The sequence below is a fragment of the Nicotiana sylvestris genome, chromosome 6 (genome assembly GCF_000393655.2).
Source record: "Nicotiana sylvestris chromosome 6, ASM39365v2, whole genome shotgun sequence".
NCBI lineage: Eukaryota > Viridiplantae > Streptophyta > Magnoliopsida > Solanales > Solanaceae > Nicotiana > Nicotiana sylvestris.
Window position 1 is genome coordinate 33053182 of NC_091062.1, and position 72089 is coordinate 33125270.

Sequence of the window (72089 nt, forward strand, 5' to 3'; positions counted from 1 at the left end):
TAGAAGAAGAAAAATAAATTATCAAGGTGACACTATGAATGAGTCTCATAAAGAAACCCGTGATTTAACCAATCCTGAGATTCATGAGGAAATCAATGAGCCTGAGACTCAAGAAAATAAGGAACTATCAATAAACCCAATCGATATTGAGACAAATTTGAATCAATTGGATATAGTGGTGGATTATGTCTTTGCATATAATGTTGCGTCTAGCATTATGCAAGATAGTGAGGATCTTGAACCTCAATCTGTTGGATAATATCGACAAAGACGTGATTGGCCAAAATGTCAAGAAGCAATCCAATCTGAGTTGGATTCACTTGCGGAACGTAAAGTTTTTAGGCCTTTTGTTCAAACACATAAAGGTGTTAAGCCTGTTGACTATAAATAGGTCTTTGTACGTAAGAGAAATGAGAAAAATAAGGTACAAAGATATAAGGCACTCCTTGTTGCACAAGAATTTTCACAAAGACCTGGTGTCGATTATGAAGAGACATATTCACCCGTTATGGATGCAATAACATTTCGTTATCTCATTAGTTTTATTGTCCAAGAAAAGATTAACATGAATTTAATGGATGTGGTTACCACCTACCTTTATAGCTCACTTTATAATCAGATATGTTGGGAAGCATGTCGGACTAAATGAAGGATATAATAATTTCAAGAGAAAAATAATAAAAACTCTCAAACCAAGACAAGACATGATTTATGTAGTTCGATAATTTTTAGCTACTCCACGGCCACACAAAGAATAGCTCTTTATTGATGTTGAGAGAGAAAGAATAATATTTGTGAGGGATGATTTTACAAAAGAGAATGGGGTTACTTATTTATAGGTAGAACGTCTGTTGAAAGAAATTTTTTAGGGAATATGGATATGAAGAAAACGACACTGCAAATTGAGCGTCGAATTCTTCTTTCACATTTGCAGTCATTTTCACTCTCATTATTCCTTTAATTCATTGTCTGTTTCATATGTCTTTTTCTTCTCTCTTTTATGTCTGATTTCTTCTTATTTCATTGACTTTTCTTTTGTTTCTTTCTTTTACCAAGAAAAGGGTTTGTTCCCATCAATCTCCCCTCAAACCCATGATACATCAAGAAAGAAAATTTTAATAAAATATTTGCTATTCTATGATGGCGCCTTCACATTATCAATCTTGAAGGCTAACTGAGGTAGTGTACAACCTAAATTTGTCAACACCGACAACTTTGGTCAACATATCTGACGGGTTCTTCGATCCTGGTATCTTCTGCAGGGAAAGAGTTCCTTCACTTATCAACTCTCGAATATGATGATACCTTAGCTAGATGTGCTTTGATCTTGCATGAAATACTAAATTCTTGGTAAGATGAATTGCACTTTGACTATTGCTAAAGAGCTCACAATTGTCCTGCTCTTTACCTAGCTCTTTAAGAAAGTACTTGAGCCAGATCATCTTTTTTTCTAGCTTATGAGATTGCCATATACTCTACTTCTATGGTAGATAGAGCAACACTTTTATGAAGTCTGAACGTCCAGCTAACAGCAGTACCACCCAAGGTGAACACGTAGCCTGTGGTACTTTTTTGACTATCCAGATCGCGGCCTAAATTTGCATCAGCAAAACCTTGTAAGATAATATTGCTCTTTTTAAAACAAAGTGTCGTACCTGTGGTGCTCTTGAGATATAACAATATCCATTTTACACTTTCCCAATGCTCCTTTCCTAGATCTGACATGTATCTACTGATAACTCTAACTGCATGGGCTATGTCAGGTCTAGTACAAACCATAACATACATCAAACTTCCTACTGTCGAAGCATATGGAACTTTGGGCATGTACTTCCTTTCTTCATTTGTCTTAGGTGATTGGTCCCTCGATAGATTAAGATGGCTTTCGAGTAGAGTGCTTCTGGTCTTTGCATACCCACATATCAATGTGTATAATAAGTCATGAATGACGTGATACTATATAGTGTCACATCTTCTTTTTTACCTACACCCCCGAAAAAGGGTATAAGGGAGTTTTTCCAATTAAAGTGACAATCGAAACGGGATTGTTTATATTAAGAAATTCAGAGTCGCCACTTGGGAGATTTATGGTGTCCTAAGTCACCGGTTAAATCCCGAATCAAGGAGAAGATTGACTCTGTTTTACAGTCCGCGAACCAGAAATCGGGTAAGGAATTCTGTTAACCCGGGAGAAGGTATTAGGCATTACCGAGTTCCGTGGTTCTAGCACGATCGCTCAACTGCTATAATTGGCATAATTATCTGATTTTAAGATGTTTTGAACCTATGTGCATTTTAACCTTAAAACCACTTTTATTCATTTTAATGAAGATTTAACGTCGTCTAAAACATGTCTTTGGATTGTACCACATGAAATGCACCCGCAATCCGAAACACATTTTATTTAACATTGTTGAGATTTGGATTTGGGTCACATGAAATGCACACTTGAGTTTAGGAAGGTAATGTTATTAAAATAACGCGCCTAAAATAATTACGCGTTTTTAACTTTGCGAGGGCCATGAAAATTTGCTAAATGGCGCGCCTCGAATTCTAAGGATTAAACAAGATTAATTAAATGAGGGCCATGCATTTTGAGATTTTGTTGGACGCGGCACACCGCAATTTTTTTTTAAAGGGAATTCAAACTAAATTTCGGAGGGCCATAAACTATTTTTGTTATTTAACATGGCTCACCTCCACTAATTAAATAAGGAATTTTGAAGGATTCTAATAATTATTTTAACCAAAAGGTTCTACCCGGCTAATTTACTAAAGCACATCGTATTAATGAATCAAATACTAAAAAGGGAAACTACTTCGAACATGCAACTGAACAAACCCCTTTGAAAAGTGCCTTTCAGCTTTGGGCTCAAGGTAAGCCCAATTCATAACTTGGATTTATGGGATTGAGTTGCCTGACTCAAACTTTGGATTTAAAAATATTCAGCACACATTAAAAGGAATCTAGATCTCCTACAGCTCTTTTTATATCACGCACTTCGAATCCAATCCGCTCTCACGATGATCCAATAATCAATGGATGAGTTGTTGGGCCCTAAAGACCAGCCCAGCTAAACAAATTATCTTTGCAAATGATTTCAAGCTTCAAAGCTCGATGGGCCCAAAACCTGGAAGGACAAGGCTAAGGACCCGGACTCGACATCGAGTCCTTACTACAACAGACGACCTTTTGCATTTAATCATAATCAACAGCCCTTTCTAATACTAACATTAATCAATCCGAAATAACAATTAAATTCATGCATCATCTTCACTATTCTAATTTGGTAACTAACGAACGTTTTGTGTAATCTAAAATTACCAACGCATTGTGGAATACAGAATCAACTACTCTTCTAACAATAATAAAAAAATTGAAGAATTAAAACAAATAGGAATCATTAGCCGTTAAATACCATTCCATTTACATTTTGACATGAGTCTCATTACTCATAGCATAGCTTTATTCTAAACATGCTAAAATAAGAGAGTGAATCAATGAGTCAAATGGGAAAGTGAACAAAAGAGACATATAATGAAACAAAAATCTTTATTTTCTACCTCAAAACATCACATGAGTCAATGAAACAACAACAACAGTAAACAACAGGAGCAGTAACTCAGCAGGAATCAACTCGAACCAACAATAAAATAGTATTTTCCAAACAATAAACCCAAACCAGCTTTTACAATATCTAAAATTCAACTCATTTTTAGCCCAGAATCAGCTTTCAAAACCAGATTAAACTATCCTCAAACCCATGTGAATCAGAGATGCTTCAGAAATTTGAAACCTCAGGAATTATAGAAAGTAATTTAATGGAACAGTAGTTTTCTATCCAAAATCTTAGCCGTTTTTTATTTTTAGACTTTTATGCTCTATTTTTTTCTTTTTTAAAAAGTCCCCCTTAAATGCCAAGTAGATATGCCTTTATAGGCAAGGCATTAGGGCAGCCCTTAGGAACTAGTTTTGCATTTTGCCCCTTTTTTAGTTTTTATATTAGCTCAAATACCCCTAAGTAGTTTTTAGAATTTCAAAAAAATCCCCAATCCCGCTTCCAAGAAGCTTCCCAAGCAGTTACAAAAATGATTCCTTACCTACACTTCCCAAATTAACCCCTGCAACCCCTGAAATTACCCCTGAACCCAAACGGGTCATGGGTCAATTTTGACCCAACTGTTTCAATTCTAAATATGGGCTAACCCCTTTCCTTTGGACCCAAGTCCATTTCAATAATTCAAATAGAGAAGTCTAGAGGGCAGACAAACGGACTAGTATTGAAATCAGATGGACTTTTGTACTAATGCTCCCATTACAACCCAAAATTTAGAAATAAGGAAATTAAGCAACAACTAAACTAATGAATCCAACCAACCTAAAAGGGAAAACATCAATTAACTTCAAAACTGAACTAAGAAAAACCATGCAAAGATGATTTTTGAGAAAACGGAATGAAAGAAAAAAAATAAAATAAAAGAAGATAACAATACAAACAATGGAAAAGAAAAAGCCGGGAATACCTACCAAATTGAACGGACAACCGACTTGGACCGATCTTTGAGGACTCTTCAAATTTTGGCCGAAATAGACCCTAATTGGGTGTTCTCGACTGAAAACATGCGATTAAGGTCAAATTCGACCTTAAATTCCCAACCCTCTTGCCGATTTAATTTTCTGGGGTTTTAGGGTTCACTCTCGATCTAATATTCGAGGAGTTCTGGGGGAATTTGAAGACAACAGAGTGGGGATTTGAGATGAGGGGAGTGAGGTGGTTCTAGGTTGTAATTTTGGGGCCGATTGGTGGTCGGTCGCCGCCGTAGGCGATTTCCGGCGGGTGGTTGACGGTGGCGATTTAGAGAGACGAAGGGGTCTCTGGGAGTGCAAGGTGAGAGATGAAATTGGGGGGGGGGTAGGCGTTTGGACATATAAATATTAAAAGGACCCTTACTTTCGGACCGCCCGATTAAATAAAATCAACGGTCCAGATCGAGGGGCCTTCAAACGGGGTCGTTTGGTCGATGAAGGGACTAGACCAGGTATGGAGTGGGTTTTGGGTAGGGTCTGGGCGGGTATTTGGGAATTTTAATTGGGCTGGGGGAAAATGAATTGATTTTGGCCCAAAACAGAATTTTCCTCTTCTATTTCCTTTTCCTTTTCAATTCTTTTTTTTTCTCTTTAATTTCTTTGTAAATTAAAATTAAAAAAAATAAACCTAAATATATTCCTAATCTAAATTTTCTAATCAAATTAATTATTACAAACAATACTTACTACTATTAATTAAAACAAAATTAAAGGAAAACTACCAAAATATAAGAATTAAAAAGCAAAAATAAACTATTTTTGTGATTTTTCCAATTCTTATAAAACAACTAATTTACTACTTAATTCGAAAAAGCAAAGTTAAATCCTAAATGCAAATGCAACATATTTTTTATTTTTTATTAATTAAATAAAATAACATGCACAGACAAATGCAGAAAATACCACAAAAATCCACAAAATTGCAAACAATGAGAAAAATTATTTTGTTTTGAATTTGTGGGAGTAATTCGTATAGGGCAAAAATCACGTGCTCACAGCTGCCCCTCTTTGCTCGGAAACACGAAGAGTTTTCGTGCAAAGATAAAGTAAGCATATACAAGCGATTTTTGCCCGTTTGAATACTCCGTGAGAAGCATTTTTGAAAGGTTTGACCGCACCCTGCCTCCGAGGTTGCCTACATATCCTTGGCTATAAAGGAATCAGGTCAGTGTAGTTCGGGAAGTTTCGGTAGCTGGACTACCATGAAGCTGTGATTCCACTGTTGTTGTTGCTGCTTACTGAACTCCTTATTACACCATGACAAAATAAAAAGAAGCTAGACTAAACTATGATCTATGAATTACAAAAGCCCTATCTATATCTTCAAACTTGATCTTGTGATTCTTGTTGCCTTATTGACTTATATTCTCCCGGTGAAGTCCCTTTGTTGCTGACTTGAATTGTAATTTGAGATGCTTTCCCTTTTCTTCAGGTGGATGCCCGATTGCCAAAACTTGAAATGTATTCCCGTGCTCTCCAGGTGGGCGCCTGATTGTTGAACTTGAACTGTATTCCCGTGCTCTCCAGGTGGGCTCCTGATTACTGAACTTGAATTGTATTCTCGTGCTCTCCATGTGGGAGCCTGACTGTCGAACTTGAACTGTATTCCTATGCTCTCCAGGTGGGCGCCTGATTTCTGAACTTGAATTGTATTCCCGTGCTCTCCAGGTGGGCTCCTGATTGCTGAACTTGAACTGTATTCTCGTGCTCTCCAGGTGGGCGCCTGATTGCTGAACTTGAATTGTATTCCCGTGCTCTCTAGGTGGGCGCCTGATTTCTGAACTTGAATTGTATCTCCCTATTCTCCAAGTGGGTACCTGATTTCAACAAAAATAAACAAAACAAAAAAAATTTCTACCCAAGTTTGGTAGCTGGGCACATATGTGAATGTTAAATTGAATCATATTACCAAATATTACTAAGAATTTGAAAGCTAGATCCCGTTATCCAGGAGGGTCCTGACAGCTCCTAGTTAAACGATAGTTTTAAATCTAAATTATATCTCCTAAAGGTATTACTTTCTCTACATCTTGTTATCTAAGCCGATCTTAAAACTACACCCCATTATCCAGGAGGGTCCTGACAACTCTTAATTAAACAACAATTTTAAATCTAAATTATATCTTCTGAAGGTATTACTTCCGCTACATCTTGTTATCTAAGAAAGTATTAAAGCTACATCCCATTATCGAGGAAGGTCCTAAAAATCAAAAGTCAAGTTTTATCTTAAGAGTGACTAGTTTACGGCTAAATTATATTACCCTACACCAGAACTTACGCTAAATTTTGTTATCTAATGGAAATCTTAAAGCTAAGTTCCATTATTCAGGAGGGTCCTGACAATTTCGAATTGAGTCCTATCCTAAGAATGAAAACTTCAAAGACAACTTATATTTCTTTGGGGTAAGACTTATGCTAGATCTTGTACTCATGCATGTTTAAATTTTAAATTGGATCCCATTTTCTAGGAGGGTCCTGAAAATCAAAATCAAACCTATCTGGTGCTTGTTTTTCCCCTACGGAGGGTTTCCCCGAACAATCGAAACCTTCTGCCCCTGTTTCAATCAAAGAAAAATCTTGTCAGTTTTAAATATGGTGGTTAGTTGATGACATTCTTGATGAAGGTTTTCCTGTTGTCGTGTTTTGTTTTGACTAGCTCCTCCGAACTGGCCAAGAACCGCTTGACTTCCTGACTGACTTTCAACCCATAAGACCTTGGATGAACCCGAGTGTTCTATACCCAAACTGTTGTTTTATATCTCTGACCCCTTTATCTAAACCGTTGCATCTCCCATGAAGTTACTAAATCATTTCACCGATGGAACTTATACTGACACTTTATGTCCCACTTTGCATCATACTATCCTTGTTATGCTTTGCCACACTGTGCTTTGTGCAATCTTGGAATTTGGTAGTGAGCTTTGAAATTCTTTCTTATTTGCTTAAACAAGATTGACATTGAAACATCTTAGAGAAATAAAACCCAAAAGAAATGAAATGCAATGACTTTGAGAATTAAGGATAAGAAGAATCCAACACTGGATGACTGCTAAAACGGAAAAAGAAAAGAGACTTATCTGAGTGGAACAGCTGGTACCAATGATCATGACATGCACTTCGGATTAATCGGCCCAATATGTCCAACCAATCAACTTTCAGTTGCCATACTTTGTTGCCCCGGAGTTTCTATAACCTGACTTCTTCGCCAAAACCTTGACCTTGTTCGGCCTGCGGTGCCCTGAAGGGTTTTTACCAACAAGCCTCTCTCATTCATCTCTCAACTCACTTTCGCCTTACGGTGCCCGTGAGAGTTTTCACCAATAAGACTCTCTCATTTTTGATTTCTCTCAGCTCCGTCGCCTTATGGTTCCCATGAGGGTTTTCACCAATAAGACTCTCTCATTTTCATTATTTTTCCTGCTTGGACCAGAGTGTTGCCCCTAATATGAATAACCTCCACTTGCTTGACTTGAAATTTCTCGAAGACTGATCGGAAGGTCTTTCTTTGGACCGTAATGTGAGCTTTTGGATAGAGTTAGAAAGAAAGGGTATCAAAGGCTCAAAATAATTCAAATGAGTTCAAAATTACAACTTTTTGAATCAGATTTCTTGCAACAACCACAACTTCTGCCCCAATTTCTTTGCTTGGGGACTTTTGGGATTTTATTTTGATGGGACCGAACCGTGAGGATGCCTACATATCCTTAAAAGGAATCAGGTCGAACGTAGTTCATGTCATAGAAATTATTTTGCTGTTGTGATTTTCTCTTATCTCTTTCTTTTCGTTCTCTCTTTTTCTTTCTTTTTCTTTTTGTTGTTTTGTTGGTCTTTTTTTTTCTTTTTCTCTTTTCCTTTTCTTCTTTTTTTTTTCTTTTTTTTTCTTTTACTTATCTTTCACGCTTGTATTTCTGATCTCTGCTATTGATTCCGAAAGAGGGATATGAAAGAAAATAAATAGGGCTCAAAGGGGGTAACAAAGGATAAAGTATTTAGATAGCAGAACAAAATGCCTTCATCATTCCAATCTTTAAAATATGCCAAGTACAAACAAATACAATTTAACCAAAGAAAATTATACATAGTATCTCTTGACCGCATCGGAATTGATGGCCATCTCTACACACTTGCCTTCTATATCTGTTAAATACAAAGCACCATTTGACAACACTCTAGTTACGATGAACGGCCCCTGCCAATTTGGGGCGAACTTGCCTTTGGCTTCAGCCTGATGTGGAAGGATACGTCTCAACACTTGCTGACCCACTTCAAACTTCCGCGGACGCACCTTTTTATTATATGCTCTTGCCATTCTCTGTTGATACAACTGGCCATGACACACTGCTGCCAATCTTTTCTCATCGATCAGGCTCAATTGTTCCAGACGGGTTTTGACCCACTCATCATCATCGATTTTAGCCTCCGCGAGAATTCGAGGGGATGGGATTTCCACTTCTGCAGGTATCACTGCTTCGGTGCCATACACCAGCAAATAAGGAGTCGACCCTACTAAAGTACGAATAGTAGTGCGATAACCCAGCAATGCAAAAGGCAGCTTTTCATGCAACTGTGTAGAACCCTCCACCATTTTCCGAAGTATCTTCTTTATATTCTTGTTGGCCGCTCAAATGCTCCGTTTGCCTTAGGGCGGTAAGGGGTGGAATTGCGATGTGTAATCTTGAACTGCTGACATACCTCTTTCATCAAATGACTATTGAGATTAGCCCTATTGTCTGTAATGATCACCTTTGGTATCCCAAACCGACAAATGATATTTGAGTGCACAAAATCAATCACCGCTTTCTTGGTTACAGACTTGAACGTTTTAGCCTCCACCCACTTGGTAAAATAGTCGATGACCACTAGAATTAACCTGTGCCCATTGGACGGTGCTGGCTTGATTGGTCCAATGACATCCATGCCCCACGCAACAAAAGGCCATGGTTCAGACATTGTGTGCAATTCAGATGGTGGAGAATGAATCAAATCTCCGTGCACTTGGCACTGATGACACTTGCGCACAAAATTGATACAATCTCACTCCATAGTAAACCAATAATAACCTGCTCGGAGAATCTTCTGTGCCAGCACATACCCACTCATATGCGGTCCACAGACTCCAGAATGTACTTCAATCATGATAGTTGTGGCCTGTCTAGCATCTATGCATCTCAACAATCCAAGATCCGGAGTCCTTTTGTACAAAACCCCTCCGCTGAAGAAAAATCCGCTTGCCAAACGCCGAATTGTTCTCTTTTGATCACCTGTGGCTTGTACCGGATATACCCCCATCCTGATATATTCCTTGATATCGTGAAACCAAGGCTCACCATCAAGTTCTTTTTCTACCACATTGCAGTAAGTATGCTGATCGTGGACCTGAATATGCAACGGGTCAACATAGGCCTTATCTGGATGGTGTAACATTGACGTCAAGGTAGCTAAAGCGTCAACAACCTCATTATGAATCCTTGGAATATGCCTGAACTCTACTGCCCGAAACCGTTAACAAAGATTATGTAAACATTACCGGTACGGTATAAGTTTTAAATCCCTTATTTCCCATTCCCCTTGGATTTGGTGCACCAGAAGGTCTGAGTCTCCCAAGACCAAGACTTCCTGGACACCCATGTCCGCAGCCAACCTCAAACCCAAAATGCATGCCTCGTACTCAGCCATGTTGTTAGTGCAATGTAAACGAAGTTGAGCCGTAACAGGGTAGTGATGCCTTGTTTCAGAAATAAGTACAGCCCCTATCTCGACGCCTTTCATGTTGGCAGCTCCATCAAAGAAGAGTTTCCAACCTGGCTGTCCAACTAGTCCCAACTCATCAATGTGCATTACCTCTTCATCAAGGAAGTAAGTCTTCAACTGCTCCTATTCTTCATCCACCAGATTCTCGGCCAAATAGTCGGCAAATACTTGGGCTTTCATCGCAGTCTGGGTCACATAGACGATGTCAAATTTTGTGAGCAAGATCTGCCACTTTGCGAGCCTCCCTGTTGGCATAGGCTTCTGAAAGATATACTTTAACGGATCCAAACGAGAGATGAGGTAAGTAGTGTAAGATGACAAATAGTGCTTCAACTTTTGTGCTACCCAAATTAGGGCGCAACATGTCCTCTCAAGGTGAGTGTACTTAACCTCATAAGATGTGAACTTCTTGCTGAGATAATAAATGGTCTGCTCCTTCCTGCCGATGATATCATGCTGACCCAACACACAACCAAATGAATTGTCCAAGACCGTCAAATACAGAATCAAAGGTCTCCCCGGTTCTGGTGGCACCAACACATGTAGGTTTGACAAGTACCCCTTTATCTTATCAAATGCTTCTTGACACTCATCTGTCCATTTGACCGCAACATCCTTCTTCAACAATTTGAAGATAGGCTCACAAGTTGTCGTAAGCTGAGCAATGAACCTACTGATGTAATTCAACCTCCCTAATAAACTCATCACCTCAGTTTTATTCCTTGGGGTGTCAATTCTTGGATAGCTTTGATTTTTGATGGGTCCAATTCAATACCTCGATGGTTGAGTATAAATCCCAACAATTTTTCAGATGGCACACCAAATGCGCATTTTGCAGGATTGAGCTTAAGATTGTACTTACGAAGCCTTTGGAAGAATTTTCTCAAATCTTTGACATGATCAGACTGTTTTCTAGACTTTATGATTACATCATCCACGTAAACCTCGATCTCCTTGTGTATCATGTCGTGGAATATGGTTGTAATTGCCCTCAAGTAAGTTGCCCCAGCATTTTTCAAACCGAAAGGCATGACCCTGTAGCAATATGTTCCCCATGGTGTGATGAATGCCGTCTTCTACGCATCTTTCTCATCCATTAAGATTTGATGATAGCCCGCATAACAGTCCACAAAAGACCCAAGCTCATGTTTGGCGCAATTGTCAATCAGAATATGGATATTTGGCAGTGGGAAGTTGTCATTGGGACTTGCCTTGTTGAGATCACAATAATCAACACACACCTGGTCTTGCCATCCTTCTTTGGCACATGTACTACATTGGCTAACCAAATGGGATACCGAGTGACCTGAATGACTTTTGCATCGAACTGCTTGGTAACCTCTTCTTTGATCTTCACACTTATATCAGTTTTAAATTTCCTCAGCTTCTGCTTGACAGGAGGGAATGCCGGGTCAATGGGCAATTTGTGAACCACCAAGTTAGTGCTTAAACCCAGCATATCGTCATATGACCATGCAAAAATATCTTTGTATTCAAACAACGCTTTAATTATCTTCTCCCTGAGTTGAGGTTCAAGATGGACACTTATCTTAGTTTCTCTGATATTATCTGGGTCCCCTAAATTGATTGCTTCTGTATCACTCAGGTTAGGCTTGAGTTTTTCTTCAAAATGGCTTAATTCTTTACTAATCTCTTCAAAGTCCTCATCCTCATCATACTCCGATTCATCATCACACTCTATTTCTTGAATTACTATTTCAGAATTAGATTGGTTTTTAAGACTGAGCCAGAGAATTTCATGCATGTCATGCCATTGAAACCGGCATAAAAAGAACTGTACAAGGAAGAAAAGAAAAACAAAATAAAACTATCACGAAAGAAGAAAAATGGAAATTTCATTTCATTGAAATTAACGATAACAAGGTTTATACATCCAAATGGACGAAACATAGAATCTGAATTACAACCTGGAATAATCCAGATAAACTGAAAGAAAATCAAAGTAAACTACCAAAACTCCTTCCTGTGGGGAGAGGAGTAGCTTCCCAATTGTTAATCTTTGCACTGGGCCCAACAAATTGCACATCCGCCTTGCTAGAACCCTCTCCAGCTTCCACCATGTTCACATCGGCGAATAACCTCTCGAACCTTTCAATGAACTTTTTATCAGGACCACCCACAGAACTGGGAACTGTTTTTACTGGGCGTTTCTTGGTGCCAGGCCTGACAAATGATCTGGAGAGCCATGGGATGGGCTTTGGGAGGACCTAGGCTCTCTGTTTCAACTTTCTAGCTCTTTTTATATCCGCAACTATGGGCTTGAACCCCAAACCAAATGTATCCAAGTTTTTGGGGAGAGACACCAGCTGTACGATACCTTGCAGAGATGCACCCAAACCCTTGCCTAGTACAAAACCAATTTTTAATATTTCAATGGCTACTATGACTGATGCAGCAGCTACCCTCGGAATTGGGACGCACTTCCCTTCTAGAATTTTCTCTACCGACACCGTGTCAAAAACTTGGTAGACCCAAGGACCCTTATTGTCTTCAACCTCAATGAACGGAACAATGGCATCACCGGGAGCACACAAATTATCCTCGCCGTGCACAACAGTTTCCTGTCTATCCTATTTAAACTTTACCATCTGATGCAGTGTAGACATGACTGCTTTAGCAGCATGAATCCAGGGTCGACCCAATAGCAGATTATAAGAAACAGCCACATCAAGCACCTGGAATTCCATGGTAAATTCAACTGGTCCGATTGTCAGCTCGAGCACTATGTCACCGACTGAATCTTTCCCTCCACCGTCGAATCCCCGAACGCAGATACTGTTCTTGTGAATTCTTTCATCATCCACTTTCAACTTGTTCAGAGTGGAGAGAGGGCAAATATTCGCACTAGAACCATTGTCGATCAATACTCGAGTAACCATGGAATCTTCACACTTCACCGTAAGATAGAGGGCTCTATTGTGCTCAGTGCCCTCCACGGGAAACTCATCATCAGAAAAAGTGACTTTGTTTACCTCAAATATCTTGTTAGCTATCTTTTCCAAGTGGTTTGCAAAGATTTTGCCAGGAACGTGGGACTCATTCAGGATTTTCATCAAAGCCCGACGGTGCTCGTCTGAATGGATCAATAATGACAATAGTGAAATCTGAGCATGTGTCCTCCTCAACTTCTCCACAATGGAATAGTCCTGCATTTTCATCTTTCTCAAGAATTCCTCTTCTTCTTCCTCGGTCACAGCTTTCTTCACTAGCACCGGGTTATCTTTGGAGATCTTAGCTTTTCTCAACTCTTCGGGGGCAAAGCATCTTCCCGATCGCATCAAACCATGGGTCTCGCAAACTTCTTCTTTAACCTCTTTCCCCTTGTAAGTCACTGTCACTCGTTCATAATTCCACGGGACCGCCTTGCTGTTGACTATCGGTAATTGAGTTACCGACTTGATAATGACAGGATCTGTGTGGGCACCCTCCACAATTACAACAGGCTTGTTCGCCACTCCTGGCACAACTACTTTTGCTCTTTCTTGTTTTACTGCCACATCACTTGGGGTCCCCTTCTTGACTACTGCAGATGGTTCACTATTTGCCCCGCTCAACCTGATCACTAATTTCTCACTTGTTGGATTTTCAACCGGCCTGACTTCACTGGATCGAATTATCATGACGGTCTGTGAAGGCTTCTTAGGCTCCCCTCCCCTATGCACTATCTCGATAATATTTGTCTCATGATGGGCCGACAATGGATTCTGGTTGATATTAGGCACCTCCGGAGCTTGGACCTCAATCCGATTAGTATCAATGAGCTCTTGAATAACTGTTTTTAATTGCCAGCATTTCTCTGTGTCGTGACCCGGAGCACCGGAACAAAATTCGCAACTCACATAGTGATCAAGATTCCTCGGGGGAAGATTTGGCAGTTTTGGCTCGATCGGACTCAGCATACCCAATTATCGCAACTTGTGGAATAAACTGGTATAGGATTCTCCCAATGGAATGAAGGTTTTCTTCTTCTACAACCTCTCATTCTTAAATGCTTGGTTGGGCTGGAAACCTAATCCGGGAGGTTTCGGTAGGCTCTTGGGGGTGGATAGGCATTTTGTGGAGCTGAGTATGTATTTTGTGGGACTGGCGCACGCCATTATGCGTGGGCTAGAGGTTGGTTGTATGCTTGGGCATGGTGGACAGAAAAATGGGGGTCTGGTAGTGGGTAGTAGTGTTTGGTGGGCCATACGGGGTATGGGGTAGGTTTGGTGGTGGGGTCGAGGCTGGTTATAGTAGTGTGATGGGCCCATAGGTCTGAACTAAGCTCCTGAATCAATCGTTGCTACATCCTCTTTCTTCTTCTTTCTAATTACTCCCCCAGTTCCGCTTTGAATGGCTTGGGTGGTTGCCTTAATAGCCAAATAACTCATGAGTTTGTTTGTCTTGAGCCCTTCTTCTACCATACCGCCCATCTTTACCACTTCATTGAAGGACTTACCTATAGCTGATACCAGATGGCCGTAATAAGTAGGTTCTAAGGCCTGTAGAAAATAATCCACCATTTCGCTTTCTTTCATTAGAGGGTCAACCCTTGCTGCATGTTCTCTCCACTTAAAACCATACTCTCTGAAACTCTCATTGTGCGTTTTCTCAAGTTTCGTCAAAGACAGACGATCCGGAATAATCTCGAGATTGTACTGGAAGTGACAAGCAAATGCCTGGGCTAGATCATCCCATGTGTACCATCTTCAGTGATCCTACCGAGTATACCATTCCAGTGCTGAACCACTCAGACTCTGACTGAAATACACCATTAGCAGCTCGTCTTTCTCTCCAGCTCCCCTCATTTTGCTACAAAACCCTCTCAAATGTGCCACTGGATCACCGTGCCCATCATACAAATCAAACATGGGAATCTTAAACCCTACCGGTAATTGCACATCTGGAAACAGACATAGGTCTTTGTAGGCCACACTTACTTGACCTCCTAACCCCCGCATGTCTCTGATTGATTATTCCAGGCTTTTAACTTTCCTGAACATCTCCTTTTGTTTGGGATTTTTAGATGATTTTTCGGTTTCCACAGGGAGATCAAAATGAGGAGAGTAAGAATAGGGTTCTGGAGCCTTGAAAGTGGGCTCCGGGGGGTAATAATGGTTATCATGGGCTTGGAACAAAGGCTCGCTAGAGGATCTGTGGAGTGTAGAGGGTGGGGGTGCCACGAAGACAGGAGTGGCTGGTGGAGGAGGGTATGGAACTGGTTTGGGTGGCGGAGCTGGTAGTGTTTGGGAAATGGTACTCTGATAATGCTAGTAAATGGGAAAGCTCGGGGACGAATCGGTAGCAGGAAGTTCCTGAGACTGAGCCAATGGAGGGATGAAGGCAAGGTTGGCGGGGTAGCTCGTGGTGGTTGCCCTTTTTCCCATGCCTGGTACATTTCATCCATCTGTTGTTTCAGCTTATACATCTCTTCTTTCATCAAATTAACATCCAACTCTTCCACCTCTCTCGACGGATCGATGACACTCGCATCAAGTTCTTGGTTGGCCATGATCAATTTGTTTTTGAAACGGGTGTTGTATGGGTGAGTTGCCAGAATGCCACACAAACTAACCACCTGCATGTCACTTGACGACAACAACAAACTGGTTAGCGATCAGGGTTTAACAGATAGGCAACCGCACATTTAGGAAATGAATGCACCTAAGCAGTTAACCGTTTCTATCATGCATTTGATCGGTTGCTTGCGTCATCCCGATTTTTTCTTATTTCCATTTGCAACGTCTCTCTTTTTTTTCATGCCTTTCTCTGCTTGATTTCTCTTTGTTTTTTATTCTCATTGTTTCCTCCCCATGGTTTCTTATTTTTCTCTCTTTTCTTTTCTTGTTTTTTTTCTTTGTCTTTCCTCTCTTTTCTCTTCTTTTCTATTTTTTTTCTCTTTCTTTTGGTTATGGTCGAATCTTATGGAGACTGCCTACGTATCATGACCCCGCATGAATTAGATCGAGCGTAGTTCTTGAAGATAAGTGCAGAAAATAAATAACAAAACATTTTTGGGATTTCAAAATTTTTTCCATAAAATAAAATAGTTTTGATTACAACCACTCATTCTACCAAATTATAAAATTAACAGACTCGAAAAGGGAAATTAATAGACTCTAACTCAAAACAAGACCAACAGACTCTGACAGAAAGGTGAAAACAACAGACTCGAAAACCAACTAACAGACTCCAATAAAAATCATGAATACATTAATGCCTCAAATGCTCCTGGGGCCCGCGGGACATCATTCAGTCTCGCCACGGGCCTATATGCAAGATCCCTTTGGAGCCTCTCCAAATCACTCATTATCTGTCGGACAAACGTCATCACTGCCGCAAAGAAAGTGGTGCGAGTCATATCCTCACTTGCTTGGCATTTCACAACAATGTAGTCGTCAATGGCTCTGACCCACTCTTAGATTCTACCCTTTTCCTGAAGCAGACACCCGACCTGTTGATTCCGGGCTTCAAACACCTGAGTGTCACAGAGATGTTGATTTTGCAACTGTTGCATTTCTTCCTCCATCTGAGCCATCAAATCATAACAGTGTTCCCTATCAACTTTAAAGTCCATGGCCTACTTGGCTGCCTTATTCTCATGGGTAGTCATTTTTCTCTTCAGGCTGGTGATTGTCCCTTCATACTTTCTTTTCATTTGTTGCACAAACTGTGCCTGCTCTTCCGCATTTTCTGCCAATTAAGCTCGGACTTTCGCCAGACTGGCCTCAGACTTTTCTAGGTCATCCTGACACTCAAGGGCTTTCTTTTTCAGACTGCTTATGAGCCTTTCATCCGCTCGGCTTATTTCCGGGTTTCTAGCAGCTATTTTCAACTTCTGGATTTGAGCTTTGAGGGCTTCATTTTCCTGAGTTAACTTCTTCTTCTTGCCTTCATCTGCGGCGGCTTGCAACCAATTCTCAAACTGAAGGTCCATGACTTGATTTTCCAGCCTGCTTATGGTGGTTCGGTACTCATTTTCTTTGGTCAACCAGTCCCATTGTACATGTGCTCCGTCGGTAAATTGTTGGACATGGGGTTTCTTTGCGGACCTTTCGGGCTCATGATGAACTTGGGATCTTTTACCATACCAAGCAGTGGAACTAGGCTCCACCTCGCCTCTGGATAGATCTCGTACTTGAGTTCTAGGCTCTAAGAATCTACACTGATGCCAAATTCGATGCACTTTTTCTTCTGGAAAAACGGCTTTTGGTTCCAACTCAATAACCTGTCGACTCAAATCCTCATCGTGTGGGATGGTCTGATATCGGCCTAACTGACGTAGAACTCGGTGCAGAGCATAAGGCTGGATACTTCGAAGACCCATCAATAGCAGAAAACATACCTCAGCTGACAGATAAATTACTTCAATGACCGAGAGCCACCCGAGTATCCATTCGATCTTATTTACAGTCAAAGATTTCAAATGAGCATGCCATGCTTCCGTACCATTCGGGAACTCATAACACTCTACCTGCTTTTCATGTTTTTCAATGCACTCGAGGCCAGTCATACCACAATTCAAGTATCTAGGACGGTGTTCCTCCATCCATAATTGTAACAGCATATTGCACCCTTCAAAGAACTTTCCCCCTTCTCGACAAAGGGTCAGAGCTTGGTAAATTTTTGCCAAAATCATCAGCACTATGGTCCCATTTGCATTTTTCATCATAAAGTCGGCTATCCCCACGAGTCCCAACTCTATGTTCCCGTCTTTTCTGGGGCAAATCAAAGTACCCAGGAACGCTATTATAAAAGCTAATCCTCTCCGAGCTTCCCACTTGTCTTGGTTTCCCGCGTGAGTAAGACCGGTATCTGGCATCTCAAAGCCACGGGAATTCCTGTAACGTCAGTACAAAAAGTAGAAGGTACAGAATTCTTTGGCAAAATTTCCGTCTCGGATGTCCCGACTGATGCTTAACAAGTCCAAAAATATGTAAGGGGTTACTGTTCTCGGTGCTACCGGGTATTGATTTCTAAGATTCCCCTTGAAACCGGCGTAGCCTGCTATCTCTTCCAGTGTAGGAGTTAACTCGAACTCAGTAAAGTGAAATACATTATGCACTGGGTCCCAAAATGGTATCAAGGCCTCAATTATGTCCTTTCTCGGCTTAACATTCAAGAGCCCGACAAGACTACCCAACGCTTTTGTCACAACTTTTCTGCTATTGTCCCCCAAATCATGCCACCACATATGTAGCTCCAACGGGATCTCTTCACGGACTGAGAAAGGTTCATTTTGATTTGTGCTCATCCTGCACATTTATTAAGGTGATTTTAGTTAAAAGAAAACTATGACTCATACGTATTGATTTCTAAGATTCCCTTTGAAACTGGCGTATCCTGCTATCTCTTCCAGTGTAGGAGTTAACTCGAAATCAGCAAAGTGGAATACATTATGCACTAGGTCCCAAAATGGTATCAAGGCCTCAATTATGTCCTTTCTCGGCTTAACCTTCAAGATCCCGACAAGACTACCCAACGCTTTTGTCACAACTTTTCTGCTATTGTCCCCCAAATCATGCCACCACATATGCAGCTCCAACGGGATCTCTTCACAGACTGAGAAAGGTTCATTTTGATTTGTGCTCATCCTGCACATTTTGACTCAAGAAAAATGACCATTTTTTCAAAATTTTCAAAAAAATATCCGGCTTTGCCAATACGGCCTTTTAGCACTCCGAAAATGAAGATTTTAAGGTTGTGTTTGCTAAACGGCAAAAACCTTGAAAAATGACCAAAGGTGGCTATTCTTGCAAAAACGGCCTTCCGGCGCCCTTTTGGGGACATTCGGCTATTTTAGACAAGAATGACATCACCTTACTTATTTGCAATAAAATTAAAATGTTTGTTCTTTGTGGGCTATTTTTGCAAAAAGGAAGTTGGACCCGATGGGGGTTGCCTACGTATCTCACACCCTCTGAGAATCAAATTGGCGTAGTTCGGGCAAATGAAACAAAACCAACTGTTTTTGAAAACCAGACTTTCTCTTTTTTTCATCTTTCTCAAAAATTCAGCAGAGTTTCAGTACCATTTGGACATTGATCTCTTAAAATAGGTAATTAGCTCTCTTAACTCTCACACTGCTATTTTCTTTTCCCAACTTTCTCCTATTATTCAGAAGCCAGTCAGCATGCAAATCCGAAGCAAATAAATGCACAAGTAGAAAGTAAGATGCATCAGGATGGTTTTTTTCATTTTTGGTACACCTGTCCTAGACAGACCCAACCCCTGTGTTGAGTCTCCAAAGTCAAATGCACGTGATGCAAACAAACGTTCCTACTAGGGATCCGGCATGAGGTCTTGTTATACTAGGTTTGAAAACCTGGGTTTGTTGTTCTAGACCCGGGTTACCCGAGCGAACAGCTCGAGCCGAGGGGGGCAGCGTACCGGAAATACAGAAGCTTCACCGGCTTTGCAACTTGTCCGAACCTCGTTCTAAATTTGGGATATGACTCTAACAGAAGAGAAGTCATATGAAGTGCACACTTCTCCATGATATAGAAGACTCAGAGAGAGAAGGGGTTTCGTAGCAATTTATATACAGTTCACATAATATCAAAGCGGTAAAAGCAATAATTAGCACATTAGGTCCAAACATGTAACAAAATCAGATAATGGATAAGGCCAACTATAACAATTCATCTAAGCTCGAATTCTTGAACCCTGAATCAGAGATTCTGGGTTCGTGTCCCCAGTAGAGTCACTAGAGCTGTCACACCTCCTTTTTTACCTACACCTCCAAAAAAAAGGTATAAGAGAGTTTTTCCAATTAAAGTGACAATCAAAACGGGATTGTTTATATTAAGAAATTCAGAGCCGCCACTTGGAAGATTTATAGTGTCCCAAGTCACCGATTAAATCCCGAATCGAGGAGAAGATTGACTCTATTTTACAGTCCGCGAACTAGAAATCCGGGTAAGGGATTCTGTTAACCCAGGAGAAGGTGTTAGGCATTCCCAAGTTCTGTGGTTCTAGCACGGTCGCTCAACTACTATAATTGGCATAATTATCTGATTTTAAGACGTTTTGAACCTATGTGCATTTTAACCTTAAAACCGCTTTTATTCAATTTAACGAAGATTTAACGTCGTCTAAAATATGTCTTTGGATTGCACCACATGAAATGCACCCTCAATCTGAAACACATTTTATTCAACGTTGTTGAGATTTGGATTTGGGTCACATGAAATGCACACCCGAGTTTAGGAAGGTAATGTTATTAAAATAACGCGCCTAAAATAATTACGCATTTTTAACTTTGCGAGAGCCATAAAAATTTGCTAAACGGCGCGCCTTGAATTCTAAGGAATGAACAAGATTAATTAAATGAGGGCCACACATTTTGAGATTTTGTTGGGCGCGACACACCCCAATTTATTTTTAAAAGGGAATTCAAACAAAATTTCGGAGGGCCATAAACTATTTTTGTTATTTAACATGGCTCACATCCACTAATTAAATAAGGAAGTTGGAAGGATTCTAATTATTTTTTTAACCAAAAGATTCTATCCGGCTAATTTACTAAAGCACATCGTATTAATGAATCAAATGCTAAAAAGGAAAACTACTTCGAACATGCAACTGAACAAACCCCTTTGAAAAGTGCCTTTTAGCTTTGGGCTCAAGGTAAGCCCAATTCATAACTTGGATTTGTGGGATTGAGTTGCCTGACCCAAACTTTGGATTTAAAAATATTTTGCACACATTAAAAGAAATCTAGATCTCCTACAACTCTTTTTATATCACGCACTTCGGATCCAATCCGGTCTCACGATGATCTAATAATCAACGGATGAGTTACTGGGCCCTAAAGACCAGCCCAGCCAAACAAATTATCTTTGCAAATAATTTCAAGCTTCAAAGCTCGATGGGCCCAAAACCTGGAAGGACAAGGCTAAGGACCCGGACTCGACATCGAGTCCTTACTACAACAGACGACCCTTTTGCATTTAATCATAATCAACAGCCCTTTCTAATACTAACATTAATCAATCCGAAATAACAATTAAATTCATGCCTCAACTTCACTATTCTAATTTGGTAGCTAACGAACGTTTTGTGTAATCTAAAATTACCAACGCATTGTGGAATACAGAATCAACTACTCTTCTAACAATAATAAAAAAACTGAAGAATTAAAACAAATGGGAATCATCAGGCGTTAAATATCATTCCATTTACATTTTGACATGAGTCTCATTACTTATAGCATAGCTTTATTCTAAACATGATAAAATAAGAGAGTGAATCAATAAGTCAAATGGGAAAGTGAACAAAAGAGACCTATAATGAAACAAAAATTTTCATTTTCTTCCTCAAAACATCACATGAGTCAGTCTTTACATTTTTGAGATCAAAGGTAGGTACCTGAGTATGACAAAACATAATCAGAAATCGAATTAGAGATCCAGAAGAAGCAGCAACAACAGTAAACAGCAGTAGCAGTAACTCAGTAGGAATCAGCTCAAACCAACAATAAAATAGTGTTTTCCAAACAATAAACCCAAAGCAGTTTTTACAATATCTAAAATTCAACTCATTTTTAGCCCAGAATCAGCTTTCAAAACCAGATTAAACTATCCTCAAACCCATGTGAATCAGAGATGCTTCAGAAATTTGAAACCTCAGGAATTATAGAAACCAATTCAATGGAACAGTAGTTTTCTATCCAAAATCTTAGCCGTTTTTTATTTTTAGACTTGTATGCTCTATTTTTTTCTTTTTTTAAAAGTCCCCCTTAAATGCCAAGTAGATATGCCTTTATAGGCAAGGCATTAGGGCAGCCCTTAGGAACTAGTTTTGCATTTGCCCCTTTTTTAATTTTTATATTAGCTCAAATACCCCTAAGTAGTTTTTAGAATTTCAAAACAATCCCCAATACCACTTTCAAGAAGCTTCCCAAGCAGTTACAAAAACGATTCCTTACCTACACTTCCCAAATTAACCCCTGCAACCCCTGAAATTACCCCTGAACCCAAACGGGTCATGGGTCAATTTTGACCCAACTGTTTCAATTCTAAATCTGGGCTAACCCCTTTCCTTTGGACCCAAGTCCATTTCAATAATTCAAATAGAGAAGTCCAGAGGGCAGACAAACAGACTAGTATTGAAATCAGATGGACTTTTGTACTAACGCTCCCACTACGGCCCAAAATTTAGAAATAAGGAAATTAAGCAACCACTAAACTAATGAATCCAACCAACCTAAAAGGGAAAACAACAATTAACTTCAAAACTGAACTAAGAAAAAACATGCAAAGATGATTTTTGAGAAAACGGAATGAAAGAAAAAAATAAAATAAAAGAAGATAACAATACAAACAATGGAAAAGAAAAAGGCGGGAATACCTACCAAATTGAACGGACAACCGACTTGGACCGATCTTTGAGGACTCTTCAAATTTTGGCTGAAATAGACCCTAACTGGGTGTTCTCGACTGAAAACATGCGATTAAGGTCAAATTCGACCTTAAATTCTCCATCGTCTTGCCGGTTTGATTTTCTGGGGTTTTAGGGTTCACTCTCGATCTAATATTTGAGGAGTTCTGGGGAAATTTGAAGACAACAAAGTGGGGATTTGAGATGAGGGGAGTGAGGTAGTTCTAGGGTGTAATTTTGGGATCGATTGGTTGCCGGCCGCCGCCGTAGGCGATTTCCGGCGGGTGGCTGGCGGTGGCGATTTAGAGAGACGAAGGGGTCTCTGGGAGTGCAAGGTGAGAGATGAAATGGGGGGGGGTAGGAGTTTGGACATATAAATATTAAAAGGACCCTTACTTTCGGACCGTCCGATTAAATAAAATCAACGGTCCAGATCGAGGGGCCTTCAAACGGGGTCGTTTGGTCGATGGGGGGACTGGACCGGGTATGGAGTGGGTTTTGGGCTGGTCTGGGCGGGTATTTGGGAATTTTAATTGGCCTGGGGGAAAATGAATTGATTTTGGCCCAAAACAGATTTTTCCTCTTCTATTTCCTTTTCCTTTTCAATTCTTATTTTTTTTCTCTTTAATTTCTTTGTAAATTAAAATAAAAAAAATAAATCTAAATTAATTCCTACTCCAAATTATCTAATAAAATTAATTATTACAAACAATACTTACTACTATTAATTAAAACCAAATTAAAGGAAAACTACCAAAATTCAAGAATTAAAAAGCAAAAATAAACTATTTTTTGTGATTTTTCCAATTCTTATAAAACAACTAATTTACTACTTAATTCGAAAATGTAAAGTTAAATCCTAAATGCAAATGCAACATATTTTTTATTTTTCATTAATTAAATAAAATAACATGCACAGACAAATGCAGAAAATACCACAAAAATCCACAAAATTGCAAACAATGAGAAAAATTATTTTGTTTTGAATTGGTGGGAGTAATTCGTATAGGGCAAAAATCACGTGCTCAATATAGCATGAGGAAGTATGCATCTCTATGCTTGTATGTCATGTATGCATGTGAATGCCATGTATCTCAAAGATAAAACATGTACTCACACTCTTAGAGTACTCAATCTCATTGCCTTGCATCTTCTCTTACTAAGCTCAATACTTAGCACACTAAATCACTCATCGGTCCTCACGCAGTCATCACTCTCTCCAGTCTCACTCACGGGCTCAAAATGTCATGAAACTAGCCCGACAACAATCATATGATGCATCAACAATAACAGCCAAGACTGAGATACAATATGAATGCATGAATATGACTGAGTACAAAATATCAATGAAAATCAGTGAGATGACAACAAGAAATAACCACTATGGGTACAAACAATATCAGTATAAAGCCTAAACATGATATTTAGTATGATTGACAGCTCAATTACTTTATCACATGATGAAAACACAAATATCAACAAAATAGGGCCACTATACAGGGCCATAGGAACAATAGAGTCCCATTTCACAGGGTGCACACCCACACGCCTCTCACCTAGCATGTGTGTCACCTCAATACCATACACATAACACGTAGTTCGGGTTTCATACCCTCAGCACTAAGCTTAGAAGAGTTACTTATCTTAAACAAGCTAATTCCGCCACCAAGCAAGCCAATCGATGCTCCAAGAATCCCATCACGCACCTTTCGACCTCCGAATGGCTCGAAACTAATAAAAACTAACTCAAATACATCAAATAATTCTAAAGGAACCAATCCCAATCGAAAAAGGTCGAATCTTTAATTAAAAGCCCAAAATCGGCCAAAAAGCCCAACCCGGGCCCGCACTTCAGAACCCAACAAAACTCACAAAATTCCGTCAACCCATTCAATTACGAGTTCAACCATACTAGTTTTACCCAAATACGACTCCGAATCGGTGTTCAAAACTCAAAAATTCATATTATGAAAATTTACGCCAAAACCCCCAATTTCTTCTTTAAAATTCATCAACCAAAAATTAAAATCGAAGATAGATTCATGAAATATAACCAAAATCGAGTAGAGAACACTTACCCCAATTCATATGCTGAAAAATGCCTCGAAAAGTTGCCCAATTCCGAGCTCCACTACTTAAAATATGTTAAATGCATAAAACTCTCGTTTTAACATTGTTCTACCTCGTTTCTTGTGCCAAAAGATCTTGAAACTCACTTTTGATACCTCCAAAAAATTCCTTGTGAAATTCTAATCAAGATAACCTCTTGAATCACTCAATATGATCTTATATTGAAGGATATATATTGGTTTTAATATTTGGAAATAGTGCAGATTTTTAAATACACAGCAGTGGCAATTTCGTAATTAATATGAAAAATCTGGCAACTCAATTTTTAGTAAAATGACCATAAATCCTCATACGATGTCCAAATTTAACGATTCTTTTTGTTATGGCTCTGTAATTATGATACGGATCTAATGCTTCAATAAAAACAGAAATCAGAGCTTATTTGTTCAATGTGGTATCATTTATGCTTGAAGAAACGACGTCGAAACATAAGAAAAACGAGCGCAACACAACCCAAACCTATCCGAAACTTACCTAAGCCCCTCGGGACCCCACCTAAACATACCAAAAAGTTCCATATCATAATACGGGCATACTCGAGGCCTCAAAACACACATAACAATATCGAAACGACGAAATGCACCTCAAATTAAACTTAATGAACTTTCGAACTTTCGACTACCAAAAACCCACGCCGAAACATATCAAATCAACTTGGAATGAATCCAAATTTTGCACATAAGTCCTAATACATCATACGGAGCTACTCGTGCCCCCAAACTACCAAGCGAAGTGATAATGCTCAAAACAATCGGTCGAGTCATTACAAAAACCTTCAGGTTGCTTTATGTAGATGTCTTCTTTAAGGTCACCATGCAAGAAAGCAATTTTAACATCTAGCTGCTCCAAATGCAAATTTTCTGCAGCTAAGATACTTAGCACCAACTTGATAGTAGTTAATTTGACTACAGGAGAGAAGATCTCTTTGTAGTCAATTCCTTTCTTCTGCTGAAATCCTTTTACTACCGATCGTGCTTTGTATCTCTTCTTATCGTCATGCTCTTCCTTGATCCTGTATACCCACTTGTTCTGCAATGCCTTCTTCCCTTTTGGTAACTCTATAAGTATCCATGTTTAATCTTTTGAAGAGAATTCATCTCTTCTTTCATGGCTAGCTTTCACTTATCAGAGTTTATCACATGTATTGCTTCAACAAAATGCTCTGGTTCTCCAACATCAATCAAAAATAAATAATGGAGAGAGGGAGAGAGGGGGAGAGAGAGAGAGAGAGAATTAACCTATCTGGAGCATTTGTGACTCTTTTCGAACTCCTCAATGTAGGTTCAGGAGTAACTAACCCCAAGTTTGATTCAAGTCCTGGCTCCAGATGTGGTTCTCCATCTAATTCTATCATTGGTTCTGGTTCTGATTCTGATCTAGATTATCCTTATGGTTCTGCATCGTCAATTTCAGAATTAGTTGTAATCTCTCTAGCCACTTCATTTTCTGAGATTTCTTTTAACTCAATTTTTTCAGATGTCTGTTTGCTGGTGTTGGTTGGTTCTACTCCAAGCTTGTTCATGTACATCACATTTTCATTGAATGTAACATTCCTATATCTTAAGATAATTCTATTATGATCATCCCAAAATCGATAACTAAAATTATCATCACCATAGCCAATAAAGAAATATTTCTTGGCTTTAGGATTAAGCTTATCTCTATCACTAGAGTTTACATGCACATAAGCAACACAATAAAAAAAATTTCAGATGTGAGAGAGTTACCTCCTTTCCTGTCCATACCTCCCCAGGAATTTCAAAATTCAGCGATGCAGAGGGTCCCCTATTTATGAGGTAAGCTACCGTGTTAACATCCTCAGCCCAAAAATACTTCGGCAACACATAATATATTCTCATACTTTCGACTCGTTCATTCAGGGTTCTGTTCATCCTCTCAGCGATGCCATTTTGTTCCGGTGTTCCAGGAACTATCTTGATCATTCTGATCCCATTCTCAAAGTAGAATGCTTTGAACTCTTGACTATCATACTCTCCTCTATTGTCAGACTTCGGACATTTTAACTTTAGGTTTGTCTGATTTTCAACTTCAGCTTTCCATATTTCAAAAGGTAACAAACACATCAGATTTATTTTTCAGAAAATAAACCCTATCTTTCTCATGGAATCATCAACGAAGGTGACAAAATAGCATGAGCCTTCTAGAGAAATTACAGGAGCTGGTCTCCACACATCTGTATGCACTAGTTCCAGCTTCTCTTTCTTTGGCGTCCTTCCCACCTTTGAGAAACTAACTCTCTTTTGTTTTCCGTAAATGCAATCTTCGCACAAACCTAATTCAACATGTTTGAGGTTTGGAAACGTTTTTTTGATGCTAACAGCTTCATTCCCTTCTCACTCATATGCCCAAGCCTCTGGTGCCACAGTGTTGAGTCACGACCATGGTCAACTACTGCTATAGTATCTCTCTGTATTGCGGTTGCATACAATGTTCCTTTCTTGTAGTCTCGTGCCACAACCAAATTTCCTTTGGTTATTTTCCATGATCTGTTACTGAATACTGTTGTGTATCCTTCACTATCAATCTGATCCATAGATATCAGATTTTTCTTGAGGCCAGGAACATGCCGGGCATTTTGTAATTTCCATAGCGTCCCTTGTGAAATCTTTATATGAACGTCACCTTTCCCAACAATATCTAGAGGTTCGCCATCTTGCTAGATAAACCTTCCGAATTTTCCAGTAATATAATTATGCAATAATTCTCTGCATGTGGTAGTGTGAAAGGATGGACCTGAGTCCAGAATCTAAGATTCGACTGGACTGTTTGCAAAACAAATTAGTGCATCACCGACTTGTTCAGCAATTACATTTGCTGAATTTTCATCATTCTTCTTCTTTGGTTCTCTACACTGACTACTGTAGTGACTCTTTTTATCACAATTCCAACAAGTAATGTCTTTGCGATTTTTGGATTTCCCTCTTCTCCTTGACTTTGATCTGCCACGACCATGACTCTGTCCTCTTTGGCTGCTTCTCCCCTTGCTTTCGGTATTAAAAGCAGATTATGGGGAATCACTTGATTCTCTCCGGCGAATATCTTCGCTTAGAACCAAGTCTCTAATATCATCCAATTTGAGTTTGGTACTACCTGATGAACTGCTAACTGCAATTACTGTTCTAGACCAACTCTCCGGTAGAGATGATAGTAGAATCAACGCCCTGACTTCGTCGTCAAATGTTACTCAACTGAGTTAATATTATATTAAACTCATTGATATGTTCCGTAACAGATCCACCTTATGTCATATTTAAGTTGAACAATCGATGCATCAAATAGACTTTATTTGAATCAAATGGCTTCTCGTACATATTTGATAATGCCTTTACTAGGCCTGTAGTGGTCTTCTCGTTAATGCTGTTAAATGCCACATTTAGTGTTAGGGTCAAATGAATCACACCAAGAGCTTGGCGATCTAATAGATCTCAATCCGTGTTTGCCATATTCTCTGGTTTTATCCCGGTCAGAGGTAAGTATAATTTTTTCTGGTACAAATATTCTTCTATTTGCATTTTTCAAAATCCAAAATCTTTGTCATTGAACATGTATACTCTTTTTCCTTCACTAGAATTTTTTTTACTAGGTTTTTCCTAGTAAGATTTTAACGAGTCACATTATATACTAATGGAAATTCAAGGGGCAGTATTATAAATAATATTAAGAATGAATGTCCATGCATTATGAAGTTACTTGGGAGCAAGTTAGTTAGTCATAAACTAGTCTAGTTACTTCGTCACCAAGATTGGTTACTTGGCCATCAAGACTAGTTACTTGGTCACCAAGCAACTCTATTATAAATAGGAGACTTTTCTACTCATTTGTATAACATAATGAAGAAAGGTTTATTAATTATCTCCCTCTAAATTCCTCTTGTGTTACTTTATTCCATATTATTTCATAACATATTTAATCTTGTGCTAAAATTATTCTAATGGCTTGTCCAATTCTATCATTAGATTATGAATATAAAATTTATGACTTATAAGAATCAATAATTTAATTTTTCATGTAAATCTAAAATGCTATACACTAAATCATCTGCTATATGGTACAAGTACACACAGATAAATACAAGTCTATTTTAAACCAAATTTTATTATATTAAATAAATTAATAAATAATTATTCCATAAAGAATACTATAACAAAATACATAGATTATAGTATATACTAATAATATTGACAATGTAGAGAACATTACAATATCATATATTGTAACATATATCTAATAGAAGTTAATTATCATTTTATTAAGTTACCATCTGCACACTTGAGTTTGACTTTTAAATCAAAGAGGACAAGTAAAAATATAACTTAGTTTTAATTTTTGTCCAATTTGATTTACTATTTTTATTCGTTAATCATTGTCTTTTTTTCAATCAAAAAATAATAATGAGGAGCATGATGCATCTATTTCTCTTTTTTCTTTCTCTTTCTGATTTTTAATTTTTTGGAGAGTAGTTCAAAAAAATGTACATGAAAAATAGAGCTGTCTGACCGAGAATCAATGAATGAAAATGGCCTGGTATAGGATAATTCTTCCAGATTTTTCAGGTATTTAGTAGTGGCATATTAAAAGGAAAGTTTCACGAAAGATTCTATCTTCGGTTAAGATAAATGTGCAAAATGGGTTTATTTAAGTTTAATAAATTAATAAATTTGGTCTATAGTACCCTTCAATTTAATATAGGCAATATTATGTTTGCACATAGACAACAAGATTTTTTTTCGGATCTGCACATAATAAGGTTAATCATGAGCTCGATTTGGGTGCGAACTTGGAAATTTTGGTATTCACATTTCTTTTTCAATAGTGGGGTTGTCATCTAATCGCTCCATCGACACTCGTATTTCCTTTTGCCATTTCGAGGGCTATGTAAAGATATTTTTTTCTAATGTGTGACGATCAAAATCTTCACCATAATAACTAGTTTGAACCATGCTCTAAAGATAAGAGAGGGTCGCTTATGTAGTAAGCACCCTCCAACCTTGAGGTTGCAAGTTTGAGTCATCAAGGAAACATAACGGGGAAGCTTCTAGGGAGGGGTAAAAAAAATCATGCTCTAAATAGTTCATAAGTCATGACACATTAACAAGATTTGATGTTATTTTTATTTTATATATCTTGTTAAATTGTTTCAAGTTATGACAAATCTTGATACTATTTTTATTTTTCAATTAGTTTCTTAGAACCTTCCTTACAAAAGTTCTTTTTATTTTTTATTGTTGGTTTTTTCATTCAAAAAAAAAAAAACAATTGATAGTTAAGAGATGTTACAAATTAAGTCAACAGTCGTGGAAAACTGAAAAAAGATCACTAATTTGATTATGACATCTTGATAAGAGAAAAATTATTAGTTTCAATCCACATGTTCAGACCTATACAATTTTTTAACTAGTCAAATCAGATCATATCTCGATAAACAGCATTGTTAGTTAAGCAAACGTCTAATTTTTTAAAATTTATATCGACTTTTAAATCATACTTTTTTTTTTGGTTTTCATCCGGTGTCCGGTACTCGCATTGAAGCTCGATTATATCCGGATTCGCGCCGCGTAGGGCCCCATTCGGGGGGAGACGCTCCATACCAAGAATTTTTCCATACCCAGAGCTCAAAATCGAGACCTCTGATTAAGGGGAAAGCGATCTCATCCACTGCACCACATCCTTTGGTGGTGTTAAATCATACTCATATTCTGCAGTTTGTTGTGCTTAGCTGTCTCTTTTTTTATACAGTCAACGAACCAATCTAAATCTTAGGAACATAACATAAAACTCTCTACAACATCTCTACTCAAAAGTTTTATTATGAGGTTCTCAACTTTTGTATTATTAAGTCAACAACAACCGCCATGGTAATCTCACTAGTGGGGTCTGGAGAGGGTAGTATGTACGCAGACCTTACCTCTATCCTGAGAGATAGAGAGGTTGTTTCCAGGAGACTCTCAGCTCAAGAAGACGACAAGAGACCATATATTAGTACTATCAATAGAATCATAATAAAATAATAGCAATATAAAAAAAACACGAAATAGATGGAAAGTACAACAATAACCAGTAGGTAAAGACCGACATCAGTAGAAACCACTAACATCCTAAGACTAAATCCTAACTGGCAAGTCTCACTCTGATGCACCGCAGAAATATTTACAACTACCTCCTAACCTATAACCTTAATGCTCGACCTCCACAGTTCCCTGTCAAGGGTCATGTCCTCAGTAATCCTAAGTCGTGCCATGTCCTGTCTGATCACCTCTCCCCAATACTTCTTGGGCCGTCCTATACCTCTCCTCGTGTCCACCACAGCTAGTCGCTCATATCTCCTCACCGGAACATCAATGCTCCTCCTCTGAATGTGCCCGAACCATCTGAGTCTTGCTTCCCTCATCTTGTCCTCCACGGGGGCTACGCCCACCTTCTCCCGAATAACTTCATTCCTAATCTTATCCATCTTACTATGCTCGCACATCCACCTCAACATCCTCATCTCTGCTACTTTCATCTTCTGGATATGTGAGTTCTTAACCGACCAACATTCGGTCCTAGTTCCAAATTAAAGGGCTGAAAAGATTCTAGTCCAAACTTATCTAACTAACTGGCCGGGTTGGGATTGTCTCATGTGCAAAGTTAATTTTGACAATTAAGATAATGTTTATAAGTTCTTATTAACTAATGATCTCAGTTTGTTAAATTCGTATTGTAAATAATGGTACAAATTGAGATATTAGATGATAAGAACTTATAAAAATATTATCTTAATGGTGGATGTTTTTGATAAAGATATTACAGAAACTTTGATGAGTAAAGTTGCCACGTACCTTTTGATGGTGGGAGCTAGCAAGTACATGAAGATATGTTTATACAATAAAAAGAAAAGAAAAAAAATCAAATAAAAATATATAAAAAAATTTTAATTACAGTTAAAACTTTTTTTTAAGGTTTGACTTTAGGCCACTAGTTAGAGAAAAATAACTTTCCTATTTTGAGATAGAAGGGTCTTTGGTTATAGTAATCAATTGGGAGACAACTTAAAGGATAATCTTTACTCTTTATGTTCCCTTTAATTGAATTTTTTTGGTCAATATTTGATTTTTTTAAATATTAAGAAGGAATTATTTTTTATTTTTTTTACAAAGTTGTCTTTGGAGTAAAGAACCTAGGATTATTTGTTATATTTGCAATAAATAAATTAATACTAAAAGTTAAATTCTTTTATATGCGTGAAAAATAGCCACAAAAAAAAAAAAATCAATTAAGGCGCAAAGCTTCTAGACACTTGGGTCATATAGTGCGGTGTATAGGAAGTTTACAAGTGGACGCTTTTACCGCCAACGCCCCTTGATTCGTTGAAAGTGGCATCAACTTTCGGGTAAAGCACGTATGACCTCCATTAATGGAAATCATTCTCAATTGGAAAATTCTATTGGAATTGGTCACAAGTCACAACTTCTTCTTTGGTTTTGGAATCTTGACATTTGATGCATATACAATCATAACCATTTAATAATGATGCTGAGTTTCCGCTGTTTTCGTTTCTCTACATCATCACCTTCTTCTTATAACTTCTCTATTTTCTTGCCAAAACCTCATAGCTTTCTTCCTTTTACATTTTCACTAAAAATGACGTCGTCTTCAGCACAAAGCACGCCTTCTAAACTGCTTTTCCGTCAGTTATTTGAGAAGGAGTCGTCTACCTATACTTACCTTCTTGCTGATGCTTTGCATCCTGAAAAACCAGCACTGGTAAAATTATGCAACTCAGCTTTTTTTGTTCATATTGAACTTCTCTTTTCAATCTTGATTGATGGGGTTTTCATGGGTTGTGATTAGCGTATTGTTGAACTGTATTACCATCTCATCTGAAATGTTAAGCTAATACACTATTTTTTAAATTTAGTTATATCTTCAATACACACTCGATTCCTTCTTATGAGCTAATCACGTGAAAACTTCTTTTGATAACGGGTGATGTGAGACTTGAACGACCTTTACTTGATGTGATATCATGTTGAAGTATGTGACCGTCTTATCTTGTTAGAGATAGGACGTTTTTATTTATCAGTTGTGTCTTTTACTGTAGTAATTCTGTGTTGCTCTAGTGGTCAAAATATGGAATAAACAAGAGCTCTTACGAAAGATTGCAGCTCTTTTTGTCTTTTACGATCTTTGTTAGTATGAAACTACACGAGTAAACTGTTGGAATCGGTAGCAAAATATAATGGAAAGAATGAGGTTCGGCTCAATGCTACGCCTCTGCCTCCAATTTATGAGTCGTGGGTTCCAGTCAAATTCGGAACGCGTTCAACCTTTAGGTTCTTATATCTAAACCCATTTACACTTTCAAAATTATGAGTTCAGAATTTAATATTTGTAAGAAACTTTAGTGATATTTCACATATGTATGTGTCGAAAGTAGTGATTCAGTTGAATCCATTGATTATATTGCGCCTCTGGTCACATTGGCATAAGTGGCTAAGTAGGGAACCACTATTGATTCCTTCAAGGTATGGGGGGATAAAAAGAAACATAGTCGAAGAAAGAAACTAAGGTACAAGGATATTCTTTTCCATATTGATCGCTAGATAAACATTTGGAATTTCATGCATTAGTCATTTTAAACGTGTTTTATGTGAAATAAGTGAATGGTGTATACTCAGTATTTATGAAGTCTAGCTTTTGGTTTAAAAACAAGATGAAGGAAAGCAACTGTGAGATAGAGAATCACTATTTAGCGGAGAAACCTTGAAGTTATGAGTCGATTATAGGTGAGCACTCTGTATTCTGTTTTCCATCCTTTAACTACCGATAATGCTAAGCATATGTGCCCTTTTGATGTAAATAACTGTGAATTCACTTGCCTGAGACAAGAGGAAGGGGGAGATAACTAACTATACTATTTTGGTATTTATGCTAGCTTATATCAGGATTAGCCAACTTAATACATAATTTGCTTATATTTGGAATCACCTCATATATAGATAATCGAGTTCAAATCCGAATATAATCAATTGAAAAGATAAACAGGAAGATAGCATAGATGGTAGGAGCTTATCTGTTGGCAACTAGTATCTTCTGTTAAGGTGACTGTTGCCATAAATGCATCATCGAGCTCGACATCCATTTAATTTTTTAGTTTTCTACAATTAGATTTATTCATCAACTTCTGCTCTCAGTTAAACTTTTTATTAGCAAGACCTGTCTTTTGAATTGAGGAATAAAGAATCGTTTGTTTCTTCATTTCAGATTTTGTAACTTACCTCTCATTTTCTGCGTGGTGCGTTATGTTAAATTTATCCATTCAGAATTAACTGATGTAAGTAATACAACTGCAGCTGATCGACCCGGTGGACAAAACAGTGGATCGTGATCTTGCACTTGTTAAAGAATTAGGTTTGAATCTTATATATGCTATAAACACGCATGTACATGCCGATCATGTTACTGGCACCGGCTTGATTAAGGTCCGATTTATTTTCTTCGAATATGATAACTGATTACCAACAATTTCTTCTTGATACTTTTATCACCCACCCTATTTTCTGGTGCTTCATTATTGTTTTCATTCTTGCAGACTAAGGTGCCTGATGTAAAATCAATCATTTCCAAAGCAAGCAATGCAAAAGCCGATCTTTTTGTTGAACCTGGTGATAAAATCTATTTTGGTGATATTTTTCTGGAGGTATGCAGACATATGTTTTTGCATATAAGATAGTAGTACTTCTTTTGGTGATAAATGTGCATATAAAGGATACTTAAGTTTAGATTTTGTTCAAATGGTTGTAAAGGTCGAAAATCATAACGATGAATTGAATGGTTCTATGAAGCTCCCGTTGGGAGAAAATTTAGTACGATTCTGACATGTCATGTCATAAACATCTAAGCGACTCGCAAACACATGACAATGCTATCAGTTGACCATGTGATTCTATTTTAGAAAAGATGAAACTGCTTTAGTATTTTTCCAATTTAGTCAGCCTAGTGGCTGGTAAGATTCTTCAACAGTTCTATGGGACCAAATAAAATAGGACAAGGGATACAAGACGAATGCCTACCAAAAATTTAACGAATATCTGGCTGTAGCTCAAATTTCTGGCTGATATTTACTTTCTATCTTTGAGTTACATCCTGATACATTACAATACAGGTTCGTGCAACTCCTGGTCATACATTGGGCTGTGTCACCTATGTTACAGGAGATGGACCCAATCAGCCTCAGCCAAGGATGGCATTTACTGGTGATGCTCTTTTGATACGGGGATGTGGACGGACAGACTTTCAGGTACATCTTCTTGCTGCAGTATGTCATTTTAGCTAAATTCTGCTGGACCTTGGGCCAAAAGAAAATTGAGAGCGTCTGCTCCAGCACATTTAAATGCGCTCCTTAAATACCTAAGATATTGATCAGTTTCTAGCTTACAAAATGTAAATGATGCTCTAAGATCGAGAATGTTCTTGAGGGGTAGGCTTAATGCTCTGTTTGGGACCAGGAAAGGAAGGATTATGTGAAGAAAACTATTGATAAAGTAGTTGCCTGTAAACATTATATATGGATTTTATAATATCTAAGGGATGGGGTTAATGCTCTATTTGGCAAAGAAAACTATTGAATGACATTGTCTGTAACATTATATTTGGATTTTATATCCCTTGCTGAAAATTTAAGACAAAGATGTCATCCAAACTACTTCACTAATTCAAGAACAATTATTATGTTACCAAATTTAGAATATCCTGGTCTTGGATGTCGTCAGATATACATAGTTAAACCAAAAAACTTTGTTACACAAATTTCAATCTTTAATTGGCCGAGGTTGCCAGGGTCCTTCCTCTGAAATCCTGGAAATTGCTTAAAGCAATTATCATCATTGTGCTCAAAAAATGGTGGTCTTTACTTGTTAGTAGTTTGAGGTGGGCCTCAGGAAATGAAATGGGTTTTTCTGTCTTTTAGTATCAAAGTTTACTCATATTTTCCTACTTAATTGCAGGGCGGAAGTTCAGACAAATTATATGATTCTGTTCATTCACAGGCAAGGAAATAGAGCTTGTACATTTATGCATATTGTTACCTGTAAAAGAAAAATATAACAAATGTAATGTTGAATCCATTCTTTTCTTATCCCTACTATTGCTGATCATCATCGCTTTGTGATAGCAGATTTTCACATTGCCCAAAGACACATTGGTGTATCCGGCTCATGACTACAAGGGATTCACCGTAAGGATACACCTATCATCGTTTTTGCCGTTTCTAGTGTTGCATATTTCAACTTGTTTACGCTGGTGCATTTCATTTTCAGGTCAGCGCAGTGGGGGAGGAGATGCTGTACAATCCACGCCTTTCAAAAGATAAGGTACTTCTCCACTAGTAGTTTTTACTCTAGTTTTAGAAGGCTAAGCTTCGCCTTTGTGGTTAAAGAGTGGGGAAACTTGCTGACTGTAGTCACATCGCTTCGCGAAAAGGAATCTATTTAATTTCCATTTGCATCATTGAGCTAACTGTAGTTACCTAAAGTTCTAACTATATGTGTCCATTGTTCTAACTGTATTTAAAGTTATTTTATCTTTCTTTTTCTAAGAAAACCTTGTTCAGTTCTTGCTACTCATATTTACTAAAAAAACAATGTTTGCAGGAAACATTCAAAAACATCATGCAAAGTGAGTAAGCCATTCAAATTCTTTCCTTTTTCCCTCTCGATTGCTTTTTATCTTTAGTTGCTAATGAGGGCACTTTTTTGAGCAGATTTGAATTTGTCATATCCAAAAATGATGGACGTAGCGGTTCCATCTAACATGGTTTGTGGATTGCAAGAGACTTGAAATCTTGTCTTTGATTTGATCCTTTCATGGTACCAGAGGCTGTAAATAGAGAGCAGGGTATACACATTTCGAAGTGTAAATGAACTATACTATTGAATAATGTTGAATAATGGTTCATCCAATATATGAGTTTCCAAAAGCTTTCTTTAGATAATATGAATCTTGAGTGTTTATAACTTCATAATGATCTTTTTTTTACATCCTCTTCTTCTTAGTTGGTTGCTCCAAAGTTATAGTTAAATCATTTGGCTGAAAGATTTTCTTGCATTACGACAGCAGATAGATGACTAAACATGCTACTGCCTATTCTGTCAAAAGTTTTCTATTTTTTTATGCAATCTTTAGACCACAAGCTCACTTATATCTATAGGTTATAACATGACAACTCAAGTACTAAAGACGATTTTTCAGGAGTTGAATGACAATGTGCATATAGTGTAAGGTGTTAAAGGTACTTTCACAATTTCGGCAAAGAATTGTAGCAGAAGCAGAGCAAGGGGTTACCACTGTACTCACACTTCATGGTGCAATGCCAAATGGATTTAAACTTTATGGGTGCAGCATTTAAGATTTTTAGCATTGAACTCATTATATTTTTAAAGCTATGGGTTCAAATCTACTATTTGTTGAAATGTTTGTATATATTGCACATAAATTTATGTGACGCGTCGAAAGTTATAGGTTCAGTTGAACCCGTCACGTATATGCTACATACCCAGGCCAAATGAAGTGCGCCTAAATTAGTAAAAGTACATTACTGAAAAGCTCAAATAGATGGAAAAAGATTGCAGGGGCCATCTTGAAGATGTGCACTTTAACAGCATCAAAACATATTTTATCTTGTGCATCTAAGGATACCTGAGGTTAAAAATGTCTAGGTACATGTGTGTATGGTAGGATGAAAGATATTTTTTTCGAAAAATGTTTCTGAAAATAATTGATTGGAGAGTGAAAAATATTTTCTATAAATTTTTTTACCAAAGATTGATAATAATGTTAACAAGTTACGACGTTGTTTCAATGAATTTGAGTAGTAAAAATTAATAATAATTATAAAGTAAAATGAATTTTGCCCAAATAAGAAGAACATCTTTTTTCAGCAACAATATTTTTGAACACCAAAAATTCTACTTTTGCTATCTGCAAGGAAAAAATACTTACCAAAACGTGTTGGAAAAAAATACACTTATCTAAACGTCCCCTGTGACTTTCTTGTTTCTTTTTATTCTTTTTCATTATTCGAGATGGAGTTGCACATGTGAACGTGGAGGGCCATGATTAGTCAATTATTACACCAGCACAGACGAATACCAGGTCACCAAGTAAGCAAACACAGAAATTAATCCAAATTCCAAAGTCAAAACCTGTTCCTCCTCACTTAACTCCCTGTAAATTCCCACAACTACAAGTTCAACTTCTACTTTCTTGAAAACTCAGACAACTAATTTCTGAATTCAATTATTGGAATTTAAATATGAGTGAAGACGGCAAGGACAGTCATCACCATCACCACCACTTCCTACCCCACCACCATGAAGGAGACCAACCACCGCCTCCTCCCGCCGCATATGGAACTTTTCAACCTCAACTGGTGATCGGTTTTCCTCAGCCAGTCCCTCCGCCTGGCGCCACCGCATCATCACCTGAATATTATGCTCATGGTTATCAGGCCGTTCCAGGTTCTTCTCTCACCCTCTGCTCCTATACTGTGTTCATGATTTTAATAGTTACTGCAATTAATTACTCAGATGCCGAAAAAATTCACCTGAAATACTTGATATTCATGATTTTCGTGAATTGCTGTTGCGTTTTTCAGTGATTATGGATGGTTTGACTTTATTTTGTCGATAAGAATCTTGTAGTAGGTTGGTAACAATAGTGAAATTATGATGAATTCTTGTAGAAACGGATTAATATCTCAAAGATTTATATCTCGAACCCAACCAGGGGCGCAGTTAGAAGCTCGATTATGGGTTCGCCCGAACCCAGTAGCTTTTGCTCAAACTGTGTATTTGTGTTAAGAAAATTCATTGATTATGTACAAATAATAAATTTAGAACTCAATTATTAGCACTTGAAGTCGTCGTTCTAAAAGTCAGAACCCACAAAGTTGGAATGCCGACTCAGCCTCTGAACTCAACTAGTTTAGGATTGAGGTATAGCTGATTGATTGATAATGGATTGACCCCGACTAATTTGATAGTTGATTGGTTGGCTGGAAAAAACCAACTCAGTAATAAAAATGCTAAACTTAATATATAACCTATTTCGAGGTATTAATCTTGGAGGATTGTTACTTTATATATTGGACTATTGTTGACTCTATCGTTTAAGCAAAGAATCAGTTGTATTTAGTAGGAAAAATTGGATGGCTAATCAGAATTAAGGCACTGTGCGACTATTACTGTCCCCACTTCAATTTATTTGACACTCTTTCCTTTTAGTCAGCCATAGAAAGAAATGACACCTTTCTATATTTAGTAACAATTCAACTTTAAAATGTCCATTTTACCTTTAATGAGAAGTTTTATAGCTAAACAAATATCTATGACTCATTTTTGACGACAAGTTTCAAAAGTTTTCTTTTTTTTCTTAAATTCTGTGCCCAGTCAAACACAGTATTGGGACGGAGGGAGTATATTTTTTAAGGCACTCTGGCACTGCAGTATGAATGTCTTATACTTCTAGAGCACACTGAGACTATTAGTGAGTTCGCTCATTTGGATCATCAATATTATATGTTTACCTGAAGTATGGACTAGTTTGATTTGATATTTTATGCTACTACTCTTGATATTTTAGGTTATACTGTTCCTGATCCTGAGGGAAGACCTGAAAGAGAGCATCGCCTTCCTTGCTGTGGTATTGGTCTTGGCTGGTTCCTGTAAGTTCCCCGTTATCCTTTCTCTTGCAAATCATTAGTCATATTTCAAGTTGAATAGTTTTTGCTTTGTGTTTTTAGCAACTTATGGTACTTCCCGCTTATCTTCCACACTCAAGTTTCAAGTTTAAATCCGACACAGTTCCTGGTTATTACTTTTAGTCTATGGTTGCTTTTATGTGTATGGAAGCTACACCTATAATGGATTCAATGCTTAAAAACTTAAAAGTTGAACGCATAGAGTGAAATTCTAGATCCGCCTCTGACGGCTATGGTCTATCTCACGGGCGAAGCTACAGTCTTGTAAGAGTGGTCAATTGACCACCCCTCATCGGAAAATTACACTGTATATGTAGGTAAAATATAAGATTTTAGAAGTATATAACATATATTGAACACCCTTTGTCGGGAATTGTTTTTGACTTCTTTCAAGTTTGAACACCCTTGGAGAAATTCCTAGCTTTGCCACTGGTCTATCTTCTCTATCCCTCTGCTCCATCATTGTATTTTCTCCTTCTGCGATCTACTTTCCCACAAGTGGATACACCAATTGTGTTTCTTATAAACTGCATGGTGGTCTTATATATGTGTATTGAAAGTAAAGTCACGACTGTTCCTTGAAAGCATGCTGGAAACTTCGTAATCTTGATGTTTCATATTCTCATCCAAAACATGTTCAGGGGAGAAATAACAAATAACTGCATCTTGAAAAGAATCATTAAAACAAAAGGTGAATTGATTAATTCATTCCATATAGTGGCTTGAAGCTTCAATGATGCTTGATATAATCTTTAATTTCCCCTCTGAGGTTTCTCCTTGTTCTTTATTGGTTGGAAAAACTCAAAAAAGAAAGGGGGGGAGCTCCTGCAGTTTCTTGTTTCTTTCATTCTCTAGCAAGGAGCTTTTTGACGAAACTTCTCATACTCTAGGAAGGAGGAAACATAAAATTTCTACAACATATTTATACTGATATCATTCACAGTAGAGATAAAGAACAAGCCATTGGACCTATAGTTTCAAAATGATGAATGATACAAGAGCTTCTGTTGAACTTTTTATTCAGATTTCGATTTCTTGACAGTTGTTATACTAGATCCATTTACGTTTAGCGAACATTGTTGAGTGGATGTTAGGATAAAGAGCTTGTCTTACTTGGTCAGTTAATTAACATAGTTTATTTTGGTCCCTATGACCCTGCAGTTTGACCTTATGTGTATTACTAAGGCTGTCTCACAGGATAATAATGATTAATGAGCTCTCTCTTTTACTTTGGTTTCATTTTTGAAGGTTCATAATTGGTTTCTTTCTCGCTGGAATCCCTTGGTATCTTGGTGCTTTTGTCCTGCTTTGTGCACAAATTGATCCTAGAGAGAAACCAGGATATATTACATGCACCATTGCGGTAAGTGTTCTTTTTCTCTTAGGCAATTGTTTCAGTTTTCGTTATATTAGTTATAAATTTGTGTCATGCTGGGTGAGCAGGTTTGATAATGGGGGGTTTGATTTTAAGCTGAAAACTAAATACGCCTTTTCTATCTACTGAGGCGAAGAGGAGCAATTTTTTCCTCTTCTTTTCTTAATCTTTGATGATCAATTAAAATGTTATCTTAAGATGTTGTCAGTGAAATGGCAAGCACCTAACAATGATCACCTTCTAGCTTAATACAATGTAATAAATTGCACATTGCAGGCTGTTCTTGCTACTTTTGTCCTCATATTTGGTCTGTCGAAGACTTGACTCACGAGATGTGACCAATCGGTATGCTATCTGGCTTGATTAACGTGTATCTTTTTCGAATATCCTGTAAAAATTGCACATCTTTGATTTCCTTCTTGTATATTAATGAAGATTCCAACACTGTCATGTACACGTGCTTGTGAAGAGTGATTGTGATTTTAGTCGTGGAAAGAGTATGCACTTGTAATTACTGGTAATCAATTGAATTTTATTATATATTGCACCAGAACTCTCCAGGGACTGTAAAGTAACTTGTATACCGATGGGTTAGATCCAGTGGAAACTCTTGTCCAGAAAAAGAGGCAAAAAAAAGAACCTATCAGTATTTAGGTAGGAGTTAATCTCTCTACCATTGGTATTGGACGATGTCTGTGTAATTTGATCGAAAAGGTTGGGTCGACAATGTGAAGACCGCAATTTCGACTTGGAATAATCAAACCTCATCACGAGTCACGTGGGCACCCCACCACATAGAATAATTGTGATATCCCCATTAAAATCTGACTTTAATATGAGATTAATCTTTTTTTCTTCACATTCGCTTTGATGTAAATGTTAAAATGAGTGTAAGTCAAGTCAATATATCAAAAAGGTTGGTCAACTTGGGTTATATTGCTAGCTCAAATCAATCCACAAAAGAATTTTGCCAAGAATGTAGGGGAAAAAAAGATAATCAAAACTATTTGATTGTAAACATAATTAACCTGTTCAATGTATTATGTTTTATCTACTCATTTGTATAGTTTAACAAAAACGCAAACAAGTAGTTTTGAATTTTTTATTTTATTGTTTTTTTTTTTGGGGGGTTGCACTTATGACTCATCTTCACCCTATTCATTTTGGCTAAATAAAATTATATAAATTAAGCAAATTACATAAGTTATCCCTAAACTGTGGACCAAATCCTTGTTACGCATTTTTTGCGGATAAAAATAACCTTATGCACTCAACCTTTCTAGAGAACATGTGTAATATCACACACCAATAAAGTCTTGGCATGTATTATTATTTTTATTATAAAATAAAACACTTAAAATTACAACTATACCCCTCATCTTCCCCATCTAAACCACCATGGCTGCCGTCTTCTTCCTCTCTTCACCATCAACCACCATAGCCTCTTCTCACACCTTTCACTTAAAGATAAAGCCACTATTAACTAACAAAAATTACTAGAAAAACACCCACAAAACCATCTTTTCCACTAAAATAGAATCAGAAATTTTGAACCCAGATTCGCCTCGTTTTTCATTTCTCTTTGGTAAGAGTCCAATCACAATTAACTGCCATCACCTTGTTTCAATTTTCTATTTGTGCCATTCCTACTCCCACAATTGAAGCAATGAGGTTGTAATATTAAGGTAGAAAGTACATTTCCTAGAGAAGAAGATTAATAACTTTACGATTCAGTATTTGAAAATTCACCCGTTAACAAAATTAAAGAATGTGCTTATGTGCAAAAGCTTGAGCTAAGCTTTAATGGTTGAGAAATTTTTCAAAAAATTTCACCTGTCCGGAAAATTTAATTTCGCCACCGCAAAAACTCAAGCTAAGCTTCTTTGCAAAAAAATATAATCTTCTATGCAAAAGCTTGAGCCAAGCTTTAATGGTTTAGGGGAGCTAACAAAAGCTTTAATATCTGAATCTAATCACAATTTCTCAGACAAAAAATATGCAAAAAGCTAAAAACTAATCAACGAGAAGAGATATGAAAAGTCATGGTGGGTTTATTTGATAAGAAGAAGAACTGAGAGGGGAGAAAGTGGCGTAGCAAGGAATTCTGCCAAGGATGTTCTAACTTTAAATAAGTCAATAAATTTTTTGTCGATGAATGGTGTACCAAAAATTTTAAATCAAACTACGCAACATTTAGCTAAACAATAAAAAAATTAAGAACTATAGTTTTATAAATCAAAATTAAAATAACAAAAGGACAACATTTGAAATTTTACTAATAAAAGTAATCATAAAACTAAAGTAAAGAGAGAGTCGAGAGAATTTGTACTTTATAGAGAGCTTTTGTTGAAGAAATTTTTCGAGAGCTTGACTTTTAAATTATAAAATTTATTTTAAAAGTAGCTTTTAGTTAAAATATTACTTTCAAGATTAGTTGTTTATTACTACACAAGTTTTAAGTTTTAAAAGTTATTTTATTAGAAATTTTTTTAAATTGAAAAAGAATCAAATAGACCACACATGGTGGTTTACGTTTAGTTTTGGCAAACAAAATAAGCAGAACATTGAACCCGTAAATCACACGTCACTTTGAAAACCTTGAACCGTAGGGCTGTCTCACTCAACTGTGTTAAGAGTGTTCAAATATAAGATATAACCATATAAAGTTGTACTTAACTTATATACGCAATATAATTTTTCGGCGAAGAGTGTGCGCTTGACCACCTTGACATAAGGTGGCTACTCCACTGGTGGAGAGAAGTGGGTCTAAGTGTTAAGGAGCAGTCGTGGCAGATTTGTGAATTTTTTAAACAAGAGAGAAGATGACCCAATTTAAAATTTTAAAAAATAAAATATAAAATAATCGACATTGTGAGCACCTAATTTTTGACCACTCTTAGATTTTTCTAAACTCCCTCACGTCGTTTAGCACATACCTTACCACCAACACAATTATTCCCTCACATACTTTACACTAACCATACACTCATTTTTCACTTACAAAATTATTCCCTACCCCATTCTCCTTTATTCCTCATCCCACTTTTCCTTGTCCCCCATGCTTGTCCCCATCACATGTTCCCCACTCCCCCTTCCCTCATTCTCCCTACTTAAAACACACACACGAACGGAAAAAAAAAGGAGAAGAGGGCACAAAAAAAATGGAACTCACTCCCTTTTTCCTCTAGGAGCAAGCCTTAAAAACTAGCAATTAAATTCCACCGAAAAATCAGCAAAAATCAGCCTCAAAACACTGCAAATCCTAGCCAAAAAATTAGTCCAAAAGCAGCCATAAACCACCATAAATCATCCCCAAAAGCTTCAGCAAAATAATCTCCAATCAACATCACAAATCACTCAATTTTCGGTTTCTTTATTGCGGAGTTTTAAGGTTCCGGCTACAGTCCGAATTCTATTTTTGTTATATAATCATGCATCAATAGCAGTGCCATTACTTGAAGAACCCTTTCATCTATAAAAGGTCCAATCTTTTTATCTTGTTTGCTTTGTCTGTTTATTGTTCCATTTAGATGATATGTACTAATATGCCTCTTTGCTTGGATCTGTTATTCTTTTTTTGAGCACATGATTTTTCTTACTTGTTAATTCTTATCGTTAAGTTTATTAGCCTGTATTGTTGAGTGAGAATCTAAAAGGAAAATTTTAGGGAAAAAAAATAGAACTTAAAAATGATGAGGAAAACGTGATGGTAACATTAATGTATTTGGATCCTAACATTAGTTTTATCATTTGGTCGAATTAATTTCTAACATTGTTTTAACTGACTTATAATAATTTTATTAATCCTTTAATAATCCTCTCTTGACTTGTGGTAGGTACTAAATAAAATACTTTCATAACTCTTGAGCATCATAATAATCCTAACTTACGAAATAAGTAATTTAAAATGCTTAGGCAATTTTAGGCGTGTCTTCAAAAGTTGACCATGTGCTCTTGCACGATCCTTGGTTAATATCAATTAATAAAATAGTCATGTGTGCATTCCCGCTCCTTGACTCTCTAACTAACAAATTACATTTAGCCATGTGTTCATACTCGTGCCATGGTTTAAACGCACATGATAAAAGGACCTTGTGTGCTTACACGCTCCTAAGCCGAAATTGATAAAATTTGATTAATTATTAAGCGGTACTAGACAATAATAATTTAAGGCAAATAAATCACAGTTTATCTAGAATTAATTTAAGCCAAGTTTAAGTCAATAAAGCGACCGTACTAGAACCACGGGACTCGGGGAATGCCTTACACCTTCTCCCCGGTCAAAAGAATTCCTTACCCGAACATTATTTTTGCAGACCAATAATAATAGAGTCAAACGTTCCTTTGAATAAGGATTCAAATAAAAGGTGAATTGGAACACCGACAAAAATCAATTCCAAGTGGCGACTCTGTAAATAAAATAATCCCTACTCAAATTTGTCACTTCAATTGGAAAAACTCTTTAACCCACAATCCTTAATAACACATTATCTTTTGGAGGGTAGAAAAGGGGTGTGACAGCTCTAGCGACTCTGCTGGGGAATATACATAATAAGAATTCGAGCTTGTACATGTTGACTTTTTATTTGGCTTTATTAATTTTGTAAATATTGTGATTTATTTGTGCCTAATGTGCTACCCGTTTGCTTTTTATCATTTTGATATTGTTGAAATGTACATATAAACTGTTTTCTCACACACCCCCTCTGAGTCTTCTTGAAATTAAAAATTGGGCATTTGCTTGACATAGCCCACTTTCTTTGAGATAGCCGAGGTGCTTGTCACTCGGTGAAGGATTTTAGTCACACATGTTTTTAGGCAGGGAGCACCACCAGTTAAGCCGAAAAGCAATGCTACCGATACACTGACCCTCCTCGGCTCAAGTTGTCTGCTCGAGTAAGCCAGTCTAGATATCTTCTCCACCAGGATTTAAACCTAGAAGAACAAACCTCATGCCGGATATCCCTAGTAGGTTCGTTTTATGTGCATCACGTGCATTTAACTTAGCGAAACTCGGCACAGGGGCCGGGTCCGTATAAGACAGGTATCCTCTTTGAGACCATCATGTCCACTTATGTGCTACTTGATACATCATTTGGAAAGCTTGCTTACATTGTTGACCGGATTTAGAAAATTAGTTGAGCGAAAGAAGAAAAAAAAGATTAAAAAAACGTTCCCTCGTTTTTGGTACAAATAATCCGTTTTTCCAAGTCTTGGACCGAACTACGCGGGTTTGATTCTCACCGAATGTGAGATACGCAGGCAAACCTCATCGGTTTCGACCCCCAATTTTCCAAAAAAAAAAGAAGAAAAATCCAAACATATTCTCTTTTTCCTTAATTCCTTCTTAGAAATCTTTCCTTAGAAAATAAAAAAAAATCAAAAAAAAATAATTTCTTTCAAAAATAAATAAAAAAGTCAAAAAAGAAAACTTCTTTCAAAAATTCCAAAAAAAGGATTGAATTCCGAAATATTGTTTTTCTTTCACAATTAAAAGGAAAAATTTCAAAATTCAAAAATGTTTTATTTCTTCTTTAGAAGTCTTTCTTTCAAAAATTTCAAAAAAAAAATCAAAATTTAAAAACAAAAAAAAAAAATTTGCTCTTCTTTAGAAGTCCTTCTTTCAACAATTCAATAAAAAAATTTGAAATCCAAAAAATATCTTTATTTTTTGAAGTATTTCTTTCTAAAAAGAAAATCCAAAAATATTTTCCTTGTTAGGAGCTTTCATGGAGTTATTTTGTATATCAGTAAAAAAAAGAATGAGAGTTAATTTGTTTACTTTATTTCTGATTTTTCCGAACTACGTAAGATCTAATTCATGCGGCGTCATGATACGTAGGCAATCCCCATCGGATTCGATCATAGCCATAGAATTAATTGAGTGAAAAAATAAACCAAAAAATATAAAAATATTGAAAAAAAAAGAAAAAAAAAAGTGATACAAACAGGAGAGAAGAGGGAGTCATGATAGCTTCTAGCTCGAGGGGGCGCCACAGGTCATTCAACCAATCATACATTCTTCCTAAGGTCCCACAACACTATTATCCCCATCAACATGTTGTTTATGCCATGACACCGCCTCCCTATGCGGTAATGAACGCGCAACCCTACCCGCGACTACAACATTATCTGCAAAACCGAGCTCCACTTCCCAGAAATGACATCCTTACCAAGCTCCATATAATCCTCAACCAAATGATCCTCAATACAATCCTCGCCCAAGAGATCCTTTCAGAAAGAATCAGTTCACCCCTATTGGTGAATCGTATTCAAGCTTGTTCCAAAAGCTAATCAGGCTAGATCTATTGCAGCCAGTGGCCCCAAACTGGCCGAACCCCGAGTCCCCCTCGCACCGAGCTGATTCTAGATGTGAATACCACTTTGGAGAAGTGGGACACAGTACATAGGACTGTTGGACCCTTAAAAGGGCAGTTGAAGATTTGATTGAAGCTGAAAGAATTATTTTTCAGGATGAAGAAGCTCTTGATGTGATGAATAATATGTTGCCTGCACACAACATCGGGCCAATAGTCGAAAAGATTTGTGAAGATGAAGAATTTGATTCAACATTGAAGGCCATTGCAGCCATTGCTAAGACAGAAGAACAAAAACAAAAAAAAAACGGTCGCCAAGCCTGAAAGTTCCCCGTCAGACGGGAGTCTCGGTAGCCGGTCTTGCTATCCTTTCTGCGTCCGGATTATCTCAGGGTGTGATCCGGATGTTTTACTTTATTGTCTTACTTTCCGATGTAAACCCTTCAAAAATTGAAATAAAAAATCCAAAATAAAAAAAATCAAATGAAATTAATATTTCATTGTCCATGAATGTCTATTTTCTTAATCTTGTCACTTTTCTTATTCTTTTTTTTAGTTCTGTTAAATGCAGATTTCAATAACATGACATACTTGCGGACTTCATGCCCAGATCGTGAAACGCTGTCAGAACTCGGAATAACGAATCAAGAGTAGGTTGTAATGAAGATAGGTCCAACGAAATAAAACAAAGAATCGGAATAGCTAAAGGAAAATTGGCTTCAGTTTGGAAAGGTCCGTACATTGCAACAAGAGTACTGCCAAAAAAGTGCGTTATACTTGGGACACATCGAAGGAAATGTCCCTATAACAACTGTCAATGCAAATGTAGCCAAAAGGTACTATGTTTGGTCCTCCATATAGTATTAATATTCTCCGGTTGGGATGACGAAGACTTTCATTCTTGCTACCCAAACACTATCAACCCTTTGCAAACCCTTTGAGCCGGTTGCTCTTCTTTGATTACCCTCTTTGGAACCTGAAAGTGTTATTAAAAAAATAGTTTTGAAAAAAAAATTAAAAAAAGAGAAAAAAAAATACAAAAAAGGGTGGAAGAAAAAACAAAGAAAATGAAAAAAGAGGAAAAGGAAAGGAAAAAGAAGGAGAAAACAAAACAAAACAGAAGCAAAGTTCTCTGAACTACGTTCGACTTGATTCCGAATGGATACGTAGGCAGTCTCTCTTTGGGGTTCAGTCACACCAAAATAAAAATTCAAATTCCCCCAAAAGTGAAACTGGGGCAGATGTTATAATGGTTCGGCGATGGTTTGCCTGAAAGATTCCAATGTTGTAATTCAGTCCAAACTTTTTTTTACCCCAAGTCATGTTCAAGTCCTTCCGATCAATCGGTAAAGATGTCCAAAATTGGAGGATACAACTACTTGGATCCAATGCAATCAAATGAGAAAAATAAAATGAGAGAGTCTTATTGGTGAAAACTCACACAGGCACCGTGAGGCAACGGTAAGTAGAGAAATTAAAATGAGAGAGTATTGTTGGTGAAAACCCACACGGGTACCGTGAGGCGACAGTAAGTAAAGAAATCAAAATGAGAGAGTCTTGTTAGTGAAAACTCGCAAAGAGCACTATAAGGCGATGGTGAGTAGAGAAATGAGAGAGGTCAGCTCGTGAAAACCCACAAAGGGCGCCCCTGATCAAAAAGAGGATTCTCACAACCATCGGCATCGACAGAGTCCTGGATAGGTTTCTCGATTTTGAAGCAAAAGTTGTGATGAGTTTCTGAGAGTCGGACGGTTTAGACAGATCAAGCATCTAGTCCAAAAGACATGTCATGTTCATTGAAGTCCGCATGTACTCCAGATAAATCCTTCTTTCCTTTCCTCGAAAGGGACACTCCTTGTTTTAAACTCATTCTCCATTCCATTGTTTGTTTTCTTTGAATCCCTTTCGGTTTAACTCTATTCCGAAACTAAGACAAAGAAAGGATGATAAATATGATTTACAGGGTTCTCATTTGATACAAGCTAATATGCAAAAAGGCACCCAGCCTCGTCAGGGGGCATAAGTCAGCATCGATTGGCCATGGCGGCCGATGCTTCGAAATTAAAACTCTTGGAAGGAGAAAATCAAATTGAAGTGCCTATAAAGGCAAATGAAGTTGAAAAGGTTGAGTCCCACATGGCCAACCATCTCGGCAAAAGTTTTGAAAGCCAAGGTCTCCAGAAAATAATACAGAGCAGTCAAGCATCTCGGTGCCACGCTGACAAAATTAGTTCTTCGACAACAGTGGTCGTGAATCAAACTATCCAGCGTATCAAGGCCACAAACCAACCACCACTTTGGAAAACTGACAAATTTTTCTTTGTTTGAAGCAGGAACAAAGCATGCAGAATGGTGATTCTAAAAGAATGAATGTCACCAACGTAAGCTCCTTAAAATCTCCATTTTTCTTTTACTTTTGGCATACATCACTATTGTTCACACCTCCTATTTTTACGTAGCTTAACCCAGGTAGAACCTTTTCGCCTAGGGTGATCCAGCTAATAGTTCCGGGTAGAAGTACTATTCGCTCAGGTTGTTTTTATGCAGCTTAACCCAGGTAGAACCTTTTCGCCAGGGGGATCCAGCTCATAGTTCTGGGTAGAAGTACTCTTCGCTCAGGTTGTTTTTCCTCAGCTTAACCCAGGTAGAACCTTTTTTGCCTAGGGGGATCCCGCTCATAGTTCTGGGTAGAAGTACTCTTCGCTCAAGTTGTTTTTCCTCATCTTAACCCAGGTAGAACCTTTTCGCCTAGGGGGATCCAGCTCATAGTTCCGGGTAGAAGTACTCTTCGCTCATGTTGTTTTTGCGCAGCTTAATGGTAGAACCTTTTCACCTAAGGGGACCCAGCTCATAGTTCCGGGTAGAAGTACTTTTCGCTCAGTTTGTTTTACATAGCTTAACCCAGGTATAGCCATTTCGCCTAGGGGGATCCAGCTCATATTTCCGGGTAGAAGTACTCTTCGCCCAGACTTAGTTTTCGTAGCTTAACCCAGGTAGAACTTTTTCACCTAGGGGGATCCAGCACATATTTCCGGGTAGAAGCACTCTTCACTCAGGTTGTTTTACACAGCTTAACCCAGGTATAACCATTTCGCCCAGGGGATCCAGCTCATATTTCCGGGTAGAAGTACTCTTCGCCTAGGCTTAGTTTTCGTAGCTTAACCCAGGTAGAACTTTTTCACCTAGGGGGGTCCAGCACATATTTCCGGGTAGAATCACTCTTCACTCAGGTTGTTTTACACAGCTTAACCCAGGTATAACCATTTCGCCTAAGGGGATCCAGCTCATATTTCCGGGTAGAAGTACTCTTCGCCCAGGCTTAATTTTCGTAGCTTAACCCAGATAGAACTTTTTCACCTAGGGGATCCAGCTCATATTTCCGGGTAGAAGCACTCTTCGCTTAGGTTGTTTTACACAGCTTAACCTAGATAGAACCATTTCGCCTAAGGGGATCCAGCTCATATTTCCGGGTAGTAGTACTTTTCGCCCAGGCTTAGGTTTCGTAGTTTAACCTGGGTAGAACCTTTTCCCCTAGGGGGATCCAGCTCATATTTCTGGGTAAAAGTACTCTTTGCCCAGGCTTAGTTTTTGTATCTTAAACTAGGTAGAACCTTTTCGCCTAAGGGATCCAGCTCTTATTTCCACATAGAAGTACTCTTCGCCCAGGATTCGTTTTCGTAGCTTAACCCGGGTAGAACTTTTTCGCCTAGGGGCATCTTGCACCTATTTTCGGGTAGAAGTACTCTTTGCTCAGGCTTGCTTTTCGTAGTTTATCGTAGGTAGAACTTTTTCACTAAGAGGGATTCAACATTTTTTCCGTAATACAGGGTGCCAACCCCTGGTTACATTCCTTTTCCATCATATAGTGTACCAACCCTTAGTTATATTTCCTTACCATAGGGTACACCAAATCCTAGCTGTATTTTCCAACATAGGGTCTCCACTCCCTAGTTGATTTTATTTTAGACATAGGGTATCCACTCCCTAGTCTCCTTCTCCAATATAGGGTCTATATTCCCTAGTTGATTTTATTTCATACATAGGGCCACCGCTCCCTAGTCTCCTTACCAGTATAGGGTACACCAATCCCTAACTATTCTTTTTCCAACATAGGGTTCCCCACTCCTTAGTTGAGTCGAGCTTAAATGCATGGTACACCACTCCCTAGTATCTTTGTTAATACGGGGTACACCATTCTCTATCCATGTTTTTCCAACATAAGGTACACCAATCCTTAGTTGAGACACCATTTAGACAATCAGGATACACCATTCCTGAAGAATTATGTTTTCCTAGGGTACACCAATCTCGACACTTTATTGCTTTTAATAAAGTAGTTTATAATTTTATTACAATAACTCACAAAATTTTCCTAGGGAAAACTGGGGCAGAAAAATTTCGTTCGTTTGTTTGTTTTGGTGTCTGAGCAGGTCTTACCTCAAGGTGCAGGGTTCAAGATGACCAAGAGAAGTATCAAAATGGAGAAGCAAATAAAATAATGTGGATTGTTCAAGACATGACTGAATTCACGAGCATTGCATTTTTCCGTTTTGATCAGAAGAAGTCGTAGAAGAATGAACTAGCACCTATAGCTAGCAAGCATCAAGGTTCAGATCAGAGTCTGCGTGGAGAACCAGTCAAGAATCAAGGACAAGTTTCAAAAGACTCATAGATAGAATCTTTTAACTCATAGCTGATAGGCTTGTTTAGTTTCTTTTTGATTTTTGATGTAATAACAGACTTACGGACCGGAGCATCGACGGAACCTCACTCGACTTCTCAACTTATCATTCCATAATTCTGGTTGAACTACACGCGACTTGATTCCCCTATATCCCGGGATATGAAGGTTGTCCAAAACCAAGACTCGGTTGCACCCTTTCTCTTTTCTCTTATCATTATTTCTTCCCTTTCGAATAAAGATATGTTCAAAAATTAGTCATATCGCTCATCTTGTCTTTGCATCAAAACTCTTCATGTTTCCAAGCAAAGACGGGCATGCTGTGAGCACCTAATTTTTGACCACTCTTAGATTTTTCTAAACTCCCTCACGTCGTTTAGCACATACTTTACCACCAACACAATTATTCCCTCACATACTTTACACTAACCATACACTCATTTTCCACTTACAAAATTATTCCCTACCCCATGCTCCTTTATTCCTTACCCCACTTTCCCTTGTCCCCCTCACATGTTCCCCACTCCCCCTTCCCTCATTCTCTCTACTTAAAATACACACACACGGACGGAAAAAAAAGGAGAAGAGGGCACAAAAAAATGAAACTCACTCCCTTTTTCTTCTAGGAGCAAGCCTCAAAACAGTGCAAATCCTAGCCAAAATATCAGTCCAAAAGCAGCCATAAACCACCATAAATCATCCCCAAATGCTTTAGCAAAATAGTCCCCAATCAACATCACAAATCACTCAATTTTTTGTTTCTTTATTGCGGAGTTTCAAGGTTCCGGCTACAGTCCGAATTCTATTTTTGTTGTATAATCATGCATCAATAAGCAGTGCCATTACTTGAAGAACCCTTTCATCTATAAAAGGTCCAATCTTTTTATCTTGTTTACTTTTTCTGTTTATTGTTCCATTTAGATGATATGTGCTAATATGCCTCTTTGCTTGGATCTGTTATTCTTTTTTTGAGCACATAATTTTTCTTAGTTGTTAATTCTTATCGTTAAGTTTATTAGCCTGTGTATGTCACACCCCGAACCTGGGCCTAACGTAACACGACACTCGGTGCCTAACTGCATGTGACCGAGCGAACCAACTGGCTAACTGAATCAACATGTGATATCATAACATACTAAATGCGGAAGATAAACTAACATATGTTGATATACTGAAAGTTTGGATGATATAAATCAAAGTGCGGAAATACTAATATAATTCTAAAACATATTTGTAGCCAACATAGCTTAATATGAAAGTCTGAGACTCTGTCTAACTGTTACTCTAGTCTATGAAGTCTCTATTGAAGTACTGAAAACACTGACTATCTTTAAATACTGAAAGGCTGTAAAGTAATGATAATGCCCCGAAAGAACTAGGGATCACCAAATAGCTGGTACGAGAATCCTAGCGCTCTACGTCGTCGACCTGTAAATCATTACCTGCATTGTGAGATGCAGGCCCCGGGCAAAAAAGGGACGTTAGTACATTTGAATTGTACTGGTATGTAAGGCAACTGAAAGAAAGAATTATAAATGCTGAAACTGAAACTAAGCTGATATCTGAGAATTGATAATTGATAACTGATATGATAACTATTGAAACTGAAACTAAAATGATAACTGATAACTGATAAATGAAATGATAGCTAATAAATGATAACTAGACTGATAACTGATAACTGAACTGATAACTGATAATTGAACTGATAACTGGTAACTCATATGATAACTGATAACTGAACGGTGACTAATAATTGAACTGAAAGGAAGTAAGGATATGAATACTCCCTCTTCTGAATGATGAACAACCTGTTTATCTGAATATTAAACTGCGGCCTCAGGCCCAATATATATATGTGCACAAACTACGGCATCAGGCCCAAGTATACGTATACATAACTGCGACCTCAGGTCCAAAATGCTTAAAGCATAAACTGCGGCCTCAGGCCCAAAGATGTATAAAGCATAAACTGCGGCCTCAGGCCCAAAGATGCATAAAGCATAAACTGTGGCCTCAGGCCCAAAGATGCATAAAGCATAAACTGTGACCTTCGGCCCAAGTACAAGTGTTCAACATTCAGGGATTTAAAATCAGGAACTGAGAATCATACTGCAATATATGATAGTGAAATACTGAATCACATTGAGTTACATAATACTGGGATACTGAATAGGACTAGACTGAGACATGTATTCTTGAACTGATTATGAACACTGAAACTTCAACTGTTTATGGCATACTGAGTAATCTATACTAAGACTCGGGGGCATCAAACTCAAGTCTATATTGAATACACACTGAGCTTACAACGTTCAGAATGAAAGTCATGAACGAGTTATGAAGCTATAGAATAGAAGCTCTACAACTATTCAAGGAACTAGGCTTAACTATATGAGGCAATTGATACGTCGTAAAAGAAATGTAGTGTAGGGAGAATCATTAATATTCCCAAACATAGAGAGTTAGCCTCACATACCTTAACTTCCTGCTCTTGAGCATAATACAACATTCGCCAACCCCTTCAACTTCAATATATATCAATACAAGTCAAATGGATTCCGTATTAGCAATAATACTCATGTTTTGGTCAATTAGGCATTTTCTAAAACACTTGGTGGCATAAAGCTTCATAGTCCTTATTAATGGTGTCTCTACACCCAATAACCCATTCTTTTGCTCCTAGATAAATTCTAAAGTCTCAAATAGTTGATTATTCTTTATCACCCATAAGGTAAACAACACCCTTAACCAATAATCAACAATCAACAAGCCAAACCTATAATTGTTCATGTTTTTCTATCAAACCCATCAACTCATATCTCATGATGAGTCAATAATCATTAATCCAATGCTAGAATCAATTAGAGGGTAAAGACATTACCTTTTTGATGTTCAATCTTCTTGAATTCGAGTTCTAGGGTTTCTTCTCTCAACAATGATGCCCCAAATGAATATCTAATGATATGGAGGGTTTACCCATGTTAATAAGATGTTGGTATATTGAAATTAACTTAGAATCACCATTAGAACTTACCTTGGGTGGTGGGAGGACCCTTAAGGAGTTAGGTTTTTGAGAGTTTCTCTTTCTAGAGCAAGTTTTTATGTTTTGGGGCTGTGGGGGACGAAATATAGCTTTAAAACGACCCCCACTAGCGCACCTGTACATCTGAAGGCCTGCCCGCACTACTGACCGCGCTAAACAGCAGTAACACTGCCTCAAAATTAGCGCGGCCGCGCTAAGGGTGCGCTACCGGCGCGCATATCGCATACTATTCTGTAAAACACGCATAACGTTTTTCACAAAGATCTGTTCGGGCTCCATAATATATCATTGGAAATCTTTTTCAAAGTCCTACGACTTTCATGCTTTGTGTTTTCCTAAATGCCTTACTCATTTTCACTAAAACCTACTGGAATATGAACCTTCTGCAAACTTAGTCGATTTTGTCAAATCTTATGCACCTCACTTTCCATCTTGATTTTGAAATAACTATTTTCACCCATAATCATCTCGATGGGACTTTACATGCCCAAAATATAACCTTACTACTCCTTTAACTCATTCATACCTGAGCCAAATTTACGGGGTGTTATATTATCTCCCCCTTGGGATCTTTCCTCCTCGAATGATTGTCCTGACTGTAACTTCTGCTAACTTCGAACCTTAAACGGGTCTGGTGGAAACATGAACTTTCATTAACACTTGTATACTAAACTGAATGAATACCTGATTACTGAACTGTTGCAATACTAAACTGAATGACTACTGCATTGACTGAATATTGGTCTTCCATGGATACGTGAATACTGAACTAATATGGATATATGAATATTGAACTGGCACGAATATTTGAGTAATCTGAGTACTAAGTTGGCATAAATGTCTAAGTATTGGACTAACATGAGTATCTGATATTGAGTTGACATGAGTATCTAAGTACTGAACTGACATGAATATCTGAGTACTGAACTAACATGAGTATCTGAGTACTGAACTGACATGAGTATCTGAGTACTGGAAACTTGAATGTTATAACATGAAACGTGAAATATTGGCTGTACCACCACTAATTATGGTGGAAACTCCAACTCATAAGCTAATTGACCGATCCTTCGCAAGAATCTATATGGCCCAATATAGCAGAGACTATGCTTCCCCTTCTTCCCAAATCTCACAACGCTTTTCATAAATGAAACTTTCAGAAACACCCAATCATTAACTTGAAACTCTAAGTCTCTATGCCGCACGTTCGAATAGGACTTTTGGCAGCTCTGAGTTTTCTTCAAACGCTCTTGAATCAGCTTAACTTTCTCCATTGCCTGATAGACTAAATTTGGTCCCAACAATTCCTCTTCACCAACTTTGAACCAACCAATTGGTGATCTACACCTTTGCCCATACCGAGTCTCTCATAGTGCTATCTTGATACTAGAATGGTAGGTGTTATTATTAGTAAGGTCAACGAGAGATATGTGATTATCCCAATTACTTTAATATAAAGGACATATCCTCAATTGTTTGAATGATGCGCTCTGCCTGGCCATCTTTCTGAGGATGAAAAACTTGTGCATAATCCTTTCTTAAAGGACTTCTAAAAGTTCATTTTAAACTGAGCACCACAATCCGAAATGATGGACAACGGAGTCCCATACATCAGGCGATTTCCTGAATGTACAACTCAGTATAACCTTCTACTGAATCTGTAGTTTTTACTGGCAAGAAGTGTGCTAACTTGGTAAGTCGATTTACGATCATCAAATCAAATCATGCTTTTAAAATGAGCAAGATAATCCCGTTATAAATTTCCATATTTACCATCTCCACTCAAAAGTATATGTATCTTGGGATGAAAACACTAGACTTTCTACTGCTCGACTTTCACTTGCTAGCAATTCGGACAATTGGCCATAAAGTCTGCGACGTTCTTTTTCATGTCGTTCAACCAATAAATCTCCTTGGTCATGATGCATATTTGGGGAACCTGGATGGAAAGAATATCTGGGATTATGGGCTTCTAACATGATTTCCCCTCTTTAAGTCCATCTATGTCTGGAACACACAATCTGTCTTGGTACCTCAAAGTACCATCATCTCCCCCTTATTCAGAAGCCATCGTTTTATACTTGTGAATCTACCCTTTCAACTGCAACACGTAGGGATCATCAAACCGTTTCTTCTTCACTTCGGCTACTAAGGAAGAACAAATTCTGTTCTGGACAATAATTCCACCATCTTCAGAATCCAAAAGCCAAACTCTTTGCTTGGCTAAGCGGTGAACTTATTTCACCATAGTTTTCTTGTTTGTCTCAATCATGAGCTACACTTCCCATACTTGATTATCATTCTAAGCACTTCCTGAAAACACTTATAGCATTATTGCGATCTAAGTCTTTGACTTGTACTCCACAATTAGAGTCTTGTGCAATGGATTTACCCTCATAACACATAAATAGGCATGGTTTTATAGCTTTTCTTTGATCACTTTATCATCAATAACTAAGCTCGGTGATCATTCTACTCACTTTGTGTTTCTTACACATGCTATACATAATCCCTGTGGTAATTATACAATTTTCCCTCATTACCAAACTAATTTTCTTTTTTATATCCCATGCTGACTATTTGGGTTTCAAATCACTAACTGGACTTACAAAAAAAATTTGCATTGCATCTGAGTATTCCCTTCTCTCTAGGAAGACCATGAATAGTCGTTTTTCACAGAGATCTGTTCGGGCTCCATAATATATCATTGGAAATTTTTTTCAAAGTCCTACGACTTTCATGCTTTGTGTTTTCCCAAATGCCTTACTCATTTTCACTAAAACCTGTTGGAATATGAACCTTCTGCAAACTTAGTCGATTTTGTCAAATCTTATGCACCTCACTTTCCATCTTGATTTTGAAATAACTATTTTCACCCTTATGAGGAGGGAGGCATAGGTTTCAGGTCCCTACATGATGTATCCAAGGCCCTTTTCTGCAAATTGTGGTGGAATTTCAGGACTAAGCCTACTTTATGGAGTGCATTTATTAGTCAAAAGTACTACAAGAAACTAAATGCAGTAATTGTACCTTGGAAGCGTGGATCCCACGTGTGGAGAAAAATGCTATAATGTAGGGATTTGATTGAGCACCAAATCTACTGGAAACTGAGAATGGGATCAACACAATTCTGGTTCGACAATTGGACTGAGATGGGAGCCTTATATTTCCAAGTGCTTGCAGAGTTTGGCATCGATGAGGATATTCATAATGTTAATGATCTGGTTGAAAATGGTATGTGGAATGTGGATAAAATGTTTGAGAGCCTACCTGAAGATTTTGCACACCACATTGTGCAGAACATTAGACCACCAACTGAAAGTTTACAGTTAGATACTCCTTTCTGGATGCTTGAAACAAGGGGACATTTTACAGTAAAGTCTGCATGGGATTACCTGCGAAGAAGAGCCAACCCAAGATTAGCTTACAAGATGATATGGGTATAAGGTTTACCTTTCAAGATATCATTCTTCCTATGGAAGGTGTGGAAAGCCAAACTGCCACTTGATGATTTCTTGCGTAGACTAGGATACTCCATGCCTTCTAAATGTTGGTGTTGTGCTGATCCTAAGGAGGAGTCATTAGTACATTTGTTCTTCACATCAAATACAGCTAGAAGTGTTTGGAGTTACTTCATGAGGAGAGCAGGAATTGCATTAGATGGGTTGTCATTACATCAAGCAATTACTAAGTGTTGGACAGCACCAATAGTACCTAGATTGAAGCCAGTATTACAAGCTTTACCTGCATGCATAGTATGGGAACTCTGGAAAAGAAGAAACAGTTTGAAATATGGAGAAGCAGTGTCAGTGAGTAGAGTTATTTACCAAGTGTCATATACTTTGCAATCGCTGGTCAAACTGAAAAAGCCAGGACTACAGGTGCCTCACAAGTGGCTGGACTTACTGACAATGATAGAGCAATACACACCTCGACTGAAATATGATAAAGTGTTATGGGAATTTCCTTCAAGAGGATGGATCAAAGTGAATACGGATGGAGCATGTAGAGGGAACCCAGGAGGAGTTCAATTGGTTTATGCATAAGGGATGAGGCAGGTGATTTGATATATGCAGAAGGAAGGGAGATCTCTGAAGGAACTTATAATGTATCAGAAGCAGCAGCTATTGCGGAGGCATTGAAGATGTGCAAAAGTCTTAATTATTTCCGGATATGGTTGTAGACAGATTCTCTTCTATTAAAGAACATTATAGAGGAATCATGGAATCCTCCTTGGTATATAACTGAACATGTAGAGGAGATTATAAGACTGAAGGAACAAAGTATCATCAAGGTCACTCACATATTCAGAGAAGGGAAAACATTAGCAGACCACATTGCCAATTATGCTCTAGATGAAAGAAATACTGAGTGCCATGGTTTCTGGGATCTGGACTCAAAAGGAAGGAGGATCATTAACGAAGATAAGATGCAATGTCCTTACATAAGAGTAAAGGTTGCAAGGAATTAGGAGGACAAGGGGAAGGAACAAAGCCAAAAAAGAGATAAATATGGAGTGGAACAAAGGCAAAATGAGGAGGAGAAACGGAATGGACTTAACTAATCAGCAGGGTCGAATCCTATGGGAAGAGATCTTGATGATCTTCTATTATACTAACATTTGGTGTTTATGTGTAGGGAATGGTAATGTGGAGATGACTTATCATGATTGTCAATTTCATTGGGTGGTATTAGTACATGGTACTCAATACCTTGAAAGAGATATCGTGATATGCATAAGCAGGGAACATATGATCAGAATGCCCAGATCGATTGCATGGGGCACTGAAGTCGAGTCTAATGCACAAGTTGTGATACACCCTCAAGTATCACAATGCTTATGGCATTCAATGATGCAAATTTTCGACAAAACCTCTGCTAAAGAACAAAAGCAAATCAATAATAGAGCACAAAAGGGATGGCTAAAGGCATTGGAAACATATCCAGCATGGGGTGCAAGCGTGCATTCAATTCCTTGGATATACAACCAGCATGTTGTACAAGTGCTTAATTTCGATGAGAATCTTGCCATTAAACAAAAGCCATCGCAGCTTTTAGCATGTGGAGCTCGCCAGATTCCAAGAAGAGATGGATACGAAGGCCAATGCTGTCTTTTTGATATTTTAAATGGATACATGCTTCATCAAGGACATGGAATACACAAATGCTTTCTACCATTATTATATGAATGCATGTTTCAAGATGTTTGGGTCCTAGAGAGTACTCGGTCGACGAGCTACAAGAGTTGGGAGGACATTGTAAATTAAAATAGGATTGCACGCCTGTTTTTCACAAAGAATTGCACGCTGGCATACACATGGGAAAGAAGGAATGCGCACGGGGTTTCGATAACAAAAAGCTGGGACATGGAACTGTTGTCTGGCAGTGTAACGCAAGCTGGACAATGAATTGGAATATGCTATTTTGGTCAAGCATGATTTCTCACGTTTCTAGAGGGGCATGCATGGCATACACATGGATGCAGAAAGACATGCACTAGTACATTGGGATGGCAATGCTGTCGAGAAAGAAAGGACAACAACTGGATTAAGAATCGAAAGGAGCAATGCACTTTTGGCAGCTTTTAATTGTTTATTAGTTATCGACGGATGCTTTTTCAACGAGGAAGTCAGCCATTATACAATAGGGACAGCAGATCAACGCACGCTTGACTTTTCATCTGAGCACGTTGAAAAAGATTTGCATCAGAAGCATGTTGCAACCCTGTTCCTAGCTGAAATATTTGATTGTTCCTCTATCGCATGAGGAGTCGACAAAAACAATGCAAGGACGTAGAATTTGAGCATGCAATTCAATTTAGCAACTCCATAAAATCTGGGGTGCTGGAGCAAAAAACTGGAGAATGAACATGCTCTTGAACATTAGAGGACCTTTAGAGACTTGGGCAACGCATGGTAATCTTCAGTTTGTAATCACTAAAGAAGTCATGGAGATTCGACAATGGATTAGCGTCTTTTTGAAAAAAAAGGTCTTATACTTGCGGTTCCTTCCCTTTTTTTTCGGGATTCTAACAACTTTCTTTATCTTCTGCAACTCTTTGCACTTTACGTTAATGATGACTCATCTCCCAACTTACCTCTGAGAAATCTTTCTTGCTAGGAAAAACTAAATTATTTACATAAACGGAAAGCTTATGTCTTCATAACTATCCTACATAATCGTAATGATTTAACTCTGCCCACACTATCAATCCTAGAGAAATCACATTTTGATAATTCCTAAAGGCTATTCTTCTATAGTTTGCTCTCTCACTGTTAGCTGATTTTTTTTCCACTGCCACTGTACTTCGGGTTTAACTTAAACTCTTTGGGCTCTGACACATGCGTTCGGTATTTTCAAACTGCCATCCACTCACTAGAGATAACCTGGCTAAGTGGATCAAATCTCACCTCTACTAGCTCAGCTGAAATTGCTAATTCACTGTATCTACTCAAAACTTACTTAATATCCTTTTACTAACCACCTACTAGCATCATATTTTCTTCTCCTGCTTTGAATAACTAAAATGAAGCATAAGGTTACTCCTAACTTCCCTTATCATCTGACCATATTCTTTTTCCACAGATTATCATTTTTTTGAACTATGTACATGGATCACACTTAGGGAAATTCATCTGTCTTAAACAAAATTAGAATATTTAACCCCAAACTTTCTATATAATACAAAATCATATCATACTATAAACATCCGCGGTAATCACTTAGTCACATAACCTAAGGGGGAACTGCCATATCTTTTATCTTTTGTCAATAGCTGCTTCTTATAGTAGCCTACTAGCGTGGTACTTCTAGTTCTGATTTGAATAATTCTAAACAACTTAAAATCATTCCCTGAAATTCAGTATTGGCTGCTCTTGGTTCTCATTTCATACATCATATCTTCTTGTCATTTGCATGAGTTATACGAAATCACATCTTTGGTAATAACAAACGTTTCTGACTCCTAGGTATTTTCCCCTTAGTCTTTTTTTTTTCCAAAACTATAATGACCAATTCTAGGCCATTTGCGGTCAAATTCTTAACCTGCTACACTGTAGGGTCTGACATACAGATACACTACCACACACATCTGATAAATCACTTCATGCACCATCCAGTGAGTCTTGGGTCTTAATCCCTAAAACTTGCGAAGATTTCGCTATAATCATTGTTACTTACATTTTCCTCGAGAACCCATATGCATCCCACTTTTAACGTCCTCTTAAGTCTCATTTTACCAACTTGTACTCCATAATTATACCCCAATGATCAATTATCCTCTCTAAGACCTTAGGTTTCTCCTGCGCGTCGCTTGGGCATCCAATACGTTTGGAATTCGATAGGAAGAGAAGGTTAACTATGGCTCTAAGCTTCATGGCACGATCTAGAGTAGAAAGAAATGAGCAATCCTAGATGTCTTGGTAGTTAACCGTTTATATGAGTGGCCGGCACACACATATAAAGGAAACTCCACTGGACACGGCTTCATGGACTCCCTAGGACTCTTGAACCTAGTGCTCTGATACCAAGCTTTGTCACGCCCCGAACCTGGACCTGGACGTAACACGGCACTCGGTGCCTAACTACATGTGACCGAGCGAACCAACTGGCTGGCTGAATCAACATGTGATATCATAACATACTAAATGCGGAAGATAAACTAACATATGTTGATATACTGAAAGTCTGGATGATATAAATCAAAGTGCGGAAATACTAATACAATTCTGAAACATATTTGTAGCCAACACAGCTTAATATGAAAAGTCTGAGACTCTGTCTAACTGTTACTCTAGTCTATAAAGTCTCTATTGAAGTACTAAAAAAACTGACTATCTGTAAATACAGAAAGGCTTTAAAGTAATGATAATGCCCCGAAAGAACTGGGGATCACCAAATAGCTGGTACGAGAATCCTAGCGCTCTGCGTCGTCGACATGTAAATCATTACTTGCATTGTGAGATGTAGGCCCCGGGAAAAAAGGAACATCAGTACATTTGAATTGTACTGGTATGTAAGGCAACTGAAAGAAAGAATTATAAATGACGAAACTGAAACTAAGCTGATATCTAAGAATTGATAATTGATAACTGAAATAATAACTTTTGAAACTGAAATGATAACTGATAACTGATAATTGATAAATGAAATGATAGCTAATAAATGATAACTGGACTGATAACTGGTAACTGAACTGATAACTGATAACTGAACTGATAACTGGTAACTGATATGATAACTGATAAATGAACGGTAACTAATAATTGAACTGAAAGGAAGTAACGATATGAATACTCCCTCTTTTGAATGATGAACAACCTGTTTATCTGAATATTAAACTGCGACCTCAGGCCCAATATATATATATATATATATGTGTGCACAAAATGCGGCCTCGGGCTGAAGTATACGTATACATAACTGCGACCTCAGGTCCAAAATGCATAAAGCATAAACTGCGGCCCCAGGCCTAAAGATGCATAAAGCATAAACTGCAGCCTCAGGCCCAAATACAAGTGTTCGACATTCAGGGATTTAAAATCAGGAACTGAGAATCATATTGCAATATATGATAGTGAAATACTGAATCACATTGAGTTATATAATACTGGGATACTGAATAGGACTAGACTGAGACATGTATTCTTGAACTGATTATGAACACTGAAACTTCAACTGTTTATGGCATACTGAGTAATCTATACTAAAACTCAGGGGTATCAAACCCAAGTCTATATTGAATGCGCATTGAGCTCACAACGTTTAGAATGAAAGTCATGAACGAATTATGAAGCTATAGAATAGAAGCTCTACAACTATTCAAGGAACTAGGCTTAACTATATTTTTTTGAGGCAATTGATACGTCGTAAAAGAAACGTATTGTACGGAGAATCATTAATATTCCCAAACATAGAGAGTTAGCCTCACATACCTTAACTTCCTGCTCTTGAGTATAATACAACATTCGCCAACCCCTTCAACTTCAATATATATCAATACAAGTCAAAGGGATTCCGTATTAGCAATAATACTCATGTTTTGGTCACTTAGGCATTTTCTAAAACACTTGGTGGCATAAAGCTTCACAGTCCTTATTAATAGTGTCTCTACACCCAATAACCCATTCTCTTGCTCCTAGATAAATTCTAAAGTCTCAAATAGTTGATTATTCTTTATCGCCCATAAGGTAAACAACACCCTTAACCAATAATCAACAATCAACAAGCCAAACCTATAATTGTTCATGTTTTTCTATCAAACCCATCAACTCATATCTCATGATGAGTCAATAATCATTAATCCAATGCTAGAATCAATTAGAGGGTAAAGATATTACCTTTTTGATGTTCAATCTTCTTGAATTCGAGTTCTAGGGTTTCTTCTCTCAACAATGATGCCCCAAATGAATATCTACTGATATGGAGGGTTTACCCATGTTAATAAGATGTTGTGATATTGAAATTAACTTAGAATCACCATTAGAACTTACCTTGGGTGGTGGGAGGACCCTTAAGGAGTTAGGTTTTTGAGAGTTTCTCTTTCTAGAGCAAGTTTTTATGTTTTGGGGTTGTGGGGGATGAAATATAGCTAGACCCCCACTAGTGCGCCCGCGCATCTAGAGACTTGCCCGCGCTATTGACCGCGCTAAACGGCAGTAACACTGCCTCAAAATTAGCGCGGTCGCGCTACCGATGTGCATATCGCATACTATTCTGTAAAATGCGCATAACATTTTGCACAGAGATCCGTTCGGGATCCCTAATATATCATTGGAAATCTTTTTCAAAGTTCTACGACTTTCATGCTTTGAGTTTGCCCAAATGCCTTACTCATTTTCACTAAAACCTGCTGGAATACGAACTTTTTACAAACTTAGTCGATTTTGTCAAATCTTATGCACCTCACTTTCCATCTTGATTTTGAAATAACTATTTTCACTCATAATCATCCTGATGGGACTTTACATGCCCAAAATATAACTTTACTACTCCTTTAACTCATTCATACCTGAGCCGAATTTACGGGGTATTACAGTTGCGTGAGAATCTAAAAGGAAAATTTCAAGAAAAAAAAATAGAACTTAAAAATGATGAGGAAAACGTGATGGTAACAATAATGTATTTGGATCCTAATGTTTGGTTTTTATAAAAAAAAATTTCTTTATCAAAATAAACTAATCAATTTTAGTAAGTTCCTAGCGTTAGTTTTATCATTTGGTCGAATTAATTTCTAACATTGTTTTAACTGACTTATAATAATTTTATTAATACTTCAATAATCCTCTCTTGACTTGTGCTAAGTACTAAATAAAATACTTTCATAACTCTTGAGCATCACAATAATCCTAACTTAGGAAATAAGTAATTTAAAATGCTTAGGCAATTTTAGGCGCGTCTTCAAAAGTTGACCATGTGCTCTTGCACGATCCTTGGTTAATATCAATTAATAAAAATAGTCATGTGTGCATTCCCGCTCCTTGACTCTCTAACTAACAAATTACGTTTAGCCATGTGTTCATACATGTGCCTTTGTTTAAACACACATGATAAAAGGACCTTGTGTGCTTACGCACTCCTAGGCTGAAATCAATAAAATTTTATTAATTATTAAGCGGTACTAGACAATAGTAATTTAAGGCAAATAAATCACAGTTTATCTAGAATTAATTCAAGCCAAGTTTAAATCAATAAAGCGACTGTGCTAGAACCACGAGACTCGAGGAATGCCTTACACCTTCTCCCCGGTCAAAAGAATTCCTTACCCGAATATTATTTTCGCAGACCAATAATAATAGAGTCAAACCTTCCTTTGAAAGGGATTCAAATAAAAGGTGACTTGGAACACCGGCAAAAATCAATTCCAAGTGGCGACTCTGTAAATAAAATAATCCCTACTCAAATTTGTCACTTCAATTGGAAAAACTCTTTAACCCACAATCCTTAATAACACATTATCTTTTGGAGGGTAGAAAAGGGGTGTGATAGACATATACCCAAAAATTCTCATGTTCACGCGCTTCACTTGTTGAGAAATATATGCACTGACCACGTGGGCAAAATGGCGTGTGACACACTGTAAAAGGTTAAATGTATAAGGTGATTTTCGTCTACAAAAAGTGTGTAACAAGGATTTGGTCATAGTTTAGTGGGTAATTTATGTATTTTGCCAATATATTATAATCAATGCTTGACACGAACCGTTTGTGTTCCGTCTATAATTTGACCTGGCCAATACAATCGTGAAAATGACAGTAGGTAGCCACTTTTAAATATGATGTTTAAAATATATTCATATTTAAAGACTAGCCAATTCACTCAAACTTCAGGACATCGTGTCCTAAAGTTCGAAAATTATTTTCAGAAATTCAAACCTTATGTCCTGAATTTTAAATTAGTAGTTTAGAAATTCATGACACTTAGTCCTGAATTGCAAATTAACAGATCAAAAATTTAGGATTCTAAGTCCTGAATTGTAAAGTAGCAGCTCAAAAAATTTATGATATAAAAATTTAGGATATTTGGTACTGAAGTTTGGGTGAATTGGCTAATTTTTAAATACATTACAAAGTGTGAATATATTTTAAAAAGGCAAAATACATAAAGAGACACCTAAAGTTGGCTCAGATGTCTATCTCACACTCCAACTTACCAGGTGACTATCTGACACTTTATGTTTGTTTAAGTCAGCCTAGTATACTCCCCATGTTGAGATGGAAAAACAAGTGTGTTTCACTTGTTTTTAAGCGCGTGAAACCTTAAGAAAATATATTTTTTTTTCTTTTCTCAACCAACTCAATCTGTGAATACCATAAGAGAAAGAAGGTCAAGCCCCATGCTAGAATCGCCGCCAAAACTAACATTTCTGTCGCAACTGCCGTTACTGGTGGCGCCGATACCAGCTTCTTGTATCTCTATTTTTTTCCACCAAAAGACCACCACTATAAACCACCAGACCCTTAGTATTCACCACCCTCTCATTACGTCCTTTTCAACACCATCCTACACTTCATACAATTATTAATTTTCAGAACAACCATCTTTGTTTACTATTACCCATTAACAAAGGTGAAGAAGAAGAAAAAGGGGATCGAGGATCGGGGGAGGGGTCCTCGGTGGAGATCTTAATTTCACGTGAAGATGGAAAGGTTGGCCACCAAAACTCATTTATTTTGGCTAATTTATGAGAGGCGGTTAAAAAATTTAGATTGAAATTGGCCACCAAAACCAATTTCTTGATATTCTTTTTGAGTTTAAAAAGCCAACTTAATTTTAGAGAAGAAATTACCACAAAATAATAGGCATTAATGGGTTCAATAATAAAAATAGGAAGAAGAGGGGTAAATGAGCTTGTTGATCTAGATGAACAAGAAACGAATTTTAAGATTGAAGAGTTGTATACTGATTTTGTTTGGATGAAGAAAAAAGAGATTGGCTTTTTGGAGGGGGGCAGTGGGTTGCGGAAGGGAGGGGCTTATTAAGGGTTTTCTTTTTCTTTTTTTAGTTAATTTTTTTTCCTTTTTTAGTTTAAAAATTACAGCTGACACTTTTTTATTTGTCCATCTGATACGTTATTCGTGTCTATATTACACACGATAGATTTGTTGGATCCAGGTATGTACGAGGCTCACTTAAGCCAACATAAAATGCCTAGATGGTCACATGGTAAGTTGGAGTGTGAGATAGACATCTGGGGCCAACTTTAGGTGTCTCTTTATGTATTTCACCTTTAAAAAAAGAGACTTAAAAGTGAGTATTCGTGCACTTCGCCCAATACAATCTATGAGTTTGAAAGTCAAAATATAACCCAATTCAGCGACTCTTTATTTTCATTCTGGCCCAGAAATTGGACTAAGAATTTGACTTATTACACTCCTTTTTGCCAGCAATTTGGAGTATATGCATTTAAATAAGGAAATCTTACGGAAATGTCTTAAATAAGTTCTAACTTATCAACCTCTATCCATTATTTATGGATTTACTAAAACTAGCCAAGCACATACAAAAATTGAAAATTCAAATAAATAAGGATTCTTTCTCTCCAAAAATCACATGCAAGATCTCCTTCCATATTTTTAAGAATGATCGGCAACATCAGATATAATACGGAAAGAAAATTTTATGGATGAGGTAGCAAACAAGGTGATAAAATACAAATATATATATATATATATATATATATATATATATATATATATACAAGATTCCAAAAATCTAAGCAAAAATGGACTTTTTTTAATGGTATGGTTAAAATTTATTGAAAACATACAGATGAGCCAATATACAAAATTTGAGGAAGATTGGAGGTGATTTGCATTAAGTTGGTATCAAAATCGTAGTTAAAATCGAGTTCAAAAAATTCTTCTACAACACTTGTATCAAATATGTATCACGTATGTATCTCACACATAGGTATACATGGATATACATATGATACATATTTGATACAAATATAATACATATGTGATACACAAATGATATTCAGTGTCATACACCTATCATATTTTTTCATGTTCATCTGTATTGGGTAAGATCGATTGATATTTAATGTTCGTATGATAGCGTGACATGTGGAATTAGAGGCAAATGATAGATGAAGCGAGTAGAAACCAAGTCCGAGGATAACATCTTCAATTGGCACAGGGAAGACCCCGAAGGGAACACAGTCAACGGAAGCAAATGAATATTTGTCACCAAATGATATTTAATGAAGAATATTCTTCGGTATTAAATAACATAGTCGTTGCAGAGAATTTTGGTATACATGGCCTGTCGTTACATATTCATCAATGACCCCCATTATTGTCATTTAAGAGGGCTTGATCCTCGGACATTGTTCTTTAGGTATAGCTATAAATAGTGACTTCAACAACCATTGTTACACACAAAAATTCTGAAAAACTTATGCTATACATTGTTCCCAAGTATTCTTATTGCTTCCTTCGAAAGCCTTGCTCTCGGAACCAAGCTATCTGCTATTTAACTCAATTTCAATACTAAGTCTTGCATTTTATTTAATTCATTTATCATTTTGGAATCAAATCGGTTAGTTTGTTTATAAATCACGCTATAAATTTAACTATATCGTTTTACGGGTAAACAGTTTAGCGCCCACCGTGGAGCTTAGACAGCTGCATAATTGAGTTTATCCTTACATATAGTACTAACCTGTTTGATTCTTTTTTCCTAGCAAAAATTGTAAAAGATGGTAGCTAACGATGTCAACATTTCACACAACGTTGAGACACAAGAAAATCTGCCTCAACACGAAGATTCGATCAGTGACACCCGCAAAAATGAGGACGTAACAATGTCGATTCATGGTGGGTGATATCCCCGACATGTACGGGAGGCGACTCCTGATGATGCTGAAGACGAGCATGTTGCGAAAACAGTGAGGATCTTGAAAGAACAACAAAAGGCCATCATGGGCCATCTCTCACGACAAGACCAGGCTATGATAGAACTAAGGCAAGGCGTTGTCGGGTTCTTCTAATAACGCAAATGGAAGAGACCATGTTCCTCCTACTGCTCCTACAAATCAAATAGCACAAAGGGTTGATAATAACACCCAGAGGGGTGAGATTGGCTTTGATGGGGCAAGGGGAATCATCAGCGGATCTGGTAACGACAACAGTAATGATCCTTTCAAAATCGAGCTCATGCGGTTTAGAGGGAAATGAACGAGTGGATGGACCAGAATGCGAAAGAGTTCCATGATCGAATGGACCAAATTCAGGGTGCACCACCAGTGCTGAAAGGCCCGGACTCAAGGACATACACCAATTGCCGTTCAAACCGAGGGCAACACCACGGTTGATTCTGAAGCGGTTAAAAATGCCAGATGTACCGAAATATGATAGGACTTCTGACCTTCAGGAGCACATCACTACCTATACAATGACAGTGAAAGGAAACGACTTGGCTTAACATGAGATTGAGTCAGTCCTACCGAAGAAGTTCGGAGAAACCCTCATGAAGAGGTCCCTAACATAGTACTCACTCTTACTCGAACACTCAATAGATTCCTTTGAGATGCTCGCAGACTCTTTCATCAAGGCCCATGCCGGGGCCAGGAAGGTCCAGGCCCGGAAGGCGGACATATTTAGAATTTCACAATGAGAGTCCTAGTTGCTGCGTGAGTTCGTGATCAGGTTTCACAAAGAAAGGATGCTACAACCGGTCGTGCCAGATGAATGGGAAGCTGAGGCATTTACTAAAGGGTTGAACCCGAGGAGCTCCAACGCCTCTCGAAAACTGAAAGAAATCCTACTCGAGTTCCAGGCAACTATATGGGCGAATGTCCATAACCGTAACGAATCAAAGATAAGAATAGACGATGATTAGCTCGAGTTCTAGATATCAACTAAGGGTTGGGATCGAGAAAAGAACAGGTATAAATTGAAGGATGATTTTGATGCAGATCGACGATCATCTAAAGGCCGGTTTTTGCCCTATGAAAGGGCCGAAGGACGCGGCAGTAGAGGGTTTCGGTCTGCCTACTGAGAAACCACAGAAGCTAAGATCCGACTGGGCTATAAAATATCTAACCTCACAAACCGATTGGCCAAAGCCTGGACATCAACTGCAAGGGGCCTCTCCCCAACAGGAATATAAGCCAAACTGCCCATACTCACCGCCTTCCTACTCAAAGCATCAGACACTACATTGGCCTTTCCCGGATAATACAAGATAGTAATATCATAGTCCTTTAGCAGCTCCAACCATCTTAGCTTCCTCAAATTGAGATCTTTCTATTTGAACAAGTGCTGGAGGCTACGATGATCAGTAAACACCTCACAAGACACACCATAGAGATAATGCCTCCAAATCTTCAACGCGTGAACAATGGCAGCCAACTCTAAATCATGGACATGGTAGTTCTTCTCATGGGGCTTCAACTGACGAGAAGCATAAGCAATCACTCTAACCTCCTGTATCAACACACACCCGATACCAACTCTAGAAGCATCACGATATATTGTATATGAACCTGAAGCTGATGGCAATACTAATACTGGAGTTATGATCAAGGTAATCTTGAGCTTCTGAAAGCTCACCTCACACTCATCCGACCAGCTGAAAGGAGCACCTTTTGAGTCAATTTAGTCAAAGGTGATGCTATAGATGAAAATCCCTGAATGAACAGACGGTAATAACCCGCCAATCTAAGAAAGCCACAAATCTCTATGGCTGAGGATGGTCTGGGCCAACTCCGGACCGCCTCTATCTTCTTCGGATCAACCTGAATAGCCTCACTGGGCCCCAAGAAAGCCATTGAACTGAGCTAAAACTCACACTTGGAGAACTTTGCATAAAGCTTCTCCCCCCTCAACCGATGCAACAAAACTCTCAAATGCTCAGCATGCTCTTCCTGACTATGCAAGTACACCAGAATATCATCAACGATAACAATCACAAACGAGTCGAGATAAGGTTGAAACACGATGTTCATAAGATGCATGAATGTTGCTGGGGCATTTGTTAGCCCAAATGACATCACAAGGAACTCATAATGACTGTATCGGGTCCTAAAAGCTATCTTAAAAATGTACGAGTCCCTGATATTCAACTGATGGTACCCCGAATGGAGATCAATCATGGAGAACACTCTCACTCCCTGAAGTTGGTCAAATAAATCAATACGAGGCAAAGGATTCTTGTTCTTGATTGTGACTTTGTTCAACTTCCTATAATCAATGCACATCCTCATCGTGCCATCCTTCTTCTTCACAAATAGCACGGGCGCACCTCAAGGCGACACACTAGGCCGAATAAACCCTTTATCAAGGAGTTCCTTAATCTGCTCCTTCAAATTCGCCGGTGCCATACGATGCGGTGGAATAGAAATGGGCTGAGTGCCCGGTACCAAATCAATACCAAAGTCAATATCCCTGTCCGGTGGCATGCCCGGAAGGTCTGCAGGAAACACATCTGAAAAGTCCCTCACTACCGGAACTGAATCAATGGTAGGAGTCTCTGCACTAACATCCCTCACGAAGGCCAAATAAGAAAGACAACCCTTCCCAAACCATCCGTTGGGCCTTCAAAAATGAAATCACTC

At 37.8% G+C, this 72089-nt stretch overlaps 5 protein-coding genes and 1 long non-coding RNA gene across 6 annotated transcripts; 4 read left to right on the forward strand and 2 right to left on the reverse strand.

Annotated features, from left to right (window-relative positions):
• Positions 1 to 1455: 1455 nt before the first annotated feature.
• LOC138870451 (secreted RxLR effector protein 161-like) lies at positions 1456 to 9173 on the reverse strand. The gene is made up of 2 exons (XM_070148255.1): positions 8895 to 9173; positions 1456 to 1905 (listed from the first exon to the last, which is right to left on the reverse strand). The coding sequence occupies exons 1-2, from the start codon at positions 9171 to 9173 to the stop codon at positions 1456 to 1458; spliced, it is 729 nt and encodes a 242-aa protein (XP_070004356.1).
• Positions 9174 to 31031: 21858 nt separating this feature from the next.
• LOC138870452 (uncharacterized) lies at positions 31032 to 31373 on the reverse strand. The gene has a single exon (XM_070148256.1). It carries the CDS (start codon positions 31371 to 31373, stop codon positions 31032 to 31034), a length of 342 nt encoding a protein of 113 aa, XP_070004357.1.
• Positions 31374 to 32272: 899 nt separating this feature from the next.
• On the forward strand, positions 32273 to 36842 carry LOC104235022 (persulfide dioxygenase ETHE1 homolog, mitochondrial-like). Its single transcript, XM_009788691.2, has 9 exons — positions 32273 to 32614; positions 34204 to 34332; positions 34443 to 34550; positions 35016 to 35150; positions 35857 to 35898; positions 36027 to 36086; positions 36169 to 36222; positions 36502 to 36526; positions 36612 to 36842. The coding sequence occupies exons 1-9, from the start codon at positions 32378 to 32380 to the stop codon at positions 36686 to 36688; spliced, it is 867 nt and encodes a 288-aa protein (XP_009786993.1). The 5' UTR covers positions 32273 to 32377; the 3' UTR covers positions 36689 to 36842.
• A 1166-nt stretch (positions 36843 to 38008) lies between these two features.
• Positions 38009 to 41530, forward strand: LOC104235023 (large ribosomal subunit protein eL20z-like). Its single transcript, XM_009788692.2, has 4 exons — positions 38009 to 38367; positions 39491 to 39572; positions 40857 to 40971; positions 41260 to 41530. The coding sequence occupies exons 1-4, from the start codon at positions 38163 to 38165 to the stop codon at positions 41305 to 41307; spliced, it is 450 nt and encodes a 149-aa protein (XP_009786994.1). The 5' UTR covers positions 38009 to 38162; the 3' UTR covers positions 41308 to 41530.
• A 2608-nt stretch (positions 41531 to 44138) lies between these two features.
• LOC138872172 (uncharacterized) lies at positions 44139 to 52836 on the forward strand. The gene is made up of 3 exons (XR_011400629.1): positions 44139 to 44464; positions 47457 to 49681; positions 51750 to 52836. It is a non-coding gene; the product is annotated as an uncharacterized lncRNA (long non-coding RNA).
• Positions 52837 to 58140: 5304 nt separating this feature from the next.
• On the forward strand, positions 58141 to 59498 carry LOC104235024 (uncharacterized). The gene is made up of 3 exons (XM_009788693.2): positions 58141 to 58467; positions 58510 to 59061; positions 59211 to 59498. Exons 1-3 carry the CDS (start codon positions 58141 to 58143, stop codon positions 59496 to 59498), a joined length of 1167 nt encoding a protein of 388 aa, XP_009786995.2.
• The last annotated feature ends 12591 nt before the right edge of the window (positions 59499 to 72089 follow it).

Excerpts from the sequence above, each read along its gene's own strand:
- LOC138870451 (XM_070148255.1), bottom strand. The coding sequence starts at position 9,173 with ATGGTGGAGGGTTCTACACAGTTGCATGAAAAGCTGCCTTTTGCATTG. Across the intron at positions 1,906-8,894 it reads AGTTGTATCAACAGAGAATG|ACCAGAAGCACTCTACTCGA; the intron begins GCAAGAGCATAT and ends GGGTATGCAAAG.
- LOC138870452 (XM_070148256.1), bottom strand. The coding sequence starts at position 31,373 with ATGAAAGTAGCAGAGATGAGGATGTTGAGGTGGATGTGCGAGCATAGT.
- LOC104235022 (XM_009788691.2), top strand. The coding sequence starts at position 32,378 with ATGATGCTGAGTTTCCGCTGTTTTCGTTTCTCTACATCATCACCTTCT. Across the intron at positions 34,551-35,015 it reads TTGGTGATATTTTTCTGGAG|GTTCGTGCAACTCCTGGTCA; the intron begins GTATGCAGACAT and ends ATTACAATACAG. Across the intron at positions 36,223-36,501 it reads CACGCCTTTCAAAAGATAAG|GAAACATTCAAAAACATCAT; the intron begins GTACTTCTCCAC and ends CAATGTTTGCAG.
- LOC104235023 (XM_009788692.2), top strand. The coding sequence starts at position 38,163 with ATGAGTGAAGACGGCAAGGACAGTCATCACCATCACCACCACTTCCTA. Across the intron at positions 38,368-39,490 it reads TGGTTATCAGGCCGTTCCAG|GTTATACTGTTCCTGATCCT; the intron begins GTTCTTCTCTCA and ends TTGATATTTTAG. Across the intron at positions 39,573-40,856 it reads ATTGGTCTTGGCTGGTTCCT|GTTCATAATTGGTTTCTTTC; the intron begins GTAAGTTCCCCG and ends TCATTTTTGAAG.
- LOC104235024 (XM_009788693.2), top strand. The coding sequence starts at position 58,141 with ATGGGATCAACACAATTCTGGTTCGACAATTGGACTGAGATGGGAGCC. Across the intron at positions 58,468-58,509 it reads TAGCTTACAAGATGATATGG|GTGTGGAAAGCCAAACTGCC; the intron begins GTATAAGGTTTA and ends TTCCTATGGAAG. Across the intron at positions 59,062-59,210 it reads ACCCAGGAGGAGTTCAATTG|ACAGATTCTCTTCTATTAAA; the intron begins GTTTATGCATAA and ends ATATGGTTGTAG.